Below are 71,479 nucleotides of genomic sequence, written 5' to 3'. Positions count from 1 at the left end.
TTTCTCACACCCCAAAACAACAGACGTTTTTGTTGTACAATATTTCTTTCTGGATTGAATGTCCCAGTAAATCTGGATAATCCACAGACCGGCCTGAAAACCAGTTTTATTGAGATTATTATCCAGTTGACAGCAATCCTTACTCAAACTGTTTTGTGCTTAGTTGCAACATTTTCTACAATTGAAGTCAGAATTTCCGAATCAGCTATTTGTTTGGTAAACAATACACACACAATCTAATTTTGCCTAGTAAATTCTCTACTGTGGAATTTAATTCCTATATCGTACTCTACTACTCTATATATTATTTTCATTTTTTTAACTATCACTCTCTTTGTCAACAGCCTGGAGCCTGAGTGGGCAGCTGCAGCTTCAGCTGTCAAGGAGCAGACCAAGGGCAAAGTTCGTCTCGGAGCTGTTGATGCTACTGTTCACCAGACTGTGTCCAGCCGCTACGGGGTGAGTAAGAAGCCATACTAGTCACCGCGAAAGAAACGTGTAAAGAAACTCCACTGTTCATTACACACACCACTGCATGAAAGTTGGCCACAGCTGCTAAGCTCATCTATTGCGCTTTTAACCATTGTTTAAGTTGAACTAAATTTAAATAGCAGCTGTGTGCTGTAGAGCAAAAATATTGTGTTTTTTGATAATTAAACCATGTAAACCTATTCAGGTACAACCTCTAAAAACAATTAGCATGAGCATAATATGAGCACTTTAAGCTAAGTTCCCACTACAAGACTTTCCCATTTTTGCATGTCCGCTAGAAGAAAGCGCTCCAAGTTGTTTAGCTGATTCACAGCGATATAACGAAGACAAAAACAGAGAAATAGACTCAGCGCTCTTAAGGGATCTTGTCATTGGCACACATGTTCACAAAATAGCCTGTTTCCAAACGTGTTCTACTTATAGCTCGTTTTCTGTATTGCAACAACAACTTTGGTCCGTGTGTAAAGTACAAGCCGTCCCTCCACCTGGTTTCCCCCTCAGCCAATGGCTGGAGCTCCATGGCTGCATGCCCGAGAGCTCCAGATCTTTAGCCTGCTAGATATCGGGAATGATTCTCTTGTGTCGCGTTTTTAAAAGGTTCATAAAATCGCTTGTGTGTGTGCTTACAAGCGCCGAGCCAATGCCAAATTACTTCAGATATGGGAGTTTGGTCGGAGAACTGCAAAAAAAAAAAACAGAGCAAAACAATAGGGCTAACTTTACGGAACAATATGTCGTTTGTGTAGATCCGTGGATTTCCAACCATCAAGATATTCCGCAAAGGTGAGGAGCCCGAAGACTACCAAGGAGGCCGGTCCCGTGGAGACATCATCGAGAGGGCTTTGGATCTGTTCTCTGACCACGCTGCTACTCCTGAACTGCTGGAGGTCAGTACGCTTGTGTAATTGCATCATACGTTCATGTATGAAAGTTAATAGTGCTGGTATTAGACTAAAAAGACAAAATTGGGCCAGAAGAGCTTTAAGTAAGCACCTGTTTATGATGCTTTTTGTAATTTTAAAGTCATAAACCGCCATGTTTTATCAAATGTGTATTTTGCAACTGTGTTGCTGAGGAAAATACTGATTAAACTTGTGACTTAAATATTGTCTATTTGATCATGAGCAATGACCACAAAAAAAATCATACTAAATTAACACAAAATTCAAAGAGCTCTCTTATCAACAACACTTAAAATGGGGAAACATATGGATCACAGTCAACCCTCGTTGACCCTTAGCAATATTTGTGTCAATGTGAAATTATTTAAATGTACATAAAACGTGTGTATGTATTGTACATGTTTGTCTCAGATTCTCAGTGAAGACCTCTTCAAAAAGACCTGTGAGGACAGTCAGCTGTGTGTGATAGGCGTCCTGCCACACATCCTGGACACAGGTGAGAACACACACACACCTCTGACTCTGAACATGTTCAGTAATTACATCTGCTATCTTTTAACTGTAGTAGTGGTTCATTTGAAAACTAGTTTACTGTTGGGGCATTTCACACACCAAATATGGATGCATTTCCTTTTTAATTCTTGAGTCACTCACCACCCACTGTCCTTGTGTCTCCGCAGGCGCAGCAGGTAGAAACGGCTACCTGGAGGTGATGAAGAAGATGTCTGAGAAGTACAAGAAGAAGATGTGGGGGTAAAGATGACAGACCGGTCATGATTGTTATACAAATGACATATAATACTACTGACTAATAATAATTACGACTGGGACTAATGGCTCTGCCTTTGCTTCCGCAGCTGGCTGTGGACTGAGGCTGGAGCTCAGATGGAGCTGGAGGCCTCCCTGGGTATCGGTGGATTTGGCTACCCTGCCATGGCCGCCATCAACACACGCAAGATGAAATTTGCTCTGCTCAGGGGTTCCTTCAGTGAGACTGGCATTCATGAGTTCCTCAGGTAGAGTTTTCTTTTCTCACCATTACAAGAATCAAAGTAAAAATATGCTGAATGCTGTTACTCACATGGTTCATCTTCACATTTAGGGAGCTTTCTGTGGGCCGTGGCTCAACTGCTACATTTGGAGGTGGCAACATGCCCAAGATTCACACTGTCGAACCGTGGGACGGCAATGATGGACAGGTGAGTGGGGGCCTCGAAGTGGTCTCCTGATTAGAGATTTTACTCATGGAACAACGGGGTTGAGGCCTTCAACCAAAATGTATTAAACTGGACAGACACTGCATGCTTTTAATCATTTTTATGCATTACGTTAAGTCACGCTGTACATTTTACTATACAAAAAAACGCAGCTCATGTTGTACAGATCAGTCGATGAGGTCTTGAAAATGTCAGTTTATTAAAAAAAGACAACCTCATCCTCAACAATGCTGACAAAAAGAAAAAGGCAGCAGTTGTTAAGTTTACGAAAAATTTTATATAGATCTGCCGATTGTTGGAAAGATGCAGACATTATAGTCTGCCTGTTCTGCAGCAAAGTTCAGTTTCATTTCTAACATGCCAGAAATGTGTTTAGATCATGCAACAGACACATCGTTGATCATTCGAGCAATTAATCAGGCATCCTGACCCGCCTCAAACATTCAACACCAACGGTCTGGCAGAAATTTGGCCCGGTTGTACATTTTTTCTCGGGTTTAATGTGTACTGTGTCTGCCTCACTTAATACAATAAACCTCTACCTGCTCCTTGCTGCCTCTGTACTGCAATCATGCACACAGATGGGCATATCATAAACACTCCTGTTATGTAATATGGCAGTTGGCGTGCTTCCAAAAATCCAGATGTTTCTTTTCTCAGAATGAAAATTTCTCAACTTAAAAAAAACAAAACAAAAAAGTGTGTTTTTATGTCTTACAGGCAGACAGTCCAGCAAAACTTTTCCTTTTTAAAGCTTTTCATCAACATATCTATAAATAAGTTGGAGCGATCATGATTAACTCCCGCTTGGTTAACGGTTTGTCTTTATTTTATACTCCTGTCTACTGCAGCTTCCTGTGGAGGAGGACTACGACCTCAGTGATGTAGACCTGGATGATGACTTGGATAAAGATGAGTTATGATCCCAAACGGGATCTGATCCAGACTGGCTTGGTCGGATCTGGTCTGGTCCTGTGACTCGCCTCCCCTCTCCTGTGGACGAATGGGAGGCCCGGTTGCCCAGTTACTGAAATATTCCAGAAAAGACGCATAAGAGACACCTGCAGTTTCTCACATCATCTACGTCAGTCACACAGGACAGGATGGGGGAGGGAGGGAGGCGTGTGTTGTGTCCCTGGAGTGAACTCTGCCTTACGTACCTGCTTAACGTTAGAAGCTGCATATTTATACGGCCGCCGTCAGCTGAAAGGAGGGGGGAGGTTCTGAATGTGGCATCTTTAGTTGTTCATTCACATCATTTTAAACATTGATCCCCTCTCCCGTCAACATCTCAAGCACCTATTTTAAAATGTGGACTTGTCAAAGTAACACTTCATCCAACTTAATGTGACCCAATATTCTTTTTCTTTTTAACCAGTAAGTGAGAATCTTGGGGAGTCTGTCCAGGGCGAGGGGGTACTGTGGGTCTTGTGTAGATTTTTCTTACACGACTTTATTTCAATTGTGTGAAAACAAATTTTTTTTTGTTACAAAAATAAAAAGGAATAAAAACAATCACAGCCTTCTTATTTACGTAAACTGTTACAATATCGGAAAACGTATATCACCAAGTGCATGCAATACCAAAGGCATATAGAAGTTGTCCAGAAGAGCAGCTTGTTAAGCTACAGTTGATATCCTGAACAACCAAAAGCCACTTTTCAACACTTAAGTTGAATTAAATTATAAGAAGTGATTAATTAGTTTTCTCTTGGTGTAGCATTATGGGATTTATAATACTTGTGAGCATATAATCCAGTCAGTATAAATATATGATATGGCACTTTACTTATGGAGAACAGGTAAAAACCATTTCAAAGCGAGAGAGCTTTGGAAAAGCATATACACAAAATACCTCAAAGCACGTCATAGTCCACAGAAAAGGAGCCACATTGACGAAAGAGAAGTATCCATTGATGTAAACAAGACAAGGAGTGTTGTTTTGTTTTTAAATGGAAAGATTGTCTGGTCATTGGGTTTGTGACTGTGTTTCAGAGAGTGTGTGTCTGTATTGTCTCTGTTTTCAGAACTGACGAGAGGCTCCCTGATCTGACTGCAGCAGTCTGACAATGGACGGGTCGCTCTTGGCACCTTTAATGAACTCCTCCAGAGACAATCTACCTGTGAAGCAGAGACCAAAAAAAAGTTTAGACACCAATTATAGTCAAGCATGTGACAGAGAGATGAATCATGCAGCAACCATCCACTAAAATCAACAGAAAAGCTCTGCATGTTCCTTTTGAGGTTACGTGCTTACAATATAATCACGGCTGCCCTAGAAAACCGTGCTGGCAAAGTACACCTTTAAAATAAATTGCATTATATTAACATTCTATGACTGAATGAATGAGTTATTCATAGCTGTCAAATTAACCAGCAGGTGACACTGCTGTAATGTTTATGTAATTCAGAAGGCATTGACTTGACAAAAATGGCCAACAGTAACAATTTAGTTTTGTATTAAGTATTTCAATATTACTGATGGCAGCACAATATAGTATGTAAGATTCTGAAAATGGTGGTACTTCTTTTTAGTAAGTACTTTTTAAATAATTATTTAGAACTTATAAATAATATTGAAATTGCATTCAAAATAATCCAACAAAATTAAATTATATCAAATATCAAATATATATATATTATTATTTTATATCAAATTTTACACACTATAAATATTTTATTATGTGGGTTTTGGGGATTCTTGTCTGAACGGAAGAAAGTACATATTCTCTGACAGCAACATATTTGTTGAATGAATAAGTATATGTCTGCAAAACCCTGCAAAGTATTCAACAAGATGAGATGTAGAAATATTAAAAATGGCTAATGAAATCAAAGTAAACTGCTCTTGAGTAAAAGCGTTTTAATAATTATTTAGCCATCCTAACAGAATGCATGCTTGCACTATCAAACGAGTGTGTCTTACCAATCTACAGTAAGCATTTTAAAATAAAGTGTGACAATGCTGGCAGCAAATAATAGATAGTGGTTGGGCGATATGTAGAAAATCTAATATCACAATACTTTTGACCAAATATCAATGCCGCAACAATATTGTTGTGTGGACACTTGATGCTTTCACAAAATATTTACACAATGAGATTTTTGATAAACAATCATCAGGAATGTAGATATAATGACTAAGTGGGTAAAGGCAAATAAAAGAGCAGTTACAACAGTCAGGTAAGTTCAGAAAATGACATCACTTTACTGTAATGCAGACCTTAGAACCACTTTAAAACCACTAAAGACCACTTATGCCATTTTATGATATTAAAAATATCCAAAATCTAAGATAATATCTAGTCTCATATCACAATATTGATATAATATTGATGTATTGCCCGGCTCTAGATGGTGGTAAACAGTATTTTAAACGTTGACTAATCTACCTCAAGGATAATATGCAACAGTACACCATGACTTGTTTCAAATAACCACTTCCTGTCACACAACGTCTGTATAAATTGCATTAGAAGGGAGCTGCAGCTGTAGCCGTCGGCCTGGTCTGCGGTACCATGTGATTTTATCAAATTTGAGAGACACAGTTTGACCTCCAGACTTTCTGAACATTCTGCTTCAAAACAAACTGAGCTGCCCACTCCCATATAAACAGCTCTAAACATCTTAGTGAAATGTGTCAGAACAGTAGGCTTAAGTTCATTACACGTGGCATCACCTTTTCGCACTAAAAGTCAAGCGACTGACATCAGACCGCTTAGCAGGAAGCAATTCTATAGTCTAGGAGATGTAAATGATCTTGTGTTCAAAAAATGTTGTTCTATGACATCCTATTTCTCTCTGTCGTCAATTTTCTATCTTTCCTGTTACTTTCTAAACTGCTCTGTGAGGGAAAGTGTATATTGCCATAATTGCACTAATATTTCATGAAATGTCTATATTTGGGAACGCCTTACTTTAAATCTCCCCCTTTTTTACATTCATAAGTAGCATACAACATTAGGTAAATGGTTTACAGAATGTGTCAGCACTCATGACGTCTCCTATGAAGACATATTTTCTATTATATTTTACTTTATTGTCTTGTTTATGTGCTAGTCTGTTTATTCACCAGCCTCCACTTGGAATGGGTGCCAACAGGAGGAGTTATAGTTGTTTCTGCTTACAACTACAATTATTAAAACCATCCATTACGTTTATTATACAGTGCTCATATTCTTGTTATTGTCCTATGAGAAGAAGAAGACAGTTTTTTTATTTAGGACTCCTGTCACACTGTCACTGTCACTACTGATAGTGACAGTTGGTAATGACATCTCCTTACAAAAGACAAGCACATACAAATAAATCACCAGGCTTACCATCATTGTCAATGTCCATCTGTCTGAAGATCTTATCCGTCCTTTTCTCTGGTGTTGATTCATCCTCAGGCATCTTCATCACTGATGATACCATCTTGTAAATTGCCTACAAAGCAGGGTGAGAACAACAGTTGTTGTGTGCATACTAATAGTGTTGGTCGTCTGTTGAAAGCTTTTAGGAAGTAAAGATGAAAAATAATGATTGATAATGAATAACTGTTCCCACCTGACAATATTTTTTACATCTTTTGTCTGAATGCTTTCACCTGTTTCCAGTTGCTACCTGGTAATGATGGTGCTCTGGCAACTGAAGCTCACCCTGCTGTGAAACTCACAGTAAGACTCTCAGAACATGTGTCTATTTGTGTATCTTCTAAAACTATACACATTTCAGATCACGTAAAGGTCTGTGATGAGAGAATGAGTTTTGCTGAAAAAAGGAAAGCATTGTCTAATAACAAAAAGCACGGATGCACTTTTTTCACATTCATTTGTATCCACTAAACAGCGGACTTAGCCAATATTGATATGCCCCTGCAGGCTGCTCAGCGCACCATATTGGAAGAGTAAATATAGCCACAGTGATAAGAAAAACTAAAAAGGGCAGCCTCCATCCGTGATATGAGGTGAAAAAAATATCTTACGAATTCAGAACTGCAAATGACTGTCAGGCCTAAAAACATTCACTAGTCAGAAACTGTAAATGCATACAACGGGCTAAAACTTAGTTAAGTGAGTGGATTGATCAATATTTGGTAAGTCCTTAGTTGCTAAGATGTGAGGATAAGCATTTGCATTTGAATAATCATTGCATCATAACAGCTACATTTTAAGGTCTGCATAAAAAACAAATGCAGTGCTAGAACTCATTAGGTCACATTTGACCCAAACTAGGAAAAAGACTGATGTATACACTAATAAAGAAACCCTAATTTGTCATACAGTATGCCCTCACCTGAACTATCTCCAGCATCTCCGCCCGGCTGATGTACCCATTCCCGTCCAGGTCGTACATGCTGAAGGCCCAGCGCAACTTCTGCTCCAACCCGCCGCGAGATGTCACGCTCAGGGCGATGATGAACTCCCTGAAGTCGATGGTGGCATCACCATTGGTGTCAAACGTGCGGAACACATGCTCGGCGAACTTTGAAGCGTCTCCGTATGGGAAAAAGTTGGCATAGATCTTCTTGAACTCTTCCACGGTCAGGTGGCCGGTGGGACAGTCCTTGAGGAAGCCGCGGTACCACTCCTGAAGCTCGTTGTCGCTGAACTCGGTATTTTCTCTCAGGTCGTTCAGGACCTCGGGCCGCAGCTTGCTGTTCTGTTTCCCCATGACGCAGCAGTATCACGCAGGCAGGTAGCTGGGATGGTTTTTCTACCTTCTCCTTCTTTCCCTTCTCCACTCGCCCTGTGCTTTTACTCTCCACGTCACGGGCTACTCGGCTTACTCTGCTCCTGCGGAAGACCAACAACATTCATTAGTATCCTTGTGTGAATGTCATAAATTATTCAACGGTTCAATAATTCCTCCCAACATGCAGCAGTGTCTAGTCATAAACATGTGCTGAATATGCTTCTTAGGCAGCCAAGCTGAGGGATGCATCTGGACAGTGGAGGTCCAATCAAAGGATAACAATAGATATAGGATAACAACACAGATGTCATGAGGTCACAACATGTGTGTGTGTGTGTGTGTGTGTGTGTATGTGAGGGGTGTGTCTCTGTGAATACACTATTAATCCTCTGGCGTGGTGACAATTGATCGACCCTTAACTGCAGGGGGGAGGGACAAGTGTTCTTAGGCATTGTAATTCTCTACAAATCCACTTTCTAAAAGGTCAGGCTGATACTGACTGTTGTTCCAGAGAAGACCAGAGTGACATTCACCTCAACAATAATCCTGACCTTTATGTGAAAATTAATGTTCCAGTTGATTTTAAGCAGGTGGCGTTCATACACTGATTAAAGAGAGAAAACACAAATGACGGATTAAAAAATACCAACGCAAACAAGGACGCTGAAGCATTTGACCACCTGGGCCTATTCACCTCTGGTTTCCATGGTTATATTCTGCAAAATCAGTTTATTCATGTATGCAGGAGTATTCATGATTGAGGATATGAGGAGGCATAAAAACAACATATCCAGGATAAAGCCCAAACAACATTAGATGGGAAACTGTGTTAGAAGGGAACACAGTTACGACGCCTGCAACAGGGAGATGGGTGCTGAGGTTTTTTTTTCTCTCAAATGAAAAGGAGAAAATATCCATTTCATACATTTTGTCAGCATGGGAAATGTTTATAAGGACACAATGTCATGTTCCTGGGTTTTCTTTAGTACCCTGTTTTATTTTATAGAGTTATTTCCCATGTCTTGTTTTCTTTTTATGTCTTTGTTTTTTTTATTAACAGTTTTTTAAATGTACATTCACTTGTCAAGTACATTCAATTTGTATTGATACAAAACACAAGATGTTGGCACAAGAAACAACAGCATTTACAAACTAAGGAAAGAAGGAAAAAAGTACAGGCTATAAGTGCAATAATACAGTGTCAGGACTTGTTCGATGTCTTGTTTGACTTCCTGCTTCAGGTGTTGTCCTGCCTTGGTAATTGTCTGCCCTGCCCTGATTTGTTTCACCTGTTCATCAGCCCTCATGGCACCTGCCTCTCGCTACAACCCTCGTTGCCTTGTGTATTTAGTCTGTGTGCTCCCTTTGCCTAGTATCACTGGGTTGTCATACTTGGTGTCAAGGTCTGAGTGGTTTCTAGTGTTTTGGTTTTTCCCAGTTTTCTGGATTTAATGCCAGCTATCATGGACAGTAAGTTCATTTTTTGTCATTAAATGGTTGAAACTCGCCTTGGTACCTACTAAAGTTCTCATTTTCAGTATCAACTTGTCAATTTGTATTTCATAAGGGGTTTGAAAGCAGCCTCTGTATTAAAGAAAGAAAAAGATTATTTCAATGTGGTCAGAATAAAAAAAAACTATATAAATATACCTATAAAAGTAAGAGCATATGACAGCTTCTTCTTTTTTGAAAATTAAAAGAAGAAATGTGCCCAAACCTGAGCAAGTCTTTTACAACACGAATCTGGTAACGTGTGCGTGGGAGGGACAGAAAAAGAGATGTGCGAGGGCAGGGAGGAAGAAAGAATGGAAAAAAGTATGACACATAGAAAGAAACTATATCCAGCTAATACCAGCGGTTCAATTACATAATCCTTCTGAATAACACCTCCACTCCTCTGTGTTACGTATAATTATTTTATGAGGGATAAAGATGTATTATCCCCATGTTCTCTCTCTTTCAATCATTCAAATCCCATTGCTCCTGTCTTATTGGCACCAGAACAATTGTATCTGGCGTAGAATAAATGAGCACAATGTGAATTTGGATGAGGTCTTTTCACGATGCAGAAGCCCTCATTTCTCGTAATTGTCACATCAGTGTAATTTCCTGCAATTTTATGAATTGAAGTCACAGAGTAACATTAGAGGGAGGCAGGTTTTGAGGAGAAACCGGTGACATAAACTCTAAATAATGTCACTGGGGCTTATGGATGGAAAAGAAATCAATGACACCAGATGCACTACGCATTGTCTTTTACCCCAGCTTTTTGTATTTAAGCACATTAAATCATAAAATCAGCAATTCAGCATAGGGCACAGCAATAAAAGGCGTAAAGGTTGGATCTGCCTTAGATGTCTACAGGCTGTACTTAGACAGATGGTGGGGATTTGAACTCAATTCTAACAAAATGCTAACATGTTTGCCATCTAAAGTCTGTACATTTGATAAGTGAAAACCTTTGACCTGCTGGAGGCGCTAGGGGAAAAGTAAGGGAATCCCCAAAGTCATTAGCATGGCTATGCAAATCTATGCATCTTTAAACGGAGCAAAAGCCTTCTGTTGCATTGTGCGGTGCTTTGACCTATTGTGTAACAAGCTTGTGAATGTTACACTGCGGGAGCGACCGACAACAATAAAAGTGATGCTCACTTTGAAAAGATAATGTCGTTGTCGGCTGACAGGGCCACGGTAAAAATGACACGCTGGCCTGCAGGGCGGGCCGTAGTCCTTCCGCTCTAACATACAACAGGGTGAGGAAGCAGCAGCATCTTAGCTCTGGGTCACATGGACTTTTCCGGGACAGCTCAGTGAGCAGGCTGAGCTGGAGCAGACATAAATATGGGCGTTGCTCTTTATTCTCTCAAACAGACAAAACCACATGAAACCCAGAGGTTTCCAGGCCTTAAGAGCTTGCTTTTAAAAAGGAGACGGTTGTAATTTAGGGCTAAAACAGAAAAACAGTGCGTACTCTGGTCAAGAGAACGCCAGTTAAAAAGAAAATACAAACACATTTTTAGATATTTTTTACAGACCTCTGAAATATGCTCAACAAAGCCTAAAACTAGATTCCCTCAAATAAAATATGGGTTGCAATCAAGGCTTATTACATATTCTTTTTTTTATATAATAAAGTAATAGGAATAATGCCATTACACTGATCAAGCAAATGTCTGTGCTTGTGCAAAAACAGTTTTAGAATAATTTAACAAGAAAACAATCCTGGTCAAGGTTAGCTGTGTTACCTGCTGCAGGACTGTTGCTCTCCCCTACAATGGGCAATTAGCTGCTGTGTTGTTGTTTCATTTGTGCCTATAAAATGTAAGTGATTCCTAACTGCATACAGGTCTGCTATTTGAGACGTCACAGGATGTTTTAGATGTTTTCACAGCTGGGAACTGGTCAAGTCATTTTCTAAAGTTGCTTCTTAGTGAAATGGAAAATGTTGGTCCAAAATAACTGCTAGATATTGCTCTGACATCTACATGACTTTCTTTGCAGAGAGAGTCACGCTCTTACAGCCTTGACTGCTAGAGATGCAAAAGAAGTTAACAACACCAAACACTGTCTGTGAGCGTTGTTTGATACACAACAGCCCCCTCGAGATGGTCATTCCAGATTCAATGTTTGCCATTCCCCTTGATTACACAGCAACGGCCTCTTCTTGTCCCCAACCCCCATAACTGTTTCTGCTGTGTATAGTCCACTTTTTCCAGTGGGTTCTCTGCCATGTGAGACTGGTTCACACAGGCCCTAAAGCTCCGGTGGAGATCTTTTAAACCTCTGACCAGGCCACTTTTACTGCTGTTTGCCATTCTTAGGCCCGCTTCATTTCCTGGGCCTGTCACTAATCACAAAGAAAGCCTCCATTCTTCATCCAGACGCTCATTACTTCTCGTCTTAGAAACGGAGAGATGAAGGGGGTGTGTTTGGATAAATAGTAGGAGTCCATCCAGCCATTCATAAAGCATGACACATATCAGATGGAGCTCGTTACGCTTCTGATCAGTTGGTGAGTGTGCAAAACAAAATCAACTGGTGACAATTTTTACAACCAAATGTTAAAACAAAATAATGTTTGGCAGAGAAATTAAAAAGATAAAGTCAAAGGACAGACTTGATTTGTAGTTGAAGAAATCCCTGGTTGCTTCTAAATAATGACTATCCATTGGTTGTCTCTGTATAAAAAAATTATATTTGGAGTTTGGACAGTCCGTCGGACAAAACAACACATTTGACGACATCACTGTGTATACTGGGAAATTTAGATTTTTTTCTCACTATTCTCTGACATTTAATATCTAGCCTAAACAAACTAACAATTAATAAAACAAACTTATGAAATCAAGCATTAGTTGCAGCCCTAAAACAGGGTTTGTTAATAGGCTGGAACATTTCCAGTGTCTCCTCCCAGCCCAAAAAAGGACCGACTCTACATTTTACAGAGTATTTCCCATCCTCAACTCTGCATAAACATGACGGAGAAAATATTTTTCATGCAGTCTGTGTTGTGCCTCTTTTGAATGGAATGTAAATCAAACAAACTCATATGGCTCGGTGCACAGAAAGAAAGCCGGGTTACCATTTTAGTGGTGCGTGTAGCCTGCTGTGCAGGGGATGAGCAGTGTAGTACTGCAGCCTGAAGTTCTGTGTACTACTGGTTACTAAGATTGCATCAGGTGGGTGAAGAGTTAGTCCAGTGTAAGAGGAAGAAAAAGAGAAAATTAGCTCTTAGTTATTCTTGGTTTCAGCGCTGCTTCATGGCAGTCTCTCTGATCTAGTGTCAGAGAAAATAATGCAGTGGATCAGGATGAAGTCCCCTGACACACCAGTAGTCAAGGCAACAGGCTAGTAGTGCTAAGGCTTATGAGAGGAAGGCGGTGTAACTATCAATCTAGGGCACGATATCGAGACTCAAGAGATACAAGACTTCTTTTTTCTGTTGCATTTCAAATTTCCAATTTGTGCTATTCCAGAACAGTTTAATCAATAGAGCATTTCTTTCTTATTCAATTAGGGCCCTCCCCAACGATTTATGCATCATATTCATTGCTCAAAGGTACACTAGTCCAAAATCATTATGTTCATTTTTTTACTAGTAGCGAGGTTGTAAGACTGTAACGTAACATTGTTAGATTTATTTTTTGATAAACTCCCATTTTGACTTTGGCCTTGTTATTAAAAAGTTTGACATAAAAGAGAAGCAGCAACAATAGTGAGGAATAGTTGAAATTAGCGAGCTGGCAAGCATAATTATGCTAAGACAACGCTTTTAGGTATTGGATAGTGCCTGAGTGGGCAAAGAAGCTTGACACATATTTTTCATCAATATTGTTACCTTTTTACCAAGACTGCTCACCATATAGTTTTCTTAGTGCTAGGCAATAACTCAAAATGATCATTCATAGACTTTGAGAATAATCCTGTAGTGATTACATGAACTTATTATACCATCGTTATATATATCTGTTGTCCAAACAAAACTTTCAAGCAGGATCTGATTAAAAATGATGAGCTCAATATATCTTTTGCAAGAGAACAAATATACATAAACATAAACACATAATATCACAACAAGACAAATTCATTAACAAGAAACAATTATACCACACACACACACACCCATACAGCTATACTATTAGTTAAAGTCTTATGTTAACAAATTATTTAAGTAGTTGTTTTACACACAAGAGATGCTCCAAAGGTGGGACCCAGATCATTGCTATGAACAGTTGTATGTGTTTATTTTATGGGCTCAGTATACATTTGCCATATTGTGATATATAGTATTATTGATAAAGTAACACGTCTTCATATTATGATAATGATTTCAAACATATTGCTCATTCCCTACTTTGTCTTCAACTTAATGTAGCCTATACTGTACATGGATAGGCTATTTGTTTACGGTGAAGCTACTTGCAAAACTTGCATTGATTAAAAACTATAATAATAATACTTTAAAAAAACAGTGTTACTATATTCTGAGATGTAGGTGAGACGTATACTAGTCTTGTTTGGGTGTAGCCCATTCACCGTGTAGCCCTTTACAGACCAGGATAGACACTACAGTAGCTTTAACATATGATTAATCATTTAATAAAGACATGTAAACTTACCTATTTTAGGAGTAATAATTGTTTATGAGTCTTCCGGTTGAAGAGCCCACTTCACGTCACCAACAGACCAACTTAACCGTTAAGTTGCAGTAGCCGAACCGAACACCACCTCCTACTGATAAAACTCTGTAAAATCCAACACAAGAACAATTTAAGATGCTCGCGTGAATTTTACGACCTTCTGACACTTACAGAGAGACAAAAATACATTAAGTTTGACAGGAATAGTCTTAATGTTGTTGTTGTTTTTTAAAAGATAGGTTCTTATTTAGTCGGTCCTTCCTCTAGTTCCTGGTGTAGCGGCTTTATCATTTAGTGGAAGATGTGGCACAGCGCTCGGTTTTCATCAGAATTGCCCAATTTACAACTAAAGGGTTTTCTTTTTTCTTTGAAGGCGATTAAATTAACTTGGTCTGAATGCTAGAGACGTGAGCACAGTTTCTAATTATAAAGGTTGAAAATAAAGGTCAAAAGTAAATGTACTCGTTATTCAAAAGATATTTTATAACGATTTGCCGACTTGATGTACTTAAAGCCCCCTCTGCACACTAAATGGATCCGTCCACACTCACTGCTTCCATCGTAGAACAGTCGTAGCAGCAGCGTCCTGTGGAAAATTATCACTGGAGACTATTATTAGCACAATATCTAGAATAAACGATACCCATTTGAGGGAAAATGTTGATATAAGGTGAAGAACTCTGTCACCAAACATAGAAAGCAGAACGCCATTAAAAAACTTTAGTACTATAATAGCCTACAATTTAGTTAAAGCCTTCAACAAGCTAGGCTATATGACGTCTTCTAGGCTAATCACGAATTTTAATACTATTATTAAGTAGCCCTCCAGAGAAATAAATAGATAGTGTAGCATAAGTGTTGATCTCATCCCTACTTGGTGAAAAATCTTTTTCAATCACAACATACAAACCCCAGCATAATCATGTGCTCTGATAAACGGACTACAAAATTGTTTTTAATCAATCAATCACTCAATCAATCGATTGATCGATCGATTTTTTTTTGTCACATGAAATTCTATGAGGTACAAGTAAAAAGGAACTATCAGCTCCTTCAACTTTTTGTGCAAGATTCATCATAAAATAAAGCATAGATTGTTGACGGGACTGGGAGCTGGACAGATCCACACCTTCTTCAGGTCCCTTATAATGTTGTGATAGGCTACAAGCTGCACAATGCGGAGTGATGTTACATAATGTCTATATTACATAATATTAAAGTTAAAACCAAATCCCATCTTTCCCCAGTATGACTTCTCTCTCAGCTTCTCAGAAGATGTACAGTCGCTCATCAGTATCTATGTCAGCAACCTTTCTTGTGAAGGGTAAAGTGACATTGCAGTCAGGGCGGTGTGTATGTCAGCATTTCAGTAAGTGGATAAATAATTAACTGTGTGTGTGTGGGGGGGGGGGGGGGGGGGGGGGGGGGGGGGGGGGGGGGGGGGGGGGGGGGGGGGGGGCTTCCTGAAGCCTGACACCTGTTTCTATAAGCACATGAAGTGTTGATCTCCACCTAAGAGTGAGTACAATACAGACTACGTGGGGGGGTTTGAGGCAGTGATAAAGTAATCTGAGGTTGCTTTTGTTGTTGTTGCCAATTTGTAACTTAATACTGTCACAAGCCTGTCATTGTTGGAGGGATGCAGCTGAAAAACATTGTTATGACTTCCTTAAAAAAGAAGGAAGTTTTTAATTCATGTTGGAGTGACAATTTACCATATTATAAGAAATAGTCTTTATTGCTGTAATCATCATCAAAAAAATATGTTGTAAAATATCATGTTAATGCCAATATAAGGTCAATTATAGATAATTTGTTTGTTTTATTTAGGGTATCACAAGCAAACTCCTAACAAAATTAAACAGACACAACAGAACTTTTATTTTGAGATTGGAAACATTTGTTTGACACCCCCAAAACAACTCCAAGGCTGTAAGATGCTGTTGAAATCTCCGGAATAAAACTTATGGACCTTGATAATCTAATATGAATATGGTGAACATTGAATAATCTAAATGTTGATTTCTGACCACAATCACACTCACTTGCATACATTTAACATGTAAGGCAAAATAATACATTCTTACAGTATGAAAAATGTTGTATTTTTAAGATATTAAATACTGACACCATCTCCATAGCAACTGAACATTATGATGTTGCTGTAAACTAAAAAATGGTCCTTGAGATAACTTTTGTTTTAGACAGTTACATTTTCCTCCAAAAGAGGCACTGTTGTACAATCTATTTAGTCTGATCCAAAATTAAAAGCTAAACAGGAATGTGCAGAAATAATGTTGTTGTGGCAAGTTGTTAAAAACCTTCCTCGCCACCGATTGCAGGATGTAAAGTGTTCTGACTCATGCAGATCACCATGTCCGATTTCAACATGTACAGCTATCCAAAGAACGAGGCCCTTAGAAGGTGAAAAATGATTAATCCCACGGATGTGATAAAAAAAAAAAAAGAAGATAAGAAAAAGGGTATTCATATAAAGTGCTGGAATATCCCAAACTGGCCTAAACACACAAAGACAGACTAAAATCAGTGTTCTAAACTCAGCAGTCAGAAAACTTGTAGCTCCACATCCTACTCTGTTAACCTTCACTTTACTTCACTTTGTGAAAGCCAACTCAAAACCATCCAAAAGCAGGACAGACTACTGGAGCGTGACTTTTCATAAGACAAAGCCCATTCTACAACATTGACTAGATTCTAATGTACATCGGACTACATATTTTAAAGGTCATAAAACAATTTACTTTTGCAATTAAATTAAATACCAAAAACTATTAAAAATACAACATGGCTCTTACAAACTGATAGTCGACCAATTACATTAAATGAATGGTAATATGTTAAATTAAATATTGTCCCACTTTACAAATTAGCTGAAAATGCTGTAACACTTTGCATCTTATGCATTTAAAGTTTAGGCATCAAGTTGATGCCCTGATCCAGGGAAGAAGTTTCGATTGAGTGAGCAAGGATATGATTTTAGTCTTGAGTCTTGAGACACAGTAGCTATGTCAAAATGAAGCTGTGTGTTGTTCTGCAGAAATATAACTGATCCACTAGAGGCCACTGACAGCCCTCCACTCAGCTGATCCAGTAGTGTTGTTGGTGCTCTGTCATCCAGGTCATATAGGTGGTGGTTGCAATCAGCGGCAACTGAACTTGGTTAAAGGTGGTCCTTTAACCAAGATATGATATATAGGTGCTCCTTTAACCAAGTCCAATTGCCCTTGATTTTAACCCTTTCTAGGTTAAGTACTGTAGTCAAGTCTGTCCTAAAGCTTGGACTCAGCTGATGGGCGGGCTTTGTTGGACCAGACAGGTCTGTTACTTTGCCATAGGGGTGTTTACAGGCAGAGTCCCCTTCTAGCCAATTACTAAAGAGTATTCTGTATTTGGATGTAGTGGTGCCATGTTAAGTCATGTCTCTTTACTGTTTGTTTTGTCTTGGATAATACAATTTGTTGCCACACAAACATGCTTCACTTTTTGTCAATGCATGCACAAACACATGCACATTTAGAACCACATGCACACAAATACAGGTCTCATAATATATTGATTTTTCTTTTCTTTTGCTAACTACAAAATGATGCATGTTAGGAAAAGGTTTTGTTTTATTAGCCTATAAACATGACCTAAATTAGTTTGATACTGCTTATTTGAGGACAAACAATAAAATAAAAATGAATAAAATGTAACTAATTTTTGTTACTATGAAAAAAACATCAAACAAACTCAAAGCTGGACACTAGTTTTCATTAAGATAAGACCTCCATCCATCCATCCATCTTCGACCGCTTATCCGTATCGGGTCGCGGGGGCAGCAGCTCCAGCAGGGGACCCCAAACTTCCCTTTCCCGAGCCACATCAACCAGCTCCGACTGGGGGATCCCGAGGCGTTCCCAGGCCAGGTTGGAGATATAATCTCGCCACCTAGTCCTGGGTCTTCCCCGAGGCCTCCTCCCAGCTGGACGTGCCTGGAACACCTCCCTAGGGAGGCGCCCAGGAGGCATCCTTACCAGATGCCCGAACCACCTCAACTGGCTCCTTTCGACGCGAAGGAGCAGCGGCTCTACTCCGAGCTCCTCCCGGATGACTGAGCTTCTCACCCTATCTCTAAGGGAGACGCCAGCCACCCTCCTGAGGAAACCCATTTCGGCCGAAGATAAGACCTCCACCAATTAATTGATTTTGTGCCAATGTTTTAATATTTGATATTGTCTTTATGAAACAAAAAAGGAAATCTCTACATTGTATTGATCTAAAAATATTAACTATGATTAACAATGTGTCTTTAATAAGTCAGAGAATTTCATTTCAACCCAGGATTTTATTAACGTGTATCACTTGAGAAAAACACTTAGATCATGGGACACTGCACTTCTATGTGAATTCACAAGTCTGTCTGCAAAGTGTGGTCCCGCAAGAAAAATTACAATCATTTTAGAGACCGTGACTTCTTTTACTATATTATTGTTCCTTGCCCACACTTCCTAATGTTCTGGAATAGATGACCCAGTATGATTGAATACTTTCCTGATGTGAAAAGATTAGCTTAACTAATGTTTAAGTCCACACATGTGTGTAATGTCTTCGTAAAAACATGTTGACCCTCTGTCCTTCTTTCATGACACACATGTACACCTAATCTTTTGCATGATTAGTGACGAACAACCATTGCAGCTGTAAAAGCAGCACACACTCCTCAACTATTGATCTGGCCGTCCTTACATTATACAGAGTGTGAGGCAATGCTCCTGTCTATGTTACTCTGTCAATGTTTATGGAACGTGTGGTACTGAAAATAGTTTGGCATGAATAGATGCAATTTAGCTTTGAATCACAATTATTGTCATTCACAGGTTTTGTGTAATCAAAGCAATTTCCATCTAGGCTTTTAGCTTCCTTCCAAACTTATGAACATGCCAGCTGTGCCATGTCCTTTTTGTGGCCTGAAGCTATCCACCTTTTCATCACAGATTCAGTCCCTTCTGTGCATTGTATACATTTCAGTTAGAAACTTGTAGATTCTATCAGTCATCGTGATAATAACCTTTGTTGCAATTGAAAAGACAAGATAAAGCTGCAGGCAGTAGAAGTTATGTGGACATGCTGATATACTGATAGCTCAACACACTGTAAAACTTACAGCTGCTGTTAAACTGTGTTGACAGTCTCAGTGGTCTTGAGTAGACCTTTCTAGAAGTTTCTAGATGTAGATTGTAGGTAAATGAGTGCATACTTTGAACACACTGACATTGTAATGGGATATTTTCGGGTAACGATATTACTATATAACATATAAAGCACTTTAAAAAGCAATATAAGATCAAGTAGAGACAACGCCTTTTTTGCTTACTGTATGTAGATGTCTGTGTCCTAGCGGCAGACTTAAGGCTTAATGTCATATCTCGAGAGGCCACTGGTCAGCCTGATTGCTGCCCTGGTTCCCTAAATGTTATCTCAAGCTCTGCTGTGCTTGCACTCTTGGCCCTCATGCACACGCTGCTTCTTTTTATGTGCAGTAACTGTTTTCTTTTACGAATGCTGTTTGTCTGTGTATTCAATCGATCATTTTTATTTACATGCTCCAGTGACCTCAAGACAAATGTAACACACGTATTTTAAATGTGACATAATACATTTTAATTACTACTACAGGTATAATTATGAATTTTAAAATATAATCTAATTTCATTGGATTTAAGTGGTACAGTAAATGTTACTATAAATGTGTAAAGTGTGATTAACAATATATTGGCCATTACCTTTTACAATGCTTACCAATGTACCTCTCTCGATTATTTTTCAATCGTATGAACAGTATCATATCAACGTTCATTTGGGCGGGTAAACGGGCCAGGGCAAATAAGTCTTTGCTCCGGAGAAAAAGATCAGTGGGTGCCCTGGGTTTACCCAACATCCTTAACTATTACTGGCCGGCTAACGCACCAAAGATTTTGTTCTGGTTTACCTCACCTCAACATAGTTGGTGCCAGTCGGAGGCAAACTCATGCTCCAGGTCCCTCCAGTGCCACATGTGGTACTCTCCCCCTCTCTCTCGCCAACTTCACGTCTAACCACATTATAAATAACACATACAAAATTCAGAAAACAGTTTGGATGGATCTCCATTCCCATGGAAACCCCTCTTTGTAACAATCACTTATTGATGCCAGCCAAGATGGACTCGCGCTTTGCAGCTCTGGAAAAGAAAGGCCTGAGATGCCTGGGAGACTTATACATCGACTGGGAGACTTATACATAGACTTATACAAGTTCGCCAACTTCAACCAACCACGCTCAGCCTTTGGATTAGGTAATACAGACTTTTCCGCTTCTTCCAACTTCACCACCTTGCACAAACTTACTCCCCTCGATTCCCTCAAGCCTCACCTCTCAGCGTAATAGACTTAGTACTTCAGGCTAAATCTTTGCCTAAGGGCCATGTATCATTTCTCTATACTTTGTTATCACCAACTAATGATTTATCCGCAAATAAGAGCAGAAACCGACTGGGAAACCAAACTTCAGATAAGCATTTTGGACGCCCTGTGGAAAAAAGCGTTGGAAGCTGTTATCTCCTCTTTTAGCTGTGCCAGACTTTCTGTTATCCAATTTAAAGTAGTCTTTAAACTGCACTATGGCAAAGAGAAGCTCTTCAAACTTTATCCAGATAGGACTACTGAAGCTTGTGACCGATGCCCTCAGATGCCGTGCAATCTGACGCATGTTCTGAACATGCTCTAAACTGTCTATTGGCAATCATTTTTTAAATCTATTTCTGACATCCTAGGTATCTCTGTTAGTTTGAGCTTTCGCGTCATTGATTGCGTGCAGAAAAATTCTCCTCTTATAGAAATCATCCCATCCACCTTCCTTTAAATCCTGGCTACATGATATATCATTCCTACTAAGACTGGAGAAAATTAAATACAGTCTCAGAGGCCGTCCTGAGAAGTTTTACTCAAACTGGAAAGCCCTACTTGATTATGTGGTAAAACTTCCCGCTACTAAAACGTTCCCCTGATCCTACGCCTACACCTCACCTTTTCCCACAATTACGGACTTTTATCTAAAACCGTTTGGAGTTCATTAACCTGTTAAGATATAAGGGTCTCTGGGTTGGATGAAAATGTGACTTTGTGAAGGTATTGTTTACTGCAACTGGGTATAAAAAAAAATGTATAAAAAAAGAATGTATTGGCCAAAACAATACTTAGTTTTTAGAACTAAATGCCCCAAAAATACGATTTGCACTTTAGCACTTCTTCCCTTATATAATCGTATATTTATCAAAATCAAAACAGTTGCGAGTTGAAGCCATTTTATGATTTTGTTTTCATGGGTTAAGGTTAAAATTTTCCCCAGCGCACAAAATAGAATAACTTTAAAACCTTCATCTAGTGTCATCGTCATGTCAAAATTTCAGATTGTTTAATACTTTGGCTTACAATAAGACCAACAACTTGTTTGCGTTTAATGCCAATTAGCAATGTTAGCATGCTAACACAAACTTGAACATGATGAACATTATACCAGCTAAATTTTACCTCCATGTTAGCATTATTGTTGGAAGCATGTTAGCATGCTGATGTTAGCATTTAGCAGTGAGAGGAAGTATGAAACTCTGTACGTCTGCAACCATTATTATCATTTAAACTTCATACCTACATAGTAGTGGGGTAGCATACTGTCAGATTTTTACATGTTGAACAAAGGTTAAATCCAACACACATTGCCAATCAAAGTCCAATGGCTGTGTTTGTGTGAGTGTGTGTTTTTGTTTGTGTGTGTGTGTTTGTGTGTGTGTAAGTGAGTGAATATGGCTATTGAAAGGAAGCCAAATGTGTAGTGTATCTGATGTACTGAACAGGCACAGTACACTGCATGTTCTGTACTGTATGTGTCATGCAACCGATAGAAAAGGGACTTTCAACTAGGTGTGTGTGTGTGTGTGTGTGTGTGTGTGTGTGTGTGTGTGTGTGTGTGTGTGTGTGTGTGTGTGTGTGTGTGTGTGTGTGTGTGTGAACAAAAATGTGGGAAGTTGGTTAGTTGAATGTAAACTTAATTAGAATAAAACATGGCATAATTTCAAAAGTTGGATTTGAGACTCTTAATATTTGAGCATAGGGATATTAATGCTAATTGTGCAAAGATGTGGGATTCCTGCAGATATGAATATTTCAAGTATGTATGTGTGCATGCATGACATTTTGATGCTCTGCATAACATGATAAACTTTGATCGGTCTTCATAGAATTGTTCTATCAGTAAAGTTATCTGTGCGATCTGTTCCAGAAAAAGCTGAAGAACAATATAACTATTAGTGTACATGGTTTATGACACAGCGAATCAAGGTGCATAACTTCATTGTGTCTGGACTTTCAGCCACTGTTTGCTCAATCAGAGTGACTAATAAACTGTAGGTCAGTGAGCTGCAGGAGAATATATTGCAAATTGTATTGTGCAGTGTTGCAGGTGAATTGTGCTAAAAATAAAAATAAGATTGTATTTTCTCAATATAAAATACAGGACTGCATGTGAATTTATTGTCAATTTTGTGGAAGTTTTTTTTTCAAAAATGTAAATGTCTTAACATGAATCCAACATATTTTTTTTTAAACATAAATTTGTCTATTTGTGAAAAAACATTGGTAGGTTTACTGGCCAATATATTAAGTTAATCCTAAAGATTCACTGTGCTGCATGTATTTTAAACATTAAAAAATTATTTTTAAAATTACGCCAACAATTATTATTTTAATATCTTAGTATTCTGTGTTATAAAAAGCTATGTATAAAAGCCTTTAGGCAGTCTACAATTCATTGTAGACCCAGTTTAATATGCAAGTTAACATGTAGTAGAGGGTCCGTGTTCCATTTCTCTCTCTCTCAGGTCCTCGGTCTAACAAACGCTGAAGACCACTGCTCTATATGACTCATTACTAGCAGTTCACCAGCTCTGCTACCATAATAAAGCATCCAAGCCCCTGTACAGCAGGCGGGGTTAAAAAAAAGAAACTAGGAACAAATCTAGCACCTTTCTGTATAATAGAGAAGCCAGTATGATTCTTACTGAGGTGCAACGGTGAGCCTATGGGCGTGTCATATAGTGGACCAGCGCCTTGCATGGCAGCTCTGCAACTATCAGATTGAAATTTATTACCGGATAAGTTTATCCATGACAATGCTGCAAGCAGCAATACTGGGAGCCAAGCATTTTATAGTCTATATCCTTTGCGTTCCACTTCCGGGATTGCTCTGATGCTGCAGGGAATTCCGCCAGATGCATCTATTTTCCGTTTCCTTTGCTTTCTTTTTGTCAGAATTTAAAACTCTGTGGATTTATGAGGGCTATGGTTCACTGCTCCTCAGATCTCTGCAAAGTAAATTGAGAGAGTCCTCTAGACTATCTGTCCAATCTAAGTTTTCTCTCGAACCACTATTTTGCAGGGGCACTGGGTGATCCTGATTGCTTTAAAGAAATGCCCCTAAACCAGAGCACGTTTTCCTCCCATCCCCCAATGCAATGTGGAGTGGCCGGACCTCCTTCAGCACGCTTTGGAGGACGGTCTGGCAAAGTGAGATTAAGCATTTTATAACTATATTTTGTGTCACATGTTGTTTGTGACATATAATACTGGGAACCAAGCAATCGGCTCGTTCCAAACAAACACGTGCTCCAAACAGGCACTGCACTGTTTCTCCATTGGTTACAAAAAAGATATGCAAAAAGACGTTTCTATAGAAGTCTGTGGGAAAATTAACTTACTGCTTAAGCAGTAAGCTTAAAAGCATTTAATGTGTGATCTTTGCCTAATTGAATCATTTTGACAATCGTGTTTAAAGCCTGTGTGATGTGAAAGCTGGTGGTTGCAGATTTGGCTTTCTCAGAACAACAATCCTGAGGGTTTGGCCAATAACTGGTGATTACACAGAAAAACAGCATATAGCCAATAATATCTGCACTGCTGGATCTCTTTAAGTTGTGTAAAATGTGTAAATGTTACTTTTCAAACTACATTTTAACAATGAAAAATAAATAATAAAGTTGAGGTGAACTTTGAAAGTTTGAAAATGAAATCAGTATTCTCAGTGGATTAACCAGTTGACCTTCATGCCCAACAATCGATTAGACGAGAGTGCCTGTACAGATGCCCTGCTTGTAGATTGCAAATGTTGGTCTCCTGGGATGTGGGTCACAGAGTTTATAATTAGTCTCATGGGCCTCACCAGGTGGACAACAGTATTATGTGGTATTTTCTTTTTCTGAATTTTCTTTTGACTAAAAAAAACAAGACCATAATTTATGAGATCAGCTCACTGTGGCTAGGTGTGTTTCTTCACCATCTTCCCTGACTTCTTCATCTTCCCCTTCATCTTCTTCTTATTGCCTTTCTAATCTGCAGCCATTGCAAGAATTTGGACACTGATGAACTGAATCTAACATCACACAGTTAGTTCAATAAGATTGTAAGTGATAAAGTGATGAACACTATGAGATGAACGAGTGTGCTAACAAATATTTTGAGACTTATTCCCTCAAAGTATCTTCTCCCATTGGACCCTCTGAGATCATTCAGAGCACGGACATGCGCTGCTCAACTGCAATATGGCTTGGCCGGGATAAACCTCAGACTGTATATCTACAATTGTCTTTAACCTAAACTCATTGTTTTCAAGTTTAATCTAAATCTACATTATATAAATCTGAAATGTTGGATTAAAGGCTCAGCTAAATGTTTAAAGTGGCTCAATCCCCCTTTGGACTTTATCTGTGTACATGTCCGTCAGTGCAAACAAAGTCAGTATCTGACAAACTTTTTAAAAGGTCTTGATGGGGATATATTGCAACAGACCATTACGCAATGTGTATCAATGTACAAAAGAGAATACCTTTTTTTTTTAAACAACATGCTGTCTCAAACTTTGCATAGTATTGAAAAATGCCGATCCATTGATCTAAATGATTTAATTAAATCTTCCAACAAAAGAAAAGACTTCATCCAATCCAAAGTTCCTGTTTATTTACCACATGTTCTGTATCTGCTTATTTGTAGATCAAAGTTCATCATCTAACCCGTATCGAAGTTTGGCAAATGTTTTTACTCTTCATTTTGGCCTGTGGCAGTGGAAGCAGAACAACAAGCATCCTCACTCTTAGGTACTATACTGTAAGTACTATATCTACAATTATTACAACTGTAATGATAAGCCACATTCCCATTTAAAAAATTGGGTATGTCCTAATGTGTGTACTTTGTTAAATAAATGTACATAAGATGATATTAAATTAATGTAAATTTGTATAACTACAGATACAAATTGTTGTTTGCCTAACTTTGCTGAAGTGTTGGTATTGATGTGCAATGTCCCTGTTAAATTAACCAGTAGTTTGTTTTTTGGTCAATATAATCAACGGATAAGGCAGCTGATAAGTTTATCATCTTTTTCTCACATCTAGAAGAACTTTGTGTTTGGAGAACGCCTTGATCTGTTGTAGCTGTTAGCTAGTTAGCGTCATTGACTAACTTTGCATTTTTACAAGAGTAGCCATCAGTAAGAGTAAATCACAGAGAATAGAATGATTCTTAATTTAATCAACTGCATGTGTTACTTCTTTTATTGACAAATGGACAACACCAAGAAAAATGATGCCTAGATGTGACTAAAACGTAGATGCAAAGTAAATACAATGTGACCACACAGCTGCTCTTCATGGATGTCTCAGTTATATTAGATGTAGTAAAGTATTATTTAATTAATAAAACCACAAATATCTGAAAAGGCTAAGCTTTAATGATTTATTCAATTAAAATATATCATTCAAAGACCTATGTGCTTTTCAAAATTACATAAAAGTCATCTTTATTGTGGTCAAAATCGGACATTTAAAGATGTAACTGTGTTTATCAGTATTGTAGGCTTCTGTGCTTTGAACCATGAGTATCTTTTTAAACCTTTTGCCTTTGTCCCTCCACACAGGAGGGTGGGGTGAACTTTGAGCGTTCTAAGCACTGTCTGCGCCGCCCAGTCCCCAGACGGAACCCAGCTAAGGGTATAAAAGTCCCGAGCTCAAGCTAAGAAATTAGTCTCAACTGAGTGCTCACCAATACCAAAGGAGAGAGCTTCAACGAACCCATCATGGGGGACTCAAAGCTCTGCCTTTTGCTGCTCCTCAGCACATCTGCCTTGACTTGTGAGTAGTTGGCTTAGTATAACAATGTAAAAAAAATAATCGGAGTTGACATCTTTTCAATATGGCGTTTGATTGCCCACTGTTGTTTTATTTGCAAATGATTTAATCACATGTTTCCTGAATTGTATTATATTCTTTTTTTTACAAACCTTTAAATGTATGTTATAACAAACTTTATAAAAAGAACATGGAGACATGCTACAATAATAATTCTGACTGAGGAGCTATGAATTAGTGTAGTTACAGTAGTAAAGTTGTTGTAGTCAGTCAAATTAGAATTACTAAAGAGTAATTTATGACTTCTTTTCTTGCCCAGTTGCCCAAGAAGAGGATCAGCCAGCCTGCCTGCGTAAGTTACAGTACTTGCTGTTATCTCATTCATGTTAATAGTTGACAAATTGTCTTGACATACAGTCTACACATTGACAATAATTTTTGGGGTAAATTGCTTTTTTAGTAAATTACTTATACATAGAATATTTTTTCTTCCAGTGGCCCAAAGGTACAAGACCTTACACAAGTATAAATACCGGTATGAAGCTGAATCTTTGAATGCCATCAACGGAGCCTCACAGCTCAAGAACGGACCCAAGGCCTCTTGCACGGTACGAGAAAGATCTTTTACAATCATCTTTAGTCATGCTTGTTTGATTTTTTTTTTTTTTTTTTTCTTTCCATAAGACGTTCTCAGAGAGTGAGTTAAAGAAACATTTACCTTATTTCATAGGTTGAGATTGAAGTGCCTCAGACATGTAGTTTCATCATCCGCACCACTGGCTGTAGCCTGAGCGAGGTGGTTGACATGGACGCAGCGGGCAACCCTGTGTTCAGTCCTGCACCCAGCTCTAATGCCTTTGCTGCTGAAATGGAGAGGTATGTGACTCAATGAGAATTTCTAAAGTCAAAGATTATTTTCTCTGTGTTAAAATCTGATATTTATGGAGGTTTTGTACTAATACATAAACTCAAACATCATACATTTTCTATAGATATCCTCTAAAGGTTGTGGTTGAGGGTGTGTACGATGTGAAACTTTACCCCGAGGACGGTGAGACAACAACCATCCTGAACATCAAGAGGGGTATCGTCTCTGCCCTGGCTGTACCTCTACTGGAGGAAGACATGGTACATTCATTAACCAGGAACATGCTTACCAATCTGCATATTTTATTCGAAGGTTTAAAATAAACCAAGCTGAAATTTACCTTTTTAAAATAATTGTCTGTAGTACATTCTTAATATTTTTTTTCTCTTATCAATATTAGAGAACAAAATCAACATTTCAGCCCACTATCCACGGCAAGTGCAAGACCGACTACAAAGTCAACACGAGAGAGGATATTGCAACTGACATCAGCCTCACCAGGGACCTGTCCAGATGTGACAAATTTGTCCCAATGAGAGATCACACCAGCCCACTGGCACTTATCTCTGGCATGGTAAGATCACCAACTGTCCATGGTAGCAACATTAACTTTTTAGACAAATCTTTAAGAGTTGAATTAATAAATGCCTGCTTCATGTCAGCTTTTCCACTGGAAACATAAACTGTCTTATACATCCAGTCTTGGTTCAAAATCTCCCTGGGTAGGAAAGACAAATTATGGTCTGACAGCACCAATAGTATTTTTTGTAAGTTAGAAGAAAAGACAATATATTAGTTAAGTTGAGATGACAAAACAACAATGTTGAAAAGACAAAAGAGGCAATACTGACTGAACTAAAGTACACTATTCAACCATTTCACTTTGATTAATTCACTGCAGTAATATTAGTTTTTGTCTATTTTCAGCACTACCCTCTTGCCCAGCTGGTAAGAAGCTCCCAGACCTGCAACTACAAGTTTGACAATGAGAAAAAGCACATGACCTCTGGGTCTTGCACAGAGAACCACATCCTCATTCCCTTCTCTCACAAGTAAGTCCAACTTGTATTAAACTTTATGAATTGCTTTTAAGTGTCCGTAGATTTGTATTCTTCAACAGTATTTTTTTAAGCATGTGTCTTCCTACAGGGGAGAGTATGGAGTTACAAACGTTGGAAAGCAGGAACTGACTCTGGTTGATGTTTCTCCTCACAATGAAAGAGTCTTTGAACGCAGTAAGCCCTTTGTTTCTTTGCATTTTTCATTTACAGTTTACACTTATTGTTTTAAAATGGCCATTAAATAAAACATTAAGTCGTTATAACATACGTGTGATACGGGTATCATAGGTGACATTGTCAAGGGTCTTCACATGGAGGCTGTTGAGGACAAGAGTGCCTTCCAGGATAAAGATGCAGGTCTGAAACTCCTGAGAGAACTGGCCACTCTTCCCGAGACCGAGGGTGAGAGGAGGGCCCATCTTTTCCACAACATTGTCGCCATGGTCCGTGGAATGAAGACTGACACCCTCAGTCCCGCCATTCCTGAGGCCCTTGCAGTGTCCCCTGTCCTGACCTACCAGGTCTTGGCCCAGTGTGGAACCCCTGAGTGCAGCAGTGCCATCATGCAGGTCCTCAGGACTTTTGATGCCTCCTCAGTCGAGGTTGATGCCGGTGTTTTTGCTATGGGACTCGTATCCAATCCTTCAGCCCTCTTGATCAATGACATGCTCGAGATGGCCAAATACAAGCCCAGCAAGCCCATCATGTATGCCCTGAGCAATGTTGTCAAGAGGTAACCACACTTTATTCCAAATATCATTTCTAAAAATATACACTCTCTTTGAATTATAAAAAAAAATAAAAAATGTTTTTTAACAGGTTTTACAAAGCAGAGGGAAAACTGATCCCTGAGATTTACTCTGTTGCTGAGTTCCTGGCTGCACAGTTGGGTGACTGTTCTGGTGACAACGACAAAACTTTCATGACACTGAGAGTGGGTAACCTTCCACATAGATCAACATTTAATTGACCGCCAACATAAATAGGCAAAACACTAACCTGTCCATTGACTCCAGGTTGTTGGAAACATGGCTCCAGCTCTGGTATCTGCTGGTCCCGCACTCAGATCTGCTGTCATCCAGTGTGTGAACCAACCTGCTGCGTCCCTGGCTGTGCAGCAGGCGGCCATCCAAGTGTTCAGGCTGACTCCCGTCCCTGAGGAGGCATGTCAAAATATTTCAAAGGTTTGGCACATCCTTGAAATACTTTTTTTCTACTATGTATTAATTTTATTGATGTCTCTTGGTCACAGGGCAGAGAGATTCTCATGCAGGTGCTTTTGGACAGTGCCGGCCCACTACAAAAGCGCATTGCTGCTTATCTGGTACTTATGAAGGACCCCCAGCCCACTGAACTGGCTCAGCTTGCTGATGCCTTGCACAATGAGCAAGACAAACAAGTCAAGAGCTTTGTGATCTCCCACATTACCAACCTTTTGTCCTCAACTGAGCCAGAAACCCAAGAGTAAGTGAAAAGCAGTTTCACCTTTGTCAAATGGGTTGTTTCATTGCATGCTGGGTTATCTAAGTGTACGGATTTGAGCACCATTGGATGTTTAATGGTAATACATCTTTTCCTTCCTGCAGATTGAGACAGAAGATTCGTGATGCCCTGCAGGGTAATGAGGTCGGGCCCACCATGGACCCAACCAAGTTCTCTCGCCACTACAAGATCGGATCTGTGGAGGGTAACATGATCTTTGAGGGTACCAGCTACCTGCCCAAGGAAGTCATGCTTGAAATGACTCTGAAGGCATTTGGCTTTGACATTGACATGATGGAGGTAAAAAAATGTGTCCGTTTCAATCTAAATTGTGCTTTGAGACTGTTTTTTAGTTTGGTAATTTGTTACAGTGAAAAATCTGTTACCTTTACAGATTGGTATGGAGGGCAAAGGATTTGAGCCAACTGTTGAGGCCCTGTTTGGAAAGAATGGCTTCTTCCCTGACACTGCCCTGAAGACAATGTACTTTTTTTCTGACAACATGCCACTGAGAGTCAATGAGATCCTGCAGAACATGCTGCCTGCTCTGAAAAATGACAGAATGAAGAGACAGGTACTCAGACCAATCTGTTTAGTTCACAAGACCAAAACCACTGTAATTATGATGATAATTTTTTCCATAATAAAAATATCTTCTAATAGAGAGTGCATATCTTTGTATAGGCTTCCCAGAACCTGATGCGGGAGATTGGACGCAACCTCAACAAACTTGTGAGGGAAATGAAGACTGCACAGTCTCCAGAGGCAATGGTTTATCTGAGAATTTTAGGAAATGAGCTGGGATATCTCACGACCAATGAAATGGAAGAGATGACCTACTCTGCTGCCATGATGATTGACAGCATGTTCAAGATGTTCCCTACTGATGTAAGGACTTTTTTTTAAAGAAAGTAGTGGACAAGAAAATAATTCATTTATTTAGAAATTCTTATTTTTACTATTTCAATATCTTTTGTGTATTTTCATATGCAACAGATCATTAAGGCACTGATGACCAAGGCTGACAACTCATTCTTTGCCCACTACATCTTCATGGACAATGAATTCTTCCTGCCTACTGCCACTGGGGTGCCTCTGAGGATTGCACTGTCTGGTACCTTCACCCCTGGCATTAAGGGTGGACTTCAGATTGCTCGTGACATGGTAATTATTAAAAAAAGGGGTTTTAATGCCACCAATATTTTTTCAATAATAAACAGCATCAACTAAACATTTCTCACTTCTCTTATGTGTCCACAAAGAGTGAAGTGACCTTCATGCCCTCTGCTGGCATTGAGTTTGTATCGCAAATTGGGTCTCACATCCCTGAATATGTCAACTCTGGATTAGAGATACACACCGACATTTTCCATGAAAGTGGCTTCAGTGCCAAAATCTCCATGGAACGTGACAATGTGAAGCTGACCCTTCCTGTTCCAACCAGTCCTACTAAGCTCTTCCAAATCACGTAAGTCCAAGCAGAACTTGTGGGAAAACTACAGCCACATAGTGCTTTACAACTTAATTTTCATGTAGAAAAGCAACAATTTTAATTGACAAAGTTAAAGATAGCATTGTTTGAAGCTTTTGACCACACCATCCAGCTTTCTGTCATCAGAGACCCATACAAATAATTATGGGGATGTTATATTTTTGAATGCAACACTTTTAACTTCTCTTTAACTACTCTACTCTACCGTCTACTATTTAGATTTAAAAAGCCAAAGTTGCTTTCTAACTTTTCTACATTTAAAACTTAGAAACAGCCTGGTAGCAGTCACTGGATTACAGGTGAAGACCATTCCCTCCATGGTGATGGATAAGGTTGATGTTAGCGAGTGCAGTCCTGTCTTTGCTGGAATGAAATACTGCACTGCTCTGCAGTACACTGATGCTTTCTCTCAGGAGACAGCCCCCTACTTCCCCATCACCGGAGACAGCAAGTAAGCAAGATTTTCCAATCTACCAGCACACATAATTGTCTTTTTAAAATAAGTTACCTTCCATTGTTGGCTGATTAACTGAATTATCTTAATAGATTTGCCATGGAGCTCCATCCTACTGGTGAAGTCACTGAGTACACAGCCACTGTTGCCTATGAGCTTCTCAAGGAGGGAGAAGAGGGCCGGCAGAAGGTTGACTCCGTGAAGTTTGTTCTGAGAGCAGAAGGTAATGGAAAATATTTCAAAATCTTTTTTGCTTATTACTTGCTCAATTGTGCTCTGACGTTTAGTGGAGTTACGAAATATTAACCTATTGATTGGTCAACAGGTGCAGAGCCCACTGAAGCCAGAGCAATCATGAAATACAACAGAAGAAAGAATGTCATCACAGCAGACATCCAGATCCCTGACTATGATGTGGAGGCTGGACTCAGGCTGGGTGTTGGAAATACCAAGAGCAAAGGAACTCACTCCATCTCTCTTGACTTCATAAACAAGAACATCCCTCAGCTCTCCCTGGTTGGACGTGCCAAGTAAGATAATCAACCATAAATCTTTATGATATAACAATAATGTGAGACTCATCATTGAGATTATGTTAACTGACTGGCACAATTTTCAGTCTGAAGGCAATGAAGGAAGGTATGCTGCAAGTCCAACTTCTTGTCCCTTCATTGGAAGCTGATGCCACCATCACAGCTGACATGAAACATGATGAAGAACTGGAATTGGAGGTTAAGAGTGAAATCAAAGTCATGGATGCCACCTCTGAGCAGAAAATCACAATGAAATATGGTAATGTTATTTTCAAGTAAGCCATTTTTCAGAATATTATATGAAAAGGATTTTAGTAGTTTGTTACATCTTAGATGGTACCAATAATATAGGGCCCTTTTTTTTGAGAGAAAATTACAAATTTGGTTTGTTAAAGGAGAATTCGGTACAATCGGTGCTGCGTACACCGTGCTATCCTCTTGCTAGCGATAGCAGCAAACAGGCTTAAACAGGCCAAATTTTAAGTCTCTAAAACATGTTCAAAATGTCATAAAAGGTGCCTACCCATGTGAAGTGATTCCTTCCAAGTGAACACAGTGAATCTGACTGCAGTAGAAATAAATGCATTAAAGTTGTGCTAAATCAGCTGTGTTTAGTTTCTGTGTTGAGAGGCAGTAAGAGAATTTAGGGATCGTCTACAAACTACAACACAGAACAGAGATAAATCAAAAATATGGGCTGTCAATTTATTTCATGATTAAATAAGGCACTGTCTCCAAACTTACCTCAATTATAACTTGCCTCCTGCTATTTGTACTACAGCACTTACTTTTAAAAAATAAGCACATGCTTATTTTTTTAAATATGTTTGTAATTCTTTTCAGTGTTGTAGTTTGTAGACGGTCCCGAAGCACTCCTAGCAGTATTAACACAGGAACTAAACACAACTGAATTAGCAGAACGTTCATGCATTTCTTTTACAGCTACAGCAGTCAGATTCAATGTGTTCAGTCATAAGGAATCACTGCACATGGGGAGGCACTTTTAATGACATTTTCAACATGTCTTAAACATATCTTTAAAACTTGCCATGTTTAGGCCTGCTGGGTGCTAACGCTGGCAGGGGATAACACGGTGTAAGCAGCACCGATTGCTACTGACAGAACTCCAAATTTACAAACAACCGGAAACAATTCTCCTTTAAGAGTATATTTACTCCTGGCTTAATTCTAACCTGGGGATTAGAGGAATACTTTTTCTTGTAACAAAATTGAATTAATTGTATTCTATCATTGCAGATGCCAGCAAGTTTGAGGTTGAACTCAAGTCAGATGTGAAAACTGAGACCACCAGCCTGCCAAATGCTGATATTGTTGAGAACTATGGCAACCAACTTCTTGACATGGAGATAGGGCAGACTGACATGAAAGTCCGTCACATCTTCAAGAAGTTTGTAGAGGTAGGAATCTAAGATTTAACAATTATTCACATTTTCTTTGATAAAAATGTTTAGCATGCATAAACTAATATATATATTGGTTCTCATTGTCTTAGGCATCAAACAACTACATGGAAAAGTATGGGGCTGATATCCCTTACATTCAGAGCTTCAGAGTGCCTGATATGCCTGACATTTCCTTACCAAAGACACTGTTCCTCAATAAGTAAGTCTGAAAGAACTCGGTGATCAATATCTTCACCTTTCGAAAATATTATTGAAGGTTGAAGGTATTGATTTTTACCTTTCTTGTTTATAACAGTGAGGCAAAGGCTGTCTACCACTTCAACAATGAGCGCATCACCATTGCCATCCCTCTCCTTCTCGGAGGAAGATCAACAGAAGAGCTTAACTTTCCACCAGCTTTAACCACACCCAGCGTGTCTCTACCTCTGTTTGGACTGGAGATTGTCTCCATGCAAATTCCCATCCCCGAACTTGTTGTCCCTGAGAGCCTTACTCTGTCCATTCCTCTTTTTGGCAAAGCTGAGGTTTCAACTCAGATGAAGAGCAACCTATACGACATGGAAGCCTCAATGGCTGCCGGCAAAGATGTTGTGGAGACACCAAGCTACTCAGCTAAGTTTGATGTGAAAGGAACCTCCCCACTTGACATCCTCTCAATAAAGATTGAAGGTATTTTAAAGTAAATAATATGAATGAATTTAAGGATTTTTGACAGTTCTTAACATACAGTTAAAAGTATGTGACATTCACTCTAGCTACTAACTAGTGATATGAAATAATGTGACTTAATTCAGTTACAATGTCACAGTGTTCCCTGATTCAATCAGCTGCTATCAATCTAATTTTCTTCTTTTGTGTTTTATTTAGGCTCTGGAATGTTGGCCACCACTGATTCCATCAAAGCCCATTTGAAAAGCTCTTTAGCGCATAAATTCCTTGAAGCCAGTATTAATATTGTTGAAGATGCAACCATCACAGACAAAATCAATTTGAAATCAAGCAGCAAGATTGAAGCTACAAGCCCCTTTGGTCTCAAAATTGCATTAGAGCACACTGGTATGACTGGATTCATCACTGAAGAATTCTCTGCTGATAGCAACTTTGAGGGAAAGTTCACAGCTGGACCCATGTATGTCAAGACTATTTCATCCCAGTCATTTGCCATTTTCCCACTTAGGCCAGAAGCAAAGATTGATTCTACTGTTCAGTTTGAGTCCACCATCGTTAAGGCCCAGAACACAATTGCAGCAACCTATGCCAATGGTGAATTCTCAGTTGTGTCCAACACCAATGCCTTTGAAGACACCTTGACCCATGTTGCTGAACTTTCCTTCAAAGACAGCAAGCTGTCACTGAAATGTAATGCCAATGCCCTTGCTCTCGGCATGAAGATCCGCAACCAGGCTGAAGCCTCTGCTGGAGCTGGTGAAGTTGTCATGAGAATGGAGACAAATGCAGACCAATCTGAAAACCGTGTTTACTCTCTGCTGACTGCCTCTCTTGGTATCAATGGTCTGGCTGTAAACAGTGATGCTACCATGAAGCTTCTTGAGAATGAAGCTACTCACAAGGCTACACTGAAAATGAACAAGGATGGTTTGACCACAAGTGGAACAACCACTCTCCAAAGCCCCCTGTCCCTGGAAAACACCTTCAATGCTGGGCTAGATGCTTCAAGAGCAACTCTATTCATTACCAACAAGGCTGCAATTCATGACATCAAGGTTGATAATACCAACACTCTGACCCTTACTCTCTCTAGCCTTGACTTCAATTCAAAGGCTGAAGCCTCTGCCAGTGAGTATGCCTCTTACAGTCATGATATCATCATTGACCTTAAACCCTACACTGCTTCTGCAAATGTTAAAAACAGCTTGAAACTTCTGGCTGCCAAGTTCATTAATGAGGCTCAGATGCAGGCTGAGCTTTACAAGATGGATTTGACCGGAAGCCTGAAAGCAATCTATGGTGCAGAAGAGATCAAACACACCTATCAGGTAAATTATGCTGATACGACTGCTAATGCAAAGTGCAGCACCACTGGAAAAATCCTTGGAACTCACATGAACCACAACACCGAGCTCGAAGTTGTCGGTCTTGCTGCCAGGATCACCAACGATGCCCGTTTCAACTCACAGCCAATGCGCTTTGACCACACCATTCGTTGCAGCATTATTCCTTTTGATTTCAACCTTGATGCCATTTTTAATGCTGATGGAGACATGACCATGTATGGAAAGCACAGTGCCCAGCTCTATGGCAAGTTCCTTCTTAAAGCACAGCCCCTGGCTTTTGCTAGCTCACATGAATGCAGGGCATCATTAAACCAGCAGCTAGATTGCGGTTTTGCGCTTGAGACAACAATTGACAACAAGATGGATACTGTTCTATCACTCCAAGAGCAGAAAAGCAGTTTTGGAATAAAGTCTAAAATGAATGAGCATGCCTTTAATCAGGACATGAGTGTTTACAACACTGCTGAGAGAACTGGAATTGAGGTTGCTGGCACTATCCTCACAAACATGCTCAATGCAGACTCTACGGATGCCCAGGAATTCACCATCTCTTCATTCCTCAAGTATGACAAGAACACAGAGAGTCAAATAATTCAGTTCCCTCTAATTGAAAATCTACCTGCCTTCTTGGAAAGCATCAAGGGTGTTGTTGTCCGTGTTGCAGAGGCACGGCAAGACTACATAAATGATGAGGAGATTAGGGCTAAACTTGAGGCTCTTCCCCAGTATGTAAGTGACCTTGTTTCTCAACTCAATGTAGAAGGAAAAGTCGTTCAGCTTAAACAGTATTTTGATGATTTTACCCAAGCATATGTTATCTCCATGGAGGATGTTGAAGCCTCTTTGAGAAACCTTAAGGTTATTGTGGAGAAACTGCTTGCTGATCTTACAGTTTACATCCAACACTTTGCTGGTATGGCAAAAGAGATCATTGTTAGTGGCACTTTCCCTGAATCTATCATTCAGCAGCTGAGTGCCATTAATGAGGAGTATGACATCCAGGCATTGCTTGTGAGTTTGATTAATACCATGAAGGAGATTATCCAGCAGATTGACTTGGAAAAACTTAAGGGCAGCACCATAAAAATCCTGCATGATATTGATTCCAAATATGAAGTCAAGGCTAAACTACAGACAATTATGATTGATATCAAACAAATAATTGAGAATTTTGATGTGCAAAAACATATTGTTATGCTGAAGGAGTTCATTTCATCCATCAACTTTAAGTCTCATATTGAGGAACTAGTGAGTCAGATTCCCACAGAGATTTTCAACGATATGACAGATTACATTAAGGAAATTATTCAGGATCTTGACATCCTAGGTAAGATCAATACATTCTATGCCAAGATAAGAGAGTTGATTGTAAAGTTTGAGGCTGACAAAAAAGTTCAGGCTGTCTTGGAAAAGGCTGTTGAGCTCATCAAGCAATTGAAAATTGAGGAAACTTTTAGGGTTGTAGCCAACATGGTGAAGGATGCAGACATCCCTACCATATTCATGAAAGTCTTCCAGGGGGCTATCACCTACTTGAAAACAACTGAGATTAAGGATATAATTCAACAGCTGAATAGCTGTATTGAAACCATTGTACGAGTGCTGAAGTCACTGGATTACAATGACTTTGTGAAACATACCAATCAAATAATTGCTGAGTACACAATTTACGTGAATGAACTGATCAGGACTCTTGAAATTCCCCAGAAACTTGAGGCAACAAGAAACTTTGTCAACCTTGTCTTATCCTCTGTAAGAGGCTTTATGGAAAGGCTGAGAGAAATCAAAGTTGCAGAAATGATTAAATCTGTAATGGATATCATTGACTCGGTTGTGCTTGACAGTTTTAAGAGATTTACGGAATTTATAAAACAGGGAATTACAGATCTGGATATCAAAGCTGAGATAACCTCTTATCTGGATTTTGTGAGCAAACACTACAAGAGGATCATCACCATCGTCACTAATATGTTCACCAATATGGTGGAAACGATTAAGACCATTGCACCCGAGCAAAAGATTTTTAGCGAGATTCAGCAGATAATTGAAGGGCTCATTACTGAACTTAAGAAGGCTGAGTATAACATGCCATCCTTCATCATTCCTCTCACTGATCTTGTTGTGCCTTCTGTGAAGTTTAGCATGGATAAGCTTGAACAGTTTGAAATCCCAACACAACTAGACATCCCTGAGTTCACCATCCTGGGCTTCCATACTGTAAAAGCCACAACAATTTCCTTTGATGACATCAAGCAGAGAATCATTGAAATTATTGATTATATTGTAAACTTTGAGATCAAAATGCTTGATGTGGATACTTTCTTTGGAGACCTGTCCTTAAACTACCTTCCTTCGATTCCTGAGATGACCTTCCCAGTAATTGCACTTCCTGAGATTGCATTCCCAACCATTCCACAAGTTCCTGTAGAAAAGCTTGTTAAGTCTCTTCGGGTTCCTGAGATCACATTGCCAACAATTCCAAATCAGATCATGTTCCCATGCTTTGGTAAACTCTATAGTGAGATCAAATTCCAAACTCCCATCTACACAGTTAAGACTTCTGTTGAGTTCCGTAACTCCACTGAGAATGAAATGACACCTCATTTCACTGGATTCCTTACTTCCCAGGCCACATCTCCAAGTTTTAACATTCTAAATTACCAACTTGACTCCACTGCTCGTTTTGCATTCCCAAAAATGAGTCGTATTGTCCTTGCAGAGACTCTTAAATTCAACCATGTTGCTCTTGGAGTTGAACATCAGGCATCTATAACTCTCTATGGCCTATCAGCCCAGGCCCAAGGCAAAACTACAATAAAGGTCATAACTGCACCTTACACTGCTGACTTCATGAACACGGCCTTTTTTGCTATGGAAGAGGGAATGTCTTCCTCTCTTGATACAACTTACAATCATGTGGTGGACCTCCCGATTGTTGATTTCAAGAGTGAAGCCACTGTAACCCAGAAAGCAATTGTTCGCCAAGATGGCTTCACTCTCACGTTAACAGTTGACAATGCAGGCACTTCCAAATGCAATGCTGATGATAACACCCACAAGAGTAACTTGCAATTGTCACTCACTCCCAGTCTTGTCACGTTAACTTTCTCTGGAGACACAGACTCAACCATCTTAAAGATGAAACAGCAATTTAGTGCTGAATTTGGCCCACTTAGCTACTTCAAGTTTAACATCCGCAATGAGGCAGAGGCACCAATGATCAAGAACAGCCTTGTTGTGGCATCTGGACAGGGCAACCTTTATGATATGAAGACTGAGCTACATGCAAATCATGACACAGAACTGTATGGTGACGTCAGTGGGGTCCTCTCAAATGGAATCAAAATTGTAGTTTGTCCAGTTGAGTTTGTCTTTGAATTCCAAAACAAAGGAAATGCCAAGGTCAACATTTTTGAAAGTCTGATTGCTAAAATAGATCTGCAAAATGATTACTCAGCCACCTTCAAACATAACAGCCAACAATTGAGCACAGTAACTCTGGCTCGTCTTAATCAGTACAAAATGTTCTACAACTTCACTGTTGACAATAGGGAAAATGAGGCTGGCATCTTTGTTGCAATGGAAAGTGAGGCCAATCTTGACTTCCTGACATACCCTATCAGCATTCCTGAGATTGACCTGCCTTTTATTGACTTCCGTACTCCAGCTATTAGTGATCTAAACTTGTATGAGCAGACTGCATTGAAGAACATTTTAACTACTACTGAGCAGTCTGTGGATGTGGATGCCAAGATTGTTTACAAGAAAAGCCAGGCTGCCCCCCTTGTTGATATGATGGGTTTAATCCAGATTCCATCTATGGGTAACCTGATCACAGAGCTGTCTGTGAAGTCAGCCATCATTAATCTGAATGTCAATGCTGGACTGTATGCTGAGGATGACCTTGTGTTCCGTCTGGGAGCTACCACAGCCTCTGTGTTTGAAGGTCTTAAAGCCAAACTTGATGGCACCACCAGTCTGACCACCAAGAGAGGATTCAAGTTGGCCAATTCCCTATCCCTTGAAAATCGTCACATTGAAGGCACTCATGACAGCTCCATAAGTTTAAGTACTGAGACTTTGGAAAGTACCATCTCTCTGGCTACTGTTGCAAAGATTGCCCTGCCTATACTCAATCTGGACGCAAACCAAAATTTTGTTGCAGACACCAAAACCATAGCAGATGTTGTTTCCACCTTTAGTATTAAGGGTGATTTTAACCTCCCTGTGATCAAGGCTGTTGGAAAGGCTGAAGCAGACCACAGTCTGAAGCTGGAGGGAAGCTTTGAGTATATTTCCATGGAGTCATCTACTAAGGCCAACATGGATGGCACTGTGCTTGAAGACTATCTTCTTTTGGGAGTTCTGGATAATGGCGCTAATCTGTATCTGAATAAGGATGGCCTACGCTTCACCTCCAAGGTGATTGCTGATGCCAAGCTTAACCAAGGTGCCACCAAAGTAATTGGCATGGATGTAAATGAAAATATTGCTGTTGAAGCATCCCTGAGCCGTGTGTATGCAGTGCTGAAGTACACTGGCAACAACGAGGCAAACTTGTTTGATTTCAACACAAATGGGAAGCATGTTGTCCAGGCTACCATTGATCTTGCCCCAACCTCTTCCTTGACTGCTGATATTGAGATTAATTTGTCTCAGCCAAGCAGCTTGGGTGTCCTCACCATCTTTGAGAAAACTGTTGCTGAGGTGACAGCAGCAAAGCAGAAGATCTCCACCAATAGCAAGTTTGTCAGCCCGCTGTACACCGCAAATCTGGAAGCTGAAGTAGAGGGCAATGCCCCCACCTTCACCGTTGTCTTAAAGTCCTCTGCCACCTCAGTCCTTGTGCTCTTGGAATATGACATGGATGGTGAGTTGATCTAATTCCCTGAATACGGGTTTTATGTTGCAAGCATCGTTGAGCACTAAAAAATCTTACAAACTATTTCTTTTATTAGCTTCTACTACTGTGAAGTTTGAGAATGAAGCTCTGAACATGGCCAGCAAAGTTGTCCTGACACATGCTGAAATGACCATGGATGTCAGCCATGTCATTAACCAAGCCTTGAGGTAACATACTGTGTTTTACAATTTATGCTTAAAATTTGCTTCTAAAATTCAAAGTTTAAAGTGATTAACTCATTTATTTCACATTTTAGGAAAAAGCGCCAGGCTGATAACAGGTATATATTCAATCTACAGTTTTTTTTTATATTTTTATCTTGACCTTTTCTCTAATGTGCATATATAAAATTCCTTTATACAAAATATCAGGTAAAGAATTAATTATGTTTTCTAATTTGAAATGCTTTCTTTCTCTCAGTTATTCCAGCCACACCCTGAATCTGGACATCAACAGTCCTACTTTCACTGATGCGAACCTTCGTTATGCTGCTCGCAGAGATGGAATCAGTGCTTCAGTATCTACCCCATCCGCTGGCTTCCTGGGCCTTCAATTAAATGGCAGAGTCCCATCTCAGATGATTGCACGGGTCTATGGCCGTTATCCTGTAAGTATCACTAGCGTTACCTTACAATGGAAAACTAAATACCAAAATAAAAATGTAGCTTAAATAATATTTACTTTTCTTCTGCTAAACAGTCTGCCCCAGAGGTTGATGTTGACATCTTGGTCCTCAAAGCATCTTCTAAGGATGCTGACAAGACAAACCTGCAGATTGCCTACAACATGGAGGCACCCAAAGCAATGCTCAATGAATTCAAGATGAAACTCCCTTCCATCATCTCTACATTTAAAATGTTTGCTGACAAGTACCAGATCACAAGCAAGGTGGAAGAGTTAAAAAAATCAGTTGTCAACCACATCAGCGAGGCCTATAATGCTGCTATCAACTATGACACTCAAATAAGCCAGGTGTCAATTTTCTTCAGGAACATAATTGTCCAGTACCAGAAGACTCTTCAGGTATTTTTGGATGCTGTCGTCAAGGTCTTGAGGGAAACCCAGTTCAAACTGCCCGGGTCTGATGAGATGACCACTCTCCCTGAGTTCCTGAGGAAGCTTACCAGCAGCGTCGCTGTAGTGTTAGATAAGACCCTCCAGACTATCTATGACAACACGGAGGTCTACTACAACTCCTTTGTTGAGCAGATCAGCAGTGTGAAATTGCGCATGCCAGTTGGTGATGCAATCACTGGAGGCCAGATCTTGGATCAGGTCAAAACAGGTTTTGAGAATATCTTTGATGAACTGCTGGACTTTGTGAAAAATATGGAAACTCTTGACACAATGCTAGTGAAGATGGGTGAGACCCTGAAGGCTCTTGTTGAGAAATCTCAGGAGTTTGTCGACTCTGTCCAGTCTGACTATTTAGATGCAGTGTTCATCAACATCAATGTCCTCTATCGTAACCTTATCACAGTCTTAAAAAATTTTGTTGACCAGATCTCTGCCCTAAATATGGAGCAGCTAAACACTTCATTTGAGAACATTATTGACATGTTTGTTTATGTATTGGATCAGTTCAATGACACTGTTTATGGTTTCCTGCAGCATGCTTCAGATGAGGCTCACGCCTTCATGAAAGTTAGTGAAGGAAGGCTTGAGATTGAGCTTCCATTTTCATTCCAGCAGTGAGGAACCCTCAGACTGAGGCCTAAGTCCAAATGAAACACTACCATCTGTTCAAAACACATGCTTGGAAGAAGTATGAACAATTTGCTCTTTAACCATATTTATAACAATGAGTTCAACAGAAACACCTGTTGTATCATTTTCATTGACATGGTTTATTGTGTACAAACATTGAAAATGTAACATTTTATTGAAACTCCCCTTCCTGCAATGAGAAAACATCAATAAAATACATTAATGCAATTTGTAAATGTTTAATTCGTGCTTTGTGATGTTTTTGTTAAATTCACATCCAAACTTTAAAGATCAACTATTATACTACCTTTCTGGTCTTAGTTTTTGATTCAGGGTTCCACTAGAGCAGCCTGACACGATTCACCGCACAATAAACTATGTAGATTGTCAGGAAACTCTCACGCACATCTGCAGCTCCACTGAAAGCTTGGTTTAGGTTCCTCCTACCCCTTGCCCCTCTTGACCTGTAAATAAATGAGAGAAATCTGTACTTCAGATTGTACTGTAGTGTACGGTTCTCACCTAAATATGCAGTTGGTCTGCCAAAGTTTTCTGACTGCAGACAATGAAACAAAGCGGGGACCCTGCTTGAATGATTAAATTATTAACAAAGATTTTGATCACATTGTGGCCTGCTTATTAGAATTCAAAAGCATTTAGACTAAATCTTGTGTAGCAAAGTTTGTATCTCTTACCAGGCATTCTCTCTGCTTCCTCCTGGGTTTTCTGTTTGGATTAATATCACCGTCTTTGAAGACTGATTTACATCAGTCTTATCTTCTCTTTCATACCAGGAGTGTGAGGATTTTTTAAAATACAGAAGAATACAAAAACCACACACTACAAATTGTCCAAGTATAGTTCAGTGGTTCCAAAATATTTTTGATAGTATTCGTTTCTAAAAGGTTCCTTTTGGAATTTTTGGTGTTGAGTAGTACTACTGAGCTAGTTTTCTATGCGTGGATCCCTGTTTTGTTTATCTTGTGCGCTCAAACGAGACTGCACATGCTCACAGGTCACACAATACAGCCAATGTTGTCACATCATCTCACAGTACCGGGCCAAGATTGCAGCAATACAAGGCAAACTAACAAGGATGTAAATAATGCTGGATTTAACATTTTAAACATTTGCTTTGGAAATCTTCTTATTTTGAAGGAAATGCACTTGACATGTTTGTTAGACATCAAGGATATACACAATGTGAATGTAAACGGTACTTGTTTGTTTACCAGGAAACTACAGGGCCCCTTGCCTTGTGCCCTTCCAGGTCAGAGAAAGCACATACAGATCACTGATCATTGTTTTCAATGCCATCTAACGGTGAAATCTGGGATTTGTCCCTGATTTATGGGCTAAAAAGTGGTTGCCTTTGTCCCTCCACATGTACGTATAGAGTGGACTTTGGAGCCGGCACAGTACTGTATGTAATTCCTACCTAAAGAACACCTTTGGTAATAAAAGGCCAAAGAGGAGGTTAAGGCTTCAGTCTCGTTTGAGTACTCACAAAAGGAGAAAATAGGACAGTTGGAGAGCCCTTGATAGGGGACTTGAAGTTCTGTCTTTCACTACTCCTAACCATACTTGTTTTTGTTTTTTTGCTACAAAAATATCTGATTATATTTAAGTAAAATTAAAGCAATCTTAAAACAAACAAAGTGAAACATACAATCTCTCTTTGAAGTAAAAGCATTTTTCTTGTGAGAGGAAACCAAGTTTTAAATCTAATTTTCTTATTAATGTCTTTACAGATGCCCAAGAGGAGCCGAAAACCTGCTTGAGTAAGTTTCACTGTTATTTATGTTAATTAAACAACCTGATCATGTTAATTACACTGCAGCTGTTCACGAAATCTACAACTGAGACTGTATTTTGAAAAGGTCAGAGGTAACCTGAACTAATGATGCCGGCACATGCATTTTTCCTCTGATTTCTGTTTGAAAACACTACGTGGCACTTATTAAATCATTGCTGAATTCCTAAGGCACACTGTTGTGTTGTGCTTTCTCACAGTACTTGCAGCAAACTGAAATCTAATATAAAATATTCTCTACCAGTAAACCAAAGATACAAAGTCCACCACAAGTATGACTACTTGTGCAAAGCTGAGTCTTTAAATGCTATCAATGGTGCTTCACATCTGAGGAATGGACCTAAGGCCACTTGCAAGGTACATGCCATGTGCTTTAACAGCAAAATTCTTCATTTACTATTCCCCATTACAATAAATCCATTTAATGTACGTCATTTCTTTCACATTATATCTAGCAGCTAAAATAATCTTTTAAAACAGGTTGATATTGAAGTACCTCAGACTTGCAGTTTCATCATTCGCACTACTGGCTGTAGCCTGAGCGAGGTGGTTGACATGGATGCAGAGGGCAACCCTGTGTTTAGTCCTGCACCCAGCTCTTATGTCTTTGCTGCTGAAATGGAGAGGTACATTATATAATCCAGTTGAGTGAACAAACATTGTGAAATTATAACACTTTTGCTATAGGATTTCATGGTAAAAGTCTGACATTTTCTGTAGATATCCTCTAAAGCTTGTGGTTGATGGTGTGTACGATGTGAAACTGTATCCTGAGGACGGTGAGACAGCCACAATTATGAACATCAAAAGGGGCATCATCTCCGCGCTGGCTGTGCCTTGACTGGAAGAAGACAAAAATAAGAATATGACACCAAGCTACTCAGCTAAGTTTGATGTGAGAGGAACCTCCCCACTTGACATCCTCTCAATAAAGATTGAAGGTATTTTAAAGTAAATACTATTAATGAATTTAGTTTTTTTTGACAGTTATTAACATATAGTTAAAAGTATGTGACGTTCACTCCAGAATTGTTTTTTTAGTTTTCATCTAACTAGTGATATGAAATAATGTGACTTAATTTAGTAACAATGTCACAGTGTTCCCTGATTCAATCAGCTGCTATCAATTTAATTTTCTTCTTTTGTGTTTTATTTAGGCTCTGGAATGTTGGCCACCCCTGATTCCATCAAAGCCCATTTGAAAAGCTCTTTGGCGCATAAGTTCCTCGAAGCCAGTATTAGTATTGTTGAGGATGCAACCATCACAGACAAAATCAATTTGAAATCAAGCAGCAAGATTGAAGTCACAAGCCCCTTTGGTCTCAATATTGCATTAGAGCACACTGGTATGACTGGATTCAACACTGAAGAAATCTCTGCTGATAGCAACTTTGAGGGAAAGTTCACGGCTGGACCCATGTATGGCAAGAATGTTTAATCCCAGTCATTTGCCATTTTCCCACTTAGGCCAGAAGCAAAGATTGATTCTACTGTTTAGTTTGACTCCACCATCGTTAAGGCCCAGAACACAATTGCAGCAACCTATGCCAATGGTGAATTCTCTGTTGTGTCTAACACCAATGCCTTTGAAGACATCATGACCCATGTTGCTGAACTTTCCTTCAAAGACAGCAAGCTGTCACTGAAATAGGATTCAAATGCCCTTGCTCTCGGCATGAAGTTCCGCAACCAGGCTGAAGCCTCTGCTGGAGCTGGTTAATCTGTCATGAGAATGGAGACAAACGCAGACCACTCTGAAAACCGTGTTTATTCTCACGAAGGTCATGTAAAAGCCAATGGATGCAAAAATGCATTGCCTATTAGCAACCAGAGGGGGTCACTGGAACATATTCTTTATAACAGTCCACATGCTGGTGAATTAATCAGGACCGAAAATAGTCTGGAGCTTTTGTATTTGTTGGTGCTAGGGGTTTATAACTATATGCCAGAGTGGTCAACGGGGTCTGTCCTCTGGTTTTATAAAAACATTGTCAAATGTTGTTTGATCATGCATAAATCATTGCATGCATGAATGCATGCATGCATTGATTATCAGCAGTATAACGAAGTTTTTAGCTATCCAACCATTTGTGGGAAATAAACACATTTCACATTAATATGAGGCCAATATTTTTTTCCAATCTAAGAAAATCTAGTATATATGCCACCTTATGGTCTTGCCGTTTCATAAAGACGCACTATTACCTACCTAGCTTGGTTTCAGCTGGTTTGAAATATGGGATGCAGCAGCATTTGTTTAGTTCTTTCAAAATAGTCTAAATATACATAAAAATTGGATAAAATAAGTTTAGGCAAGGTCAGCTGAACCCCTGAAAGAACTGTTGACAAGCATTTTCATAGACTGAAACCTCTGATCCAAATTCCTAGACTAGACATTAAAACCTAAACCAGCCCCAACATGTATGATGATTCTGGAAGCTAAACACTGAAAGCTGGACCAACTATTCCTGGTTTACTATTAGTTATGTCATTTCTAAAGTATGCTGTTTGCCAAAAGACACATACACACACACACACAAACACGGATGTGTGCAATTAGTTATTACCTGGCAAGAACAACACATAGGATAACTCATATTCTCACTCAACATGTTTACTTTGCTCCATCTGATGCACACCCTGATTTGGTGTTAGAGAAGCCGCCCTGTACAACCACATTCTCCAAAGCACAGAAAATGCAAAGATGTTTTCCGGGTCATCTGCTGCTCCTAGGTCAAAGACCCTTCCTCACACTTGGCAAGTCGACTTTGGAGGAGCGACTGCTTAGACTTGCATTTGTTTAATAGTTGAGTCACACCCACACAACTGAAAAAAACACAGAATTCCCTGTCCAAACACTGTCACAACAGTATGCTCAACACCTTGCAATTATTTTGCAATACCCACTTATGCAAATTTAAAGTACAGGTGACTGAAGCACAGGAGACGGCATTAGCATAGTTGTTCTGTTGTTAAGCACTGACCTCATTGGGACAAAACACTAGGGTTATGGTTCTAAAGTGATGGATCCTGCCATATGTCAGACATGTCATAGAAGGAAAAGCACAGATTTTATACGTAACAGTACAAGAGCTCATAGTACCTTATTGTTTCACTAGAGCACTGCGCTCCTAGAATGCAGAGTTACTTGTTGTTCCCAGAGTCTCTAAAATAAGAATGGTAGCCAGAGCCTTCAGCCATCAGGCTCTTCTACTGTGGAATCAGCTGCTGGTCTGGGTACAGGGGGGCAAACACCATCACCACATTTAAGAGTAAACTTAAACCTCTCCTCTATGATAAAGCTTATAGCTAGGGAGTGAGGAGCTGCAGCGTCCACCTAGACCGGCTCAGATTGTAAGATTCACCTACCAACCCTCATAGAATTGGCTACTGCTTGCCTTGCGCCAGCTCTTAGTTATACTGTCATAGTTTTAGTCTGCCCTGGGACTTCCTTTGACACACTGAGATCCTCTTGCTTCTCTCTTCCCTCTGTGTGCATCAATGTCCCAGATACTGTCTCTGTGTTACAAACTTAGCTCTGGGGAACTTATTCCCCAGAAGTTTTCCTTGGATCAGGGTACCTAAATCATTGATGCAGCTGTTGTCGTGGCCCTGGTCCACACCCAGCTATGTCCTGCTGTGCCCTGCAGTGCCCTGCTACACCCTGTACTTCCCTGAAGTTCCATGCTACGACATGAACTACTACAGATACTATTTCTAGTCATAGTTCCATTATCTTTATTTGTGACTATGAATACTCCCAACCGGCACCTTCAGACAACGCCTACCAAGAGCCTGGGTCTGTCCGAGGTTTCTCCCTTAAAGGAAGTTTTCCTCACCACCCGAGGTTTCTACCTAGTAGGATGTTTTTCCTCGCCACTGTCACACTAAATGATTGCTCTTGGGGGATTTACCGAAATTTTTGGGAGTTAGTAATTTATAGTGTGGTATTGACCTACTCTATCTGTAAAGTGTATTAAGATAACTTTAGTTAGGAATTGATAAAATGTAATGTAGTTGAAATGAATAACATAAATAATAACTGAATTCCATTTACCAGTGACCTGGTATTGAACGTACTAGCTCACTGGCAGGTTGTTCACTCAAATGGAAGGAATGGAATGGAGGCATTATTAATGTTATTAATTACAGCTGTGAATTTCCTGTTACACAAATTAAAAAAGTCCACTGTCTGGAAGCACCCCCTTGCCTCCTCATTTGAACTGCTGCCTTCAGGACGACGACACTGTGCTCCTCTGTTTACAAAAAACAGATCCTAGTTTTCTTTTGTTCAAACTCCTTAATAATGAAGGTCCTGTACGGTATTTAAGGTATCTTACTATTTTTTCAGCTGGTCTGGAACCCTATCTCCCCCACCCCCACATGGCTGAGTGCTCTGGTCTAGGTTATGAGTAGCAATGTATACATGTTACATGTCTTCTTTGTTTTCTTTGTCTTAATGTCGTTTGAAAATGACATGTGATGTGATTTCTGCTGCAACCTGATTTCCCCATGGGGACGATAAACATAAACAAAGAAATATTGTACATGTTACTGTTGATAACAGATACAGACTGGTGATTCACCACAATGCAATACTGGATGTGCGCAAGCAAAATTCTAAGGAGAGGCACATCTAAAATCCATTCCTACAGCGATATGTTTAAAGCTTGATGTTTCAAGCTAACAGTGTCATTATAATAACAATGTTCCAATGGTAAAAAGTGGTAACTGCAAGGTAGTTTCTTTGACACCATGCAATTAATTTTCAACACGCCCTGCTGGACAGCATTCCAGAAACACACACACAGTATTTAAAGTCAAGTATGTCAAGTATTTAAAGCTTCAAGCTGTCTGTGAATATATTAGATAGGGTATCATAAAGGCCTTAGGACATGCACATTACTAGTGTAAGTTATCTGGCTCTCTTAATTATTTCCATCAATCTTTATGTGTATTAATTTTGAACAACAGACAAGAGATAGCAGTATCCAAAAAAAGGGATCACCTGAACACAACTCAGCAAGAAAAAAACACAAAACAAGCATCCCCTCTACGAAAATGAAATGCCCTACCTAGGTGCAATGACATGTACAAAAGGTTTTGTTGCCTCCCTTCTTTTGTACATTTTAAGGACTGAAGTCATGATATGTGTGTGGGTGAAATTGTAAATTGTAAATTCAAGGTAGATGAAGATGTATATTGAGGAGCTGCCTACCGGACTGGATTGCAGAAAAGTAGATTAGCACGCGGAAGAGAAAAAAAACAAAAAAAAACAAAAAAAACTCTACACAAGTAGGATGTTCTAAACTGAATTTTCTCTAACAGCCCTGTTTCTATTACATATTCCATGATATGAGCACACATTCCCCATGCTGCATCTCCAAGGAAATGTTCTACTGTAAAGCTCAGTTTAGTTTCTCTTAATGCTGATCTCAGTTTCTTCCTTTCCTTTTCACAGACCCTACAATCCAGCAGCACATGCTGCAGAGACTCATGCTGATCACATTGTATACTGTACACCTCTGTACACCTGTACACATCTACCAGTTGGGTGTTTACCTATTATGTGGAGTGTTTTATTTAGTCCAGTATGTCCTACCCTGAGACATGTAAAAATGCCTCTAGTCTTACATTTCTGCCCAGTTTTGTTCCTGACCCAATAATAATATTAACAATTGTAATAATGATAATAATAATAATAATAATAATATGGATAATAATAAATTAAAATTTTTATGCACTTTATATTTACGCAAATCCCAAAGTGCTACATGATAAAACAGGTGAGTGCTAAAAACAAAAACTATGAATATGTACGATATATAAATAAATTATGTACATAAAATAAAATAAACAAAAACAACAAGGAAAAGGGCAAAAGTTCAATGAAAAGCTCTCCTAAAAAGGTGGGTTTTAAGGCCACGTTTAAAAGCATCCACACTGGGTGGTGTCCTCAGGTGGTCACGGACTACATGCACGACCTTGAAGAGTTCCATTTTCTACTGAGTACTTCTTGGAACATTCTGTACAATTTTTACTTCTATTTTCCTCCCAAACATAAACTCTGACAACCAGTTGTACAATTTACCATTTTACAATTTACCTAAATTAGTTAGTTTAATGAGGAGTCCTTCTTTCCACAACATGTAATAGCTTTTTATATCAAAAACAACTACAGCCTTGAGTTTGGCAATGTTTCTTAACTGGAAGAAACATGCTTAATGCAGTTATCTGGTATTGGATTTTATTTTTAATTCCATTTGAGGTATTTCTAACAAAAACAACTGAACATTCACATTCATGAATGGTAGGCTTTGTTGCACAACCAACTGTTAAATCAATAAAACTGAAGAACATGGATAAGGTATTTAGACTTGGTCTATTTTTTGGTCCACATCCAAGGTTTCCTGCAGTAAATATGTATTGTATTGTATTGTAGTGCTTATGCTTTATTGATGTCAATATATTTATATCTATCTGGTCGTAATTTGAAAACATGACATGTGGTTTTTTATCTTTTTCTTCTGGCCATGTGTCATGTTTTTCAGTTAGGAGAACCATATCTGTAATTTGTACCAAATCCAGTAGTTATGACAACACCTAGTACATCACCACAGTCATAGAGGTGAGTTGATTTTGCTGAGCACCTTAAAAGCAATAATGGGTCTGGCTCCACCTAATCCAGTCAGGGTCCAGAGCACGTCCAAACACAGATTACAAGCAAGATGCAATCCGGTGTTATTGACTTTGGGATAACCTGCGTTTTAAAATGGGTAAACGTAAAAATGTCTTCCCTAAACTCACTCTTATAGTGCTAATTAATGTAAAAGCTCTTTTAGTTGTTGTGGCCCGTAATCAGTTATATTGTAATATTGTTTGCACCTCCATGTTAATGCTTTACTTTACTGTTTAGCTGCTTTGTGGTTTCTTATATCATACATCATTAGTTTTGATGACCATTGTAGCCATACAATGACATTACGTGTAATGTATTGAACCATATTGCTCTGATGTGACTCCTTTCACAACACAATTGAGCAACATACAGCAGACGGTCAGCTTTACAGAACACACTTTGAACCAGAGCTCCAGGGGTGGCAAAACATGAATTTACTATGTTTATTGATCCATAGTTGTGGGTCATGTTTGTATATGACAGAAAGTGTCAAAAGCAATTTTGATTGATATTCAATCTTAAAGGATCCATTGTTTCAGATTGACTTTGTGTTACATTTACACTTTATTTACACTTCAATTTAGTTGACTTACTATTGTTAATTGAAATTGAAAATGCATTGTTGAAGAAAAGGTTATACAAGACATCTGTGAGATCTATGGATATTTTGGTGTATGTGACCACATTAATTCTGTCTCTGGTTAATTAAACATTGAAAATGCCTGTACACAAAAACAAGCCTAGACAATGATCCTTTCAGCACAGATTTCTAATTGCTGTATTTTTTTGTCCCACATTTTTTACGTTTAATTAAAGCCCTTTGTTCCAAGCCCTATGATGTCATTTGTACATGCTGTAATCCCTGTACTCAGTGCTGTTGTGCACATGCACTCATTTAACTTCTTCTTCTGACTGATTAACTTATCTTGAGTTCACCTATGTTCGTTATGTTATGTAATCTCGATTAAACAGCTGTCACAGACCTATTGTAGGAGGTGAAAGGTGAACCAAGGATGTTCAGACATTTGTCTTTGTTTATCAGCGACTTTAACAGACAAATGTATTTTTTGACTGTAAATCTACTGTTTTGGAGGGTTATTGACTCACTTTACCATTTCGTTAATGTAAATCTGATGTTGTAGGACAGTGTCTCAGACAATTTAACTTAGTAAGCCAAGTATGCTAGAGGCCTAACTCTGAATATAATTAGAACCTAAGCCTGAACTTGACAAAGACATTGATTTAGTTTACATCAAATTAGGCTTCAACTATCTCCTAGAGAGTGATCTCGTGTATGTTTGTAGCTGGTTGTCAGTGGAGTATTCATATTCTTTATTTCACTGAAAATACCAATACCGCAACAATAATCCATTAGTTCTGCCCTGAAAATGTTACTGTAGTAAAAATATCAAAGTGAAAGTACTTAATACAGAGAAATGGCCCATGTGGGTGTGTATAGTTATTAATGTTACTTATACTGTACATTAATGTTCAAGCATCATTATACTCTTCTGGTTGGTTTAGGTGGAACCTCCAAATGTATCTCTGAACAACAGAAAAATATTCAGTTTACTGTAATGAAAGACAAGGAAAACAACAAGTCTTAACATTGGAGAGGCTGAAGTCATGAAATGTTTGTCATTTTTGCATGAAAACAACTTAAACAATGAATCTACAAATTCGAGTTGTGAGAAAAATGCAGTGGAGTAAAAAGTCAAACATTTCCCTTTGACATACTCAAGTAACGTACAGTAGGCTACATGAGTAAATATACTTAGTTACATTCAACCACTGCGTCTAATGAGTATAGTCATTGTATTAGGCCTTGTTCATCGCAGTGATTTGACTTGTCATGGCAGGAAAAGCACATCACATCAATAACATTGACACAAGGCACTGTACCAGAGCTGAAGAACTGCTGCACCCAAATGGAATGCAGACACTGTTGTTATCTGTTACACTTATTCTTATAATGCTCTAATACAATATATCATTGTTTGTGCACAAATTTTAAAAGCCGATGATCAGCATGGAGTGAAAAATCCTAAACCATCTCACATAACATTATAACGTCCTACAGCTTTAAGACACACTCTAATACAAAGGTAATAAAAACTCTCCAAGTGCTGTAAGAAAAGCAGACACAGATGCAGTGACTCAAGGTTTCTATTCTGCGTGAACATGATTCATAACGTTGGGCAGTCATGGGGCAAAGGCTTACTTTCTATAAAAGGCCTTCTTTGTAAATTTTCAGAAAGAACTCTATAGTTGGCCTTTGTGCTAAAAATCAATAAAGAATCCATGGAGCCATGGAGGCCTAGGAAAGCTGCTCTGTAGTTGATAAATAAGAGACTGATTTTGTAGACAAAATGTTTTTTTATAAACCCATATGAGCTTTATTCTCTTGTAGTGTTCTCAGTTCAGAAACCAAAACTGTTCCCATGTACTCCCAACCTTCCCCCAACTGCTCTCAGTGTCATATATTACATATTTCTCAATTTATTGTCCATGGAGCAACACTTTTTTACTTGATGAAATCATAAATGTTAGTACTAACAAAAAACTCACTAATACTGTTGGACTGTGGTAGACCATATAAAATAACATATATGAATTTTGAAAATGGAGTAGTTCCCTATTAAAAAAGTAATCCCCTTACTTTGCTGACACAGCCAAATTAGTTTTTTTGTGTACTGCCCTTTGAGCACTACAAACAAGCAATCAAAGTATGGTGATACAAGATATATGGGCTATTATATGACATCAAACTGATTACAAATGTTTTTGGAGATAGAGCTAAATGATAGACGTTAATATTTTTATTTTTCTATTAAAAGAACCTTAGGAACATGTCCCGAGAAAAAACAAAACCTAAACAATAAAACAAAAGCTGAAGAGGTAATGTAACATGCTGTAATCACGTACAACATCCCCACCCAGTGCTGACAGACAAGTCTTAGTTTGTGAAGCATTTTGACCTTTGGCCTGCCACAAGGACTGCTTAGACTTTGGAACCAGGGCAACACATTTGCAAGTCCTGGTGATCACAAACCATATGCTATACAGAGAGAACTATAAAAGCCAAGGGCCGAGAGTATAAGAACTGGGCTTCACAGAAAGAGAAGAACTCTTCTCACCTCAAGGCATTCAGGAGCTTTACTCATCCCATCATGGGGGGAACCAAGCTCTGCCTTTTGCTGCTGCTGGGCACATACACACTAGCCCGTAAGTATTGTCTTTTTTATTTTGAAGCTAGTAAAATTTAAGTATAAAGTTACACAATTTTATGATTGACTAAAATTATTAATATGCATTGTCCTCATAAATAAATACATCTTCCTAAATTTGAGAGAAAAGGGATAGTGGATATTTGTTGATTTGTATTTAAAAACAAACCTGATGATTTCCTTTTGAGATTTCGCTGTTTATGTATGTGGCAATATTTGACTGTTGCTTGTTTGGTACTTGAGTTAGTTTGTGTTAGCTGTGATGCTATTTAAAACCTTTTTAAATGAGCTAAAAAAATGGTACTGATGGTTTATTATACTTATAAATACTGATATTTATTTAATAAGGTTTTTTAATTAAGTGTTAGAGCAGCTTGTGGCTTTTTCAAAATGTCAAGCAAACAGTTTTTTATCCTTTACAGAGCAAGATGTGGGAAGTGCTGAAGAACAATCCCCAGTTTGCTTATGTAAGTTGCTTTATCAATCTTAACATTGTTTTCTTATATTATTATGAGATGTGTTTAAACTTGATAACACCTTCGAATGCTTGCTAATGAGCCCACCTGTTAATTATTGATCATGTTTTCTTAGTATTTGGGCATGTAAAGATATATAAAGTCTGAAAATGTCTTATATTAGTTGTAAAGTTGTTGTATTAAACATTAACATTACAGAGCTCTAAATTATACTATAAATGTTTTTCAGTGGCCAAAAGATTCAAGAACTTCCGTCGGTTTGTGTATGACTATGAAGCTGAGACATTTAACGGCGTGACTGGAGCAACCGACAAGAAGAGTGGACCCAAAGTCTCTTGCAAAGTATGTTACACAACCTGGATTATTTCTCCAAGCACAACATGCGTGTAACCCTGAATAAAATAGAAAACAAACAGTAAAACTAAAAAAAAAAAAAAAAAAACTGTTTACCCTTATGCACAGGTTGAGGTTGAAGTGCCCCAGACCTGTAGCTTCATCATCCGCGCAACAGAGTGCTCTCTTAGCGAGATCTCTGGTGTGGACACAGAAGGAAACCCAGTGTATCGTCCTGCTGACCAAGCTCAGGCTTTTAAAGCTGCCATGGCCAAGTGAGTTGTGTAATATAGCAAAGATTTAACGTTAGCTTTATCATTCAGTCCTTTTTGAGTACTGAACGAGTAGAAAAGTGGCTAAAATTGAGGAAAAGGAAGGATGTGTTGTAAATAATGATCTGTACGTCAACAGGAACCCCTTGAAGATCACAGTCGAAGGACAGACTGATGTAAGACTCTACCCCGAGGACGATGAGCCTGTCAATATCCTGAACATCAAGAGGGGAATCGTCTCTGCTCTCATCGTGCCAGTAATGGAAGAGGAGAAGAACAACAAAATGGTAGCTCCCCTCACTGTTTTGTGGTCTTTTTATTAGTTTTGTCAATATTTGATGCACATCAATTTAGGCCAGAGTCACCACGTAGATCTTGATTCTGATCATGGTGTACAATCATGGAAAGATAAAAAAAAAAAAATTGCACAATGAGTAGATAAGCTGTACCAGTCACAGGTGATAAACACACTCCTGTAACATGTTTTTGCAAAATGACATTCTTCAACTGCGGGTCAAAGTCCTAGATAAGTTTATCTCGCTAATGGCATCACCAGCTATCAAAATGAGGGGTTATTCAGAAGAATTGATAATGAGATTTATTGAGGTTGCTGAAGGACAAAAAGCACATTCACCATGTTTAGCAACTTTTTTTCGATTGTTTCCAACATCCTTGGTATTGATGATGCCTCTCATCATTTTCAGTCCACCGTGCATGGAGTGTGCCCCACTGACTTCAGCGTCAACGCCAGAGAGGACATCGCCACCGATGTGACTGTCAGCATGGATCTTTCCAAATGTGACTTTTTCTTTGCCCGCAGGCAGGTCACTAGTCCTTTGGCACTCATCACTGGAATGGTAAGAGATTAAGCAACTACCTTGCACTGTCACCATGATAAACTAAAGTCAATAGTTAAGAATACTATACTATCACTTAAAAATAAGCTATATTTCCCCAGTATAAATCCACTGATGGATATCCCTTTGGAAAGAGAAAACAAAAACCTAACAGAAAAAACACCCATGTGAAACTAAAAATTAAAATATCAAATCCCTTTCTGCTCAACAAAACATTGATGTTGTGTTTTTTTCCCATTAGAACTACCCTCTGTCCAAGATGATCAGCAGCACCCAGACCTGCAACTACAAGTTTGACAACCAGAAGAAGCACATGACTAGTGGAACCTGCACAGAGAAACACATCTTCCTGCCCCTCTCCCACCAGTAAGTTTTAAAACAATGAAGAATCTAATAAAAAAACAGAAGAGTGATCCTTTTTTGGCATACAATGTGCCATATTTTCCAATTCTCAAGATCAAAAAATGTGATTTGTAGATTTGTAGATTTTTTTTCATTATTTGTGCCCAATTTAGGGAATTTTTTGACATATACGTATATGCCTTAGAAAAATACTACTTTTTAGAGATGTAACTATTCCCTTTTACATTTAATATTTAAAATTGTCTCATCTCTTCTGCAAACAGGAACGAATATGGAATTTCTACTCTGGTGAAGCAGACTGTGACTTTGAGAGAGACCGCCAAGATCAATGACAGAATCTTTGACCACAGTGAGTGTTTCAGTTTTTAAATTTGTGTGTTAAATGTGCCAAATTTGCTGCATTTTCTCACTGTTTGTGATTTATATTTTTTCAGATGAGAACAACCTCAAGTCCTTGGCCATGGATGTTGCTGATGAAAAGTCCCCTGTGCAGACCAAGGATGCTGCCCTTGCCACCATGCAGCAGCTGAACACCCTGTCACAGACCACTCAGGGCGAGGAGCGTGCCAGCCTCTTTCACAAACTTGTGTCTGAGCTGCGTGGCCTGAAGGTTGATGTCCTGGTATCTGCTACTGTTGAGATGATGGACATGTCCCAATCTCTGACATGGCAAGCCCTGGCTCAGTGCGGCACCCCAGAGTGCACCAGCGCAATGCTGAAGATTCTCAGGAACTTTGACGATGCTGCTCTGGAGGTAGATGCTGCTGTCTACGCCCTGGGACTGCTGCCCAACCCCTCCCGCCTCATGGTAAAGGATATGCTGGCAATGGCTCAGTACAAGCAGAGCAAACCCATCATGTATGCCCTGAGCAATGCAGTCAGGAAGTAAGTAAACCTACATATCATCTTTTTTTTAATCTAAAGAAAATTTTCCACAATACTGTAGGAGGGAGTGGTTGTTTTTGTTGTATATTCATTATTAATGCCTCACTTTGTCATTAGACTGTATCAGGCTGAGGGCGTCACCCCCGAGATCACTGCTGTCTCTGAGTACATGACTTCCATCCTGGGTGCAGACTGTGCTGGGGAGAAAGATCTGACCTTCCTGACGTTGAGGGTAGGTAACCAGCCGTGAAGATAGACACCTTATAAACGTATTACTTTTTATGGCAACTTCCACATTGATATTTTTTTCCAACTCTTAATACTATGTCATCCAGGTTGTTGGTAACATGGGAGATGCAATGGAGGCTGCTGACGCTGCAATAAAGACCACCCTCGTGAAGTGCATGAGACAGCCTGCAACCACACTGTCTGTGCAGCTGGCTGCCATCCAGGCTTTCAGACGCATGTCTGCGACAGATGAGGTAACCAACATCCCCCTCCACAAATTAACTTTATCCTAGATTCCCATGTTTTATGTTTTGAAGATTCCACAATGACAAATATTATGTTACGGTTGTTATTCCATCCAGGTTCGAGCTAACCTCCAGAGAGTCTGCCAATACCCCAAGGGTGCTGTGCAGAAGCGCCTGGCCGCTTACCTGATTCTGATGAGAAATCCCCTGGACAGTGACATTGAGATGGTGAAAAAGCTGCTTAAGCAGGAGCAGAACGTGCAGATCAAGGCCTTTGTGACCTCCCACGTCTACAATATCCTTTCCTCCACTGATTCAGAGACCCAGAAGTAAGATTGGAGCGCCTTTCATCTGTCAACACAACTTATGCTTTATGTCATGGAAAAACTGTGCGGATTTAACCACCCGCCTTTTTATATTCAGCTGATTTGTTTTTACACTTTATCATTACCCCAGGCTCGGTCAGAGGATAACTGCTGCCCTGCAAGACTCTGACGTCAGTGTTGCCACACATAGCGACTACACAGAGAAGTCCCGCAACTACAAGCTTGGCATGGCACATGAGAGCATGCAGGGTGCCATTCAGGGCAACATTGTCTTTGATCCCAGTAGCCAGTTGCCCAGGGAAATGATGCTGGAAACTACCCTAAAAGCTTTTGGTTTTAACATGGATCTTTGGGAGGTATTAAAACATGCATACTTAATTATACATTCTACATTCAGTAATTTGTTGCTGTTTCAAATTCTAGTTTTACACTCACTGTAAACACTAGCAGCAGTAAACACCATTCATGTGTCTCTTGTATGTCTCTGATATGTCTTCTTCTTAATATTGTTTGCTATGTTGGACTTTTTTGGTCAATTTGGCCAGTCGTACCGGTCTGCCCTTAAAATATAGACTTAATAGCATTTGTAAGATACTTGCTCAAATTTATGCTTGTACACACTAAACCCACACTGTTTTTCAATCTAATTCATTTAATTTTTTTCTGATAGATTGGCATGGAAGGAAGGGGCTTTGAGCCAACCATTGATGCTTTATTTGGAAAAACCGGGTTCTTCCCTGACACTTTGTGCAAGACTCTATACTGGACATTGGACAAAATATCACCAAAGATGAAAGAAGAACTGGAGAAATTGATTTCTCCCCTAGACACAGAAGGACAAAAGGTATATCTTGTGCGTTATTAATTCCTTTAAAATACTAAGTATAAGTTATTTTAATAATTTCCACCAATACCACCAAAGCTAATACAACTTTTTCCTAAGGTTCCCGAAAATCTTGTACGAGAAATTGTTCGCAACTTCAACAAGCTGGTAAAGGATCTGCAGAGTCAAGATTCCCCGGAGGCCACGGCCTACCTGAAGATCATGGGAGCTGAGCTTGGCTACATCAAGGGAAACGAACTGAAGTCCCTTGTTGATAACGCAAAGTTGTATGCAGAGTTTTTCATGAGGACTTTTCCAACCCAGGTACTCTTCTGAACTCCTGTTATCTATTTAGTATAACGCCTTTTTTTTGTACTATAGGGAGTGAGAATTCAAACGTGACCATTGATTTTTTCTTATCAGGTTGTGGCTAAACTGATGTCCAGGACTGACAATGAAATCTTTGCCCATTACATCTTCATGGACAACAAATTCATCATGCCAACAGCATCTGGCTTGCCTCTGACATTTGCTCTGTCTGGCACCTTCACTCCTGGAGCAAAGGGAGGTCTTCGCATAACTCCAAACATGGTAGATTTTCCATCCTTTGTCCTCAACCTACCCTCAATGCTCTGTCAGAAATGTAAATCATAGTTTTATTATTATGCTGTTGCTATTTCATTGATGTACTTCCCCAAATGTCCTGCCAAGTTGTTTTAAAATCTATGAAGATAATAATTCAATGTAAATAGTATAATAGACTGTCATTGTAGTTGTACTATAGTAGAAGTGTCTTTTTTTCTCTTTTTGTGCACAGAATGAGCTGCTGTTCGCACCCTCTATTGGAGTTGAGTTTGTGACTCAGATGGGAGTCCATGTCCCTGAATTTGTTGTGTCCGCTGTTGAGATGCACACCAACCTGTATCATGAGAGCACGCTCAATGCCAAGATCACCATGGAACAGAACCAGGTCAAGCTGTCCATTCCCACCCCACAGGGCACCACAAAGCTCTTGAGCATCAGGTAAAAAATATCATTCATAAATTATTTTTGATAAATGATGTATATTTTAGTGTGCTTTAGTAGTAGATGGCAATCTTTATTACAGCATGTTTAACGAAGTTATTAGAAGATGGAAACTGATGTTGCTATTTTTTCTTTGAAATAGCAATAAAGTGCTGATTGTGGGTGCTGGTCAGGCTGCTGTGATCCCACACACAGAAGGTGACACAGACTGCAGAACGCTCTTCTCTGGAGTCAGATACTGCACCAAAACACTTCGTGCAAGCACTGGTGATAAGACTGCTGTTCCTTACTTCCCCCTGAATGGAGAGTCTAAGTAAGTTTTTCTTTGAAGAATCTGTAATTAATTTTTTCATTTTAATATCACTGAGTGCAACATACTGAAGGATTAGCCTTCTTTTGCTCACAAGGAAATGGTAATTTTATGGTGTCTCTGCACTGTAATGTGACATATTTCCGTTGTGTACATGTACTGGTATGCTATTCAGTAAGGACCTAAACACTGTTTAGTAGAATTAGTCAAAGTGTGAAACACAAATACTTAAAAAATCATTGTTCTTCTGTTTTTACAATATCATGGAAGATTTGAGAGAGTTCAACTTTGCTCTTTTCCCCCTAGGTTCAACTTGGATCTTATGCCTTCTAAAGAGGTCTCTGAGTACACAGCCACCATTGCCTACAAACTTCTCAGCGAAGGAAAGGATGGCCGCCAGAAGATTGATTCTTTGCAGTTGGCCCTGAGAGCTGAGGGTATGAACGTCTTATTTGGAGAAAAAAAACATTTGTAATAACTGAAGTCTTTCTGTGCCACAACCACCTTTTTCATATACAGAGTTACTTACATGAGTAAGCAAGTTATACTTTCTCTAACTTTAGGTGCTCAGCCTACCGAGGCTACAGCCACCATGAAGTACAACAGGAACAAGAATGTCTTTACCACACAAATCCAGGTACCTGACTTTGATGTTGAGGCCGGCATTAAGGTTGGTTTGACCGACAGCAGTGCCAAAGGCAAATCCATTACCATTGAGATCTCCAACAAGAACGTGCCCCAGCTCTCTCTGATTGGCAATGCCAAGTGAGTCAACAACAAAAACATTAAATAATATATCTGACTTAGAGCTACGTATTTACTGTAACATGCCCCATATCCACATATACACAACAGCAATAAAAAATTATATACAGACATTGACTTGATCATGTTTTGTTTTTTTTATCACAGGCTCCAGGCCATGACTAATGGCTTGCTGCAGGTTCAGCTGTTGGTCCCCTCACTCAAGACTGATGCAGCCATCACTGCTACAATGAACAATGCTGATGGACTCACCTTGGAGATTAAAAGTGATGTCAAGCTCCCGGAGACCTCCTCCATTCAGGCAATTACATTCAAATATGGTATGTGTGTTTAAGAATACACTGCTAATGGACTTCAAAGAGTGATGATTTCAAGCATTTGTCTTAAACACTGCCTCAAATGTAAAAGTAAAATGCAAAATGCTTTGTATCTAAGGTGAAGACCAGGCTGAGGTTCATCTGATGTCCAACATGAATGCTGATACAAAGATCCTGGTGCCTTACACTGAAGCCCTGAAGGCCTGGCTCAAGCAGTTTGCGGAGGATATCGTGGACCAGCAGGTTGTCAACACCGACATGAAACTGCGTCATATCTTCAACAAGGCAGTTGAGGTTAAGATCATATAATCGTTACAACTATTTTAGCAGACCTTGACTTAGTTGGAGTTCCTCTGTCTGGACTAAAGCGTGACAAATGTGGTGATTTCTTCATCAGGCCAGTGATATCTGGATGGACAAGATCTCAGCTGATATTCCCTATGTTGAGACTATGAGGAGGGGAATTGCAAGTGTTGAAATGCCCTCCATGCCTGAAAACCTATTCATGAACTTGTAAGTTTACCCCATATCTAAAAATAATAATAATTATGTTTCACAACATGTAGTGACCAGTTGGAGGTCTGCTCTAAATTACATAATAATACATTTTCTGCTTTTATCCTTTCACCAGTGATAGCACATTTAGGTACCAGTTCAATAAGGACCGTTTGACCATAACTGTCCCTGTTCCTCTTGGAGGCAAGTCATCTAAGGAGCTAAGGATATCTTCATTCAACACCCCACACATCTCAATGCCTCAGCTGGGCATGGAGTTTGCCTCAAAGAAGATCCAAATTGATTTCATCATCCCTTCTGAATATGATCTCACTCTGCCTCTGATTGGAATGGTTGAAGCATCTGCCAAGGTGAACAGCAACTATTATAACTGGGAGGCAACCGTGTCCGCTGGTAACAACACTGCAGAGTCTCCTAGCTACTTGGCTAAGTTCAACGTCATGGCTGACAGCACAATTAAACTTCTCTCCTTTTCAACTGAGGGTAATTTAATTGTTCTTCTTGTTTTTAATTAGAAGAAATATACTGTACATTTGTTATCTATCTCCAAAGAAACTACATAAAAGTTGATACTGATTAATATTTTACTGTTTTGTCTGCTTTAAAGGAGCTACAAAAATCACTGACACACCAGAGAAGACTATGAAACTGACCATTGATGGTTCCCTGGACCACATGCTCTTTAACACAGGTTTTAATGTGCTGGAAACCATTGCTGTCACAGACAAAGTAATGTCAACAGGAAGTTATAACATCCATGCCAGAGCCCCTGTGGGTCTGGAGACTTCTCTGAAAATTACCACCCAGGTCACCCTAGATTCAAACAGGCTCTCTGGAGATATCAACACAGACGGAAGTGTGTCTGTTGGACCCATGACTGCTAGCACTACTTATCTACACACCTTCTCTGTTGAGCCAGCAAAGAAAGAAGCTAAACTGGAGAGTACATTAAGGGTTAACTCTGAAATCCTTAAGGTTTCAAACAAGATCAAGGCATCATATGCAAAGGAGGAACTTTCGATTGAGTCAAACACAAACATCAACACTGACCCCATCAAGCATACCACCAAAATGAGCTTAAGCTACAAAGATGTCAAGCTTAATATCCAAGCTGACTCTGTGACCAGGGCAAATGAAAGAATAATTCGTAGCCAGATGGAGTTTTCTGCCTCTGAAGGAAAGGCCAGCCTCAGGATAGAGAATCAAGCTGATGACACAGTAAACCGTGCTTACTCTTTGCTCACTGGGTCATTGAACCCCTCGGGCTTGGAGATAAATGCTGACGCCTCCTTGAAAGTCTTCTCAAGCCTTGCCTCTCACAAGGCAACCTTAGCCCTGACCATGAATGGCCTGAATACTAGCTGTACAACAACTGCACAGCACAGCCCAATGACCTTCGAGAATGTTTTCCACGGTGGAGTTGACAACTCTGGTGCGACCATGTCTCTCACCACTAAGGCAGGCGTTAAAGAGAACAAGGCTGAGCTCAATGTTGATGGGAAGATTGCAAGCACAGAAGTGTATCTCAATGGCATCCTTAAGGGCAACCTCTTTGACATCAACACCAGAAACAGAGTGAACATCAGACTGAATGAAGATGGCTTGATCCTCTCCAACAACATAGTTGGATCCCTCAAGGAGATGAGAACTGAAAATACCCACTCACTGTCTCTTACGTTGAGGTCTTTCACCCTTAACTCCAAGACTGACAATTTCCTTGACAAAAGGAACTCCTACATGCATGACATCACAGTTAACATGGAGCGTTTCATTGCCTCGGTAATTGTGAAAAATGACCTGAAGATCATGGAGATTAACTTTGTGAATGATGCCCACTTCAAGGCAGAGCCCTACAATATGGAGCTGACTGGAGCAATGATGGGAGTCTTCTCAGAAGAAGAGCTAAAACACACGTATGAAGTCAAGTTTGTTGACATGATCCTCTCTGCAAAGTGCAATACCAATGGTAAACTCCTGGGATCTCAAATGACACATACCACTGATATGGAGGTTGCTGGTCTGACCATGAAGTTCAACAATGTGGCTAACTTCAATTCACCAGTTCTTCGTATGGACAGTACAGTCAAAACTGTTGCTGCACCCTTCACTATGAACATTGATGCCATTTTCAACTCCAATGGTGCAGTATATCTGTATGGTGAGCACAGTGGTGAACTATACAGCAAATTCCTCCTGAAGGCAGAACCCCTTCTGTTCACACAGTCTTTTGAGTACAGAGCCTCAACCACCCATCAACTGAAAACTACTGTCATCACTAATATGGACAACAAGTTCAACAGCATGCTGAGCCTCCAAGAGCAAAGTGTCACACTGAAGATGGCATCCACAGTCAACAAGCACACATTTGATCAAGAAATGAGTGCCTTTAACAATGCAGAGAGAATGGGTATTGAGATGTCAGGTGCTGTTTCAACTGCCCTCTTCAGTGATGCCAATCAAGATTACGCCATCTCTGGATTTGTGAAATATGACAAGAACAGTGATAGCCACTTCATCCAGATCCCATTCATTGAGCATCTGCCTGCAGTTATTGAAAACGCAAAGATCAAAGTGTTGAGAATGATGGACCACAGCATTGAGATGCTGAGAGACTTAAACACTAAGTATGAGATCAGTGCCAAGATTCAGAACAAAGTGTCCGAACTGAAGGAGGTCATTGACAACTTTGACTTCACACTCTTTGTCCAAGACTTGAGAAAGTTTCTTAACTCAATAGAAAATGCCATAACCAACTTGACAGCCAAGTTTCCAACTGACAAAGTCATGAATGTGCTGAAATCAATGAAGGATGCTATTATGGCTTGGATCAGGAAGCATAACATTGCTAACAACTTTGATGTAATTTACGCCGAAGTAGAAGAGATCCTCTCCAGCTATGAGGTTGAGAAGATGATTGGAGCCATCATGGATGAGGTTGTTAAAATTATGAAGCAGTATCAGGTGAGAGAAAAGATGCAGTCTGCAATTGCTGCTGTCAAGTCAGTTGACATCCAGCCTTTGCTCAAAAGAGTTATGGCACCTGTTCAGGAGCTTGTGAATGAACTGTATTCCTTTAACTTTAAACAGCTGATTGATGACATGAGTGACTATTTTATCAGGATGGTCCAAAAACTCACAAAAATTGATTATGACACATTCACTATGGAGTTGAAAAATAAAGTGGCAGATGTAACCATGATTCCCTGTTTTGGGAAACTCTACGGAGAGTTCAGAGTTACCTCCCCTCATTTGAAACTCAGGACCACTGCTGACCTTGAAAACACCACCACTACATCAGTCACACCAGAGTTCAAAATCCACCTTAACTCACAGACTACATCTACTTTGAAATGCCTTAACCTCAATGTGGATGCCAGTGCCCAATTTGCTGCACCCAAAATGAGTCAGCTGTCCATCTCTGAGAATGTTAAAGTTGACCAGTCATGTTTCACACTTGACCACAAGGGAACAATGACTCTATATGGGCTGTCCGCTCAAGCTTCCTCTGAAACTACTGCAAATGCCAACACAGAGCTCTATGTTGCCGAGCTTGTCAACAATGCATTATTTGCCCTTGAAAATGGAATTTCTGCCACTGTGGAGACTGGCTACAAACATGACCTTAACATGCCATTCCTCAACATCTTCACTGAAGCATCAATGAATCAAAAGAATATCCTTCTGATTGAGGCTGGTACTGCTCGTTTTACAATTAACAATCTGGCCAATAACAAATATGCAGTGCAGGACCTCTCAGATGAGGTAACCCACAAGAGTGACATGGAGCTGGTCATGGATCTCCACACAGCCAAGGTAACTTTCACTGGAGCAACAGGCAGCAACAACCTCAAACTGAATCAAACTGTTGATGCAGAAATCTGCATTTTCCGCCACATGATTATTAATGCCAAGTTTGAGACAGAAACACCTTTCATGAAGGGCAGCATTGCAAATGTCAAGTTCCAGGCTAATGCTGGTGACATGAAAATTGATTTAACTGCTTCTCATAGTGCAGAGCTAGCTGGACAAGTTGAGGGAACTCTCTCAAACTCTGCACTTGCTTTGGTCACACCTACTGAGCTTATGTTTGACACCAAGAACAAGGGGAATGTCAAGATTACCCTTCCATTTAAGCTTTCTGGAAAGATGGATTTCCAGAATGACATCTTTTTGACCCTGAACTCTGAAGTGCAGCAGGCTAGCTGGACAGGTCGGGCTAGATTCAACCAGCACAAATACACCCATTACTTCACCGTGGATAATGGTGACAGAGAAATTAACATATTTTCCCAGATCAACGGTGTGGCAAATCTGGATGTGCTCAAGGAGCCTATCAGCATTCATGAAATAACTGTGCCATTTGTGTGTGTGTGGAGAGGAGTGGAAGACTACTCTCTGTGGGAAGACACTGGCCTGAGCTACCTCCTGACAACAACTCAGCAAACATTTGACATGAACGCCAAGCTGAAGTACATGAAGAGCCCTGAGATGATCACCATTAACATCAATGTGGATCCAGTGATCAATTACATTAACAACAATGTCAAGACTCTGCACAAGAAAGTGCTCATCGGCAAGGATAAGACTGCTGCCATTCTGGCTACATCTTATGAACAAGCAAAGGCAGAGTATGAAAAGTATAGCATTGAGTTGCCCAAAACAATTAAAGTCCCTGCCTACAAAGTTCCAATGATAAATGTTGAGATGTCCACATTCACCATTCCCCTGCCCGACATTAGTTTCATCACAATGCCTGCTCTTCATGTTCCATCTGCCCTCAGTGAGCTGACCCTTCCAAAAATCTCCCTGCCCAAAATTCAGAGAATCAGGATCCCAGTACTGGGGGATGTGACCTATGAGTTCTCCATGCAAACCGCAATGGTCACGCTCAAAACTGATGCCAGCATCCTTAACCAGGACAGCATTCTCCTCACACTTGATGCTTCCTCAACCTCTGAATTTGAGGTTCTGAACGGAAAGATTGAGGGCAAATCCAATGTGAACACAGTTGGCGGATTTAAAATAGCTTCTGTCCTGTCTGTAAAACATTCCATGTTTGATGGAAACCATGACAGCACCATCACCTTAAGCTATGAAAATGTGGACACCACCATCACCAATTCAGCAAAGGTCAGTCTACCTGTCCTGAATTTGGAAATCTATCAGGAGATTACTGGAAATCCAGAGGAAGGCCTTGTCTTCTCTGTGTCCAATCCATCTGCAGGACTCATTGCACTTCAAATGCAGACTAACCGCCCAGCACAAGTGAAAGCCAGACTCTATGGTCGCTACCCGGTAAGATAACTTTTGCACGCTTTTTTCGCCTACTAATAACCTTTGAATGTGATTTCAATAAATAGTATATTAATATTTTAATAACATTCGTTTCATTTTTAATTTTCACCACAGTCTGAGCCAACAACCGACATCGATATCTTGGGTCTGAAGATGTCTGTGATAAACTCTAACAAGCTGAACCTTCAGACAACCTGGAACATGGAGATGCCATATGAGATGATGCTTGGCCTGAAGAAACAGGTACCCACTGTCATGGAAATGGTGTCTGATCCTGCTGTCTGGACATTTCACAAAATCAACAGATTTGCTAGAAGTCTCTCTTTCAAGCAGGCAATGGAGCAGGGTAAAATGGTGTTCAGGTGGGGTTTTGACAACATTGTAGCAGTAATTCATACTATTGAGACAACTGTCCCAGAGAATACGATTTTTATCCTCAGAGTGTACCAAAAGAGAGTTGAAGTTGTCCTTAAATTCCTGAAAGAAACCAAGTTCCAGATTCCTGGGTATGAACAGAGGCTGTCTGGACTTGAGGTCTACCAGAAGTTTAGTGCTTTTGTTGCGGATGTATCTGAGGAGGCTGTTCAAAAGGTTCCAGAGTACTTTGCCTCCATGTTTAGAGCAGTCCTTGACTATTTCCAAGCCATTGAATTCACCCTTCCTGGCTCTAACCATGTTGTCAAAGGAAGAGAAATTCTTGATGACTTGTTAGTAGCTTTGATGAAAATTCAGGACCAATTGATTGCCACTATTAGAAAACTGGGGGAAATCCAGCTCGAAGATATCCTTAACAAATTCTCTGCATTTTTGCAGTTTACGGCTGGACAAAGTGAGAAGTTTTTCCAAACCCTTAAATCTCAGAATGTAATGAAGCTCTCTACTTTTGTGAGTGATGTATGCAATGATGCCATCAACTCTCGTGTCCTAGCTGATGTTACCAAGCAGGTTGAAGAGGTCCAGAAAATTGTTGTAGAATACCTAAACGCTGTGAGAGCTAAACTCAAGATTATTTTGGCTGACGTGTCTTTTGAACAGCTTAAAACTGACATCCAGTCTTGGATTGATTTATTGGTAAAACGTATTAATGCTTTCCACAACAATATCATTAAGACACTTAAGGAGAAAAGCAAAAATGTTGAACCATTTGTGAGAGTAGGTGACCGACAGATGGAGATTGACATTCCTTTACCATTTGCCGCCAAATTCAACTGACTGACATTTGCTGATATACTAAAATGTTTGAATTGACTGTATCTGTAACCATGATGCTTGTCTCTCTACTCTTTTGTTCAAATTATTAATTTTGTTTGTTATTTTACAGTAGACTCCCAGTTGTTAAGGCCCTACCGTGCTACCATTGTGTCTTGTACTATTTAAAATAAAATGTGGCCTTCAATAAAGACAGTTTGTACTGCATACTGTACTTCTTTGTGCATTTATTGTACATAATTTGACATAAATGTCTAAACATGCTAACACCTAGGCAGGCTTAAACAAGTAGGAATGTAAGCAAAGGTAGTATGATTTGGTTTTAACATACTGGTACATTTTTCTTAACATTGATTATTTCTCCCAATAAAAATGTTGGTATTTTCCTGACATGTAGCACTTCAGTTTGAGTCAAAGTTGTTTCCCTCAAACTCAAAAATATATAGTTATTCAATATTTTAAAAAACAACATACACTAAACACATACACCATAAGCTCATTATACACTGCTGTTAAATGCCCATTTTTAGCCTAGGGGTCTAAATTTAGCAGACACAAATAGCTTCTAAGACAAAAAAAAAGTCTCTTATCATAAAGCAAACAGAATAGGTGAGTCAGTTTGGCAGTTTGACAGTTAACAATAATTTAAAAAACTAAACCCTAAGATGCACTCACCCTTTGAAATACATTAATTATTTGATCCAATGATGGTTATGATGTGTAATAATCATACAGTGTGCAGTGGTATTCAGATCCTTCACTTGGGCAAAAGTAGTGATACAACACTGCACCAATACAGAATTGCAATTGCTTTTAAAATCTTACTTATGTAAAAGTATTATGAGCTAAATGTGTGTAAAATATCTAAAGCAAAATAAATGATGCAGTATTTAATGTAGTTTGCTGGGATGGAGCTGTTCTGATTTACTTCACAAGCTAAGTAGTTAATTCTATAACCATGCATGAGTTTTAAGCTCATATGTTTTGTTATCAATATAATAATCAGCCAAGTGTCTACCAACTATAGCTTTTAGATCCATTGTGTGGGGTAAAAAGTACAACATTTAGTATAAAATATCATAAAGTATAACGACCTATGAACTGTACTTCGCCACTGATCATAAAACATGTATTTACGTTATGGGGAATCTATCCTACCAAAAACATAAAAAAGCACAAATGCAAAAATAGATTATGTAATTCACAAAATATGACAAGTTCATTTTATTATCAATAAGTATATTGGAAGTAACTCCAGCTGCAACCGGACAAAAGCATTTGTTTTTAATGTGATCAAATGAGGCGAAATAATGGAAAAGTAGAGATGGTGACACAAATTGATTTTTTTTATTGGCTTTTCCTAAACAGTACCACTCGTTCCCTCACATTCTGAATTGTTTTTTCCAAATTTCATTGTTCCATTCAAACAAAATTATGTTATTGCATTAATGTGGCCATAATTTGACACACTCTTACAAACATGTTTGGCACATTTTCAGCATTTTTCTTCTCCAACAAGAAAATTAAAGAAAAACATGCTCTGCTTTGTCTGATCAGTGAATAATAACCTAACATCCTTGGAAATGAGGCACATGAGGGGGGCCAGTGTGGGAAAATTAACCAGTCCAGCACAATGCATTCCTGTCCTGTAAGTCAGAAAAAAGCCCAGCAACAGAAGCCACGGAGGAATGTGACTTTTACATCATTGTGTCTCTGGCTGGATTTATATAAGATACTCTTTTTAAACTCTGATTCATCTTCACTATGGTTACTATCGTTTACTGAACCATAGAAAAATTACATGTTTAAAGCAAAGATAATAAAGTGCATAGTAAATCCACCAGGGTTTTACCCTGAATTCCCAGTGTTGCAACACTGTCTGTAATTGATAACCATAGCTGTCATTTGAACAATAACTCCCACCATCTGTAAGGGAAACGTAACATTTCTAGTGAGATCAGACTTGAGCTAAATTTCTAAACAAGTATGACAAATAAACTCAAAAACATTGTCTTATGTTGCTAACTTTAAAGCTCCAAATAAATGTGAGGTTCATGCAGTCATAAAGGAAGACACATAGACCGTTTAACGGTCTATGGGAAGACATTAAGATGTTTTTGTTCCTAAATCAGTTGTAGTGCTGTAAACAAACTTTAACATCTACTGAACACTTACTTTTTTGCCTAGTTTAATTATTATAAGACTGTGGTTTTAATAATATACAATTCCATCACATTTGAATTGTCACACTATCCCATGATCACATATGTGTGTGTTTCTTGCTCATTAAGCTCTGACATAGCCTGCTCTTCTTTTGATAACATTTTCTAAAAAAAAAAAATACAATGAAAACGTGTTTCACTGAGTAAAGCACTAAACCATCTAAAAAATGCTCAATCTTCTCTTGGCAATGCTACCACCATACCTGGAAATGAAGCTGTAGCTTAACACAAAATGTCAAACAGGTCTTGTAAGTGTTGAGACATCTGAAATATGCCAGCCTACAGGAGAGACAGGACATAGACTTCAGAGTTCAGAAACATGGTGGGATCTGTTTTACCTACTTTGTATGGTTCAAATGCCCCCCCCCCCCCCTTCTTTGCTGGCTGTACTTTGTACAAGCTACAATGTGTTTGTGTGACTTTTCTGTAATTGATTTATAATCCATTAATGTCCTCCCAAATCGATTCATTGTAGCCACCAGGAAAACCCAAATACTTAGGTTATGGTTACATTGTTAGCCCTTTTCAAGGCTTGTGTATATATACACAAGTCTTGAAAACAACAATGTAACTAACAATGTAAGACTATAGCCTCTTGGATCTTCAATTGGACCTGTTACATTTTTTTTTAACTATTAAACTACGCATTTATTATTGCGAAGTCGAAAATATACTTTTTGGTTGAGGCTCCAACTAACAAACCTGAGAC

At 39.3% G+C, this 71,479-nt stretch overlaps 4 protein-coding genes and 2 long non-coding RNA genes across 7 annotated transcripts in view; 5 read left to right on the top strand and 1 right to left on the bottom strand.

Moving 5' to 3' along the window:
* pdia6 (protein disulfide isomerase family A, member 6) overlaps positions 1 to 4,126 on the top strand; it is an 8,805-nt gene extending 4,679 nt beyond the window's left edge. For both annotated transcript variants that reach the window (XM_034900339.1, XM_034900338.1), the window contains exons 7-13: positions 345 to 459; positions 1,239 to 1,379; positions 1,806 to 1,890; positions 2,075 to 2,147; positions 2,252 to 2,410; positions 2,497 to 2,593; positions 3,463 to 4,126. In XM_034900339.1, coding sequence (XP_034756230.1) covers positions 345 to 459; positions 1,239 to 1,379; positions 1,806 to 1,890; positions 2,075 to 2,147; positions 2,252 to 2,410; positions 2,497 to 2,593; positions 3,463 to 3,534 — 742 coding nt within the window. In that variant the 3' untranslated portion in view covers positions 3,535 to 4,126. The remainder of the gene's footprint in view (positions 1 to 344; positions 460 to 1,238; positions 1,380 to 1,805; positions 1,891 to 2,074; positions 2,148 to 2,251; positions 2,411 to 2,496; positions 2,594 to 3,462) is intronic.
* On the bottom strand, positions 3,984 to 14,737 carry hpcal1 (hippocalcin-like 1). Its single transcript, XM_034900340.1, has 4 exons — positions 14,407 to 14,737; positions 7,889 to 8,388; positions 6,934 to 7,039; positions 3,984 to 4,732 (listed from the first exon to the last, which is right to left on the bottom strand). The coding sequence occupies exons 2-4, from the start codon at positions 8,264 to 8,266 to the stop codon at positions 4,635 to 4,637; spliced, it is 582 nt and encodes a 193-aa protein (XP_034756231.1). The 5' UTR covers positions 8,267 to 8,388; positions 14,407 to 14,737; the 3' UTR covers positions 3,984 to 4,634.
* A 10,647-nt stretch (positions 14,738 to 25,384) lies between these two features.
* On the top strand, positions 25,385 to 42,811 carry apobb.1 (apolipoprotein Bb, tandem duplicate 1). Its single transcript, XM_034899435.1, has 30 exons — positions 25,385 to 25,622; positions 26,434 to 26,647; positions 26,964 to 26,996; positions 27,140 to 27,252; positions 27,375 to 27,520; positions 27,637 to 27,772; positions 27,913 to 28,086; positions 28,440 to 28,564; positions 28,662 to 28,747; positions 28,862 to 29,306; positions 29,393 to 29,507; positions 29,590 to 29,736; positions 29,826 to 30,037; positions 30,160 to 30,355; positions 30,450 to 30,629; positions 30,740 to 30,943; positions 31,052 to 31,219; positions 31,318 to 31,523; positions 31,816 to 31,998; positions 32,094 to 32,224; positions 32,327 to 32,531; positions 32,621 to 32,793; positions 33,792 to 33,952; positions 34,048 to 34,157; positions 34,254 to 34,627; positions 34,826 to 40,843; positions 40,932 to 41,043; positions 41,133 to 41,156; positions 41,297 to 41,483; positions 41,576 to 42,811. The coding sequence occupies exons 2-30, from the start codon at positions 26,593 to 26,595 to the stop codon at positions 42,569 to 42,571; spliced, it is 11,415 nt and encodes a 3,804-aa protein (XP_034755326.1). The 5' UTR covers positions 25,385 to 25,622; positions 26,434 to 26,592; the 3' UTR covers positions 42,572 to 42,811.
* A 1,836-nt stretch (positions 42,812 to 44,647) lies between these two features.
* Positions 44,648 to 45,266, top strand: LOC117961080. The gene is made up of 3 exons (XR_004660314.1): positions 44,648 to 44,753; positions 44,877 to 45,022; positions 45,117 to 45,266. It is a non-coding gene; the product is annotated as an uncharacterized LOC117961080 (long non-coding RNA).
* On the top strand, positions 45,264 to 45,677 carry LOC117961079. Its single transcript, XR_004660313.1, has 2 exons — positions 45,264 to 45,337; positions 45,554 to 45,677. It is a non-coding gene; the product is annotated as an uncharacterized LOC117961079 (long non-coding RNA).
* An 8,568-nt stretch (positions 45,678 to 54,245) lies between these two features.
* On the top strand, positions 54,246 to 68,762 carry LOC117961571 (apolipoprotein B-100-like). Its single transcript, XM_034900344.1, has 26 exons — positions 54,246 to 54,300; positions 54,725 to 54,769; positions 55,008 to 55,120; positions 55,241 to 55,386; positions 55,523 to 55,670; positions 56,088 to 56,240; positions 56,482 to 56,606; positions 56,867 to 56,952; positions 57,038 to 57,488; positions 57,606 to 57,720; positions 57,824 to 57,970; positions 58,079 to 58,290; positions 58,418 to 58,643; positions 58,958 to 59,131; positions 59,231 to 59,434; positions 59,534 to 59,701; positions 59,928 to 60,133; positions 60,279 to 60,449; positions 60,753 to 60,883; positions 61,010 to 61,211; positions 61,359 to 61,531; positions 61,647 to 61,822; positions 61,926 to 62,041; positions 62,160 to 62,527; positions 62,652 to 67,339; positions 67,454 to 68,762. The coding sequence occupies exons 1-26, from the start codon at positions 54,246 to 54,248 to the stop codon at positions 68,549 to 68,551; spliced, it is 9,897 nt and encodes a 3,298-aa protein (XP_034756235.1). The 3' UTR covers positions 68,552 to 68,762.
* Positions 68,763 to 71,479: the final 2,717 nt, after the last annotated feature.

The sequence above is a fragment of the Etheostoma cragini genome, chromosome 18 (assembly GCF_013103735.1).
Source record: "Etheostoma cragini isolate CJK2018 chromosome 18, CSU_Ecrag_1.0, whole genome shotgun sequence".
NCBI lineage: Eukaryota > Metazoa > Chordata > Actinopteri > Perciformes > Percidae > Etheostoma > Etheostoma cragini.
The sequence above is the reverse complement of the archived record's forward strand: the minus strand, read 5'-3'. Positions and strand labels throughout refer to the sequence as shown.

Coding starts and splice junctions, on each gene's coding strand:
- LOC117961571 (XM_034900344.1), top strand. CDS start 54,246: ATGGGGGGAACCAAGCTCTGCCTTTTGCTGCTGCTGGGCACATACACA. Junction 56,607..56,866: donor TTCCTGCCCCTCTCCCACCA/GTAAGTTTTAAA, acceptor TTCTGCAAACAG/GAACGAATATGGAATTTCTA. Junction 59,132..59,230: donor TAGACACAGAAGGACAAAAG/GTATATCTTGTG, acceptor CTTTTTCCTAAG/GTTCCCGAAAATCTTGTACG.
- apobb.1 (XM_034899435.1), top strand. CDS start 26,593: ATGGGGGACTCAAAGCTCTGCCTTTTGCTGCTCCTCAGCACATCTGCC. Junction 41,044..41,132: donor GTCATTAACCAAGCCTTGAG/GTAACATACTGT, acceptor TTCACATTTTAG/GAAAAAGCGCCAGGCTGATA. Junction 41,484..41,575: donor GGGTCTATGGCCGTTATCCT/GTAAGTATCACT, acceptor TCTGCTAAACAG/TCTGCCCCAGAGGTTGATGT.
- hpcal1 (XM_034900340.1), bottom strand. CDS start 8,266: ATGGGGAAACAGAACAGCAAGCTGCGGCCCGAGGTCCTGAACGACCTG. Junction 7,040..7,888: donor AGATGCTGGAGATAGTTCAG/GTGAGGGCATAC, acceptor CCTGCTTTGTAG/GCAATTTACAAGATGGTATC. Junction 4,733..6,933: donor GATGGACATTGACAATGATG/GTAAGCCTGGTG, acceptor TCTGCTTCACAG/GTAGATTGTCTCTGGAGGAG.